The sequence below is a fragment of the Cololabis saira genome, chromosome 8, assembly GCF_033807715.1.
Source record: "Cololabis saira isolate AMF1-May2022 chromosome 8, fColSai1.1, whole genome shotgun sequence".
Lineage (NCBI taxonomy): Eukaryota > Metazoa > Chordata > Actinopteri > Beloniformes > Belonidae > Cololabis > Cololabis saira.
In genome coordinates, this window is record NC_084594.1 from 26542012 (window position 1) to 26612137 (window position 70126).

At 38.1% G+C, this 70126-nt stretch overlaps 7 protein-coding genes across 15 annotated transcripts in view; 3 read left to right on the plus strand and 4 right to left on the minus strand.

Moving 5' to 3' along the window:
- Positions 1–1647: 1647 nt before the first annotated feature.
- On the minus strand, positions 1648–8106 carry LOC133448687 (probable nuclear hormone receptor HR38). The gene is made up of 7 exons (XM_061727453.1): positions 7970–8106; positions 5875–6710; positions 4320–4449; positions 3989–4152; positions 3689–3891; positions 3397–3575; positions 1648–3300 (listed from the first exon to the last, which is right to left on the minus strand). Exons 2-7 carry the CDS (start codon positions 6706–6708, stop codon positions 3038–3040), a joined length of 1773 nt encoding a protein of 590 aa, XP_061583437.1. The 5' UTR covers positions 6709–6710; positions 7970–8106; the 3' UTR covers positions 1648–3037.
- A 2699-nt stretch (positions 8107–10805) lies between these two features.
- Positions 10806–22171, minus strand: dgkab (diacylglycerol kinase, alpha b). The gene is made up of 24 exons (XM_061727455.1): positions 21999–22171; positions 20845–20926; positions 19932–20008; positions 18843–18987; positions 18513–18587; positions 18371–18420; positions 18206–18280; positions 17887–18003; positions 17634–17751; positions 17334–17422; positions 16477–16587; positions 16294–16392; positions 16165–16215; positions 15706–15779; positions 15375–15449; positions 15175–15260; positions 14995–15084; positions 14733–14893; positions 14529–14593; positions 13948–14038; positions 13681–13861; positions 13383–13503; positions 13033–13093; positions 10806–11868 (listed from the first exon to the last, which is right to left on the minus strand). The coding sequence occupies exons 2-24, from the start codon at positions 20915–20917 to the stop codon at positions 11788–11790; spliced, it is 2166 nt and encodes a 721-aa protein (XP_061583439.1). The 5' UTR covers positions 20918–20926; positions 21999–22171; the 3' UTR covers positions 10806–11787.
- Positions 22172–25503: 3332 nt separating this feature from the next.
- Positions 25504–36650, plus strand: stx16 (syntaxin 16). 3 transcript variants are annotated; one of them, XM_061728571.1, is made up of 9 exons: positions 25504–25913; positions 30112–30123; positions 30247–30354; positions 30466–30606; positions 32287–32449; positions 32562–32650; positions 32752–32895; positions 33529–33609; positions 35163–36650. In XM_061728571.1, the coding sequence occupies exons 1-9, from the start codon at positions 25833–25835 to the stop codon at positions 35265–35267; spliced, it is 924 nt and encodes a 307-aa protein (XP_061584555.1). In that variant the 5' UTR covers positions 25504–25832; the 3' UTR covers positions 35268–36650. The 3 variants fall into 3 exon arrangements, with proteins under 3 accessions (XP_061584555.1, XP_061584554.1, XP_061584553.1); XM_061728570.1 differs by lacking the exon at positions 30112–30123 and having other exon boundaries at positions 25504–25958; XM_061728569.1 differs by lacking the exon at positions 30112–30123.
- A 314-nt stretch (positions 36651–36964) lies between these two features.
- On the plus strand, positions 36965–40793 carry LOC133448689 (EEF1A lysine methyltransferase 3-like). The gene is made up of 3 exons (XM_061727456.1): positions 36965–37446; positions 37592–37703; positions 40284–40793. The coding sequence occupies exons 1-3, from the start codon at positions 37285–37287 to the stop codon at positions 40679–40681; spliced, it is 672 nt and encodes a 223-aa protein (XP_061583440.1). The 5' UTR covers positions 36965–37284; the 3' UTR covers positions 40682–40793.
- A 1306-nt stretch (positions 40794–42099) lies between these two features.
- Positions 42100–48355, plus strand: LOC133448690 (uncharacterized). The gene is made up of 2 exons (XM_061727457.1): positions 42100–42293; positions 43336–48355. Exons 1-2 carry the CDS (start codon positions 42211–42213, stop codon positions 47579–47581), a joined length of 4329 nt encoding a protein of 1442 aa, XP_061583441.1. The 5' UTR covers positions 42100–42210; the 3' UTR covers positions 47582–48355.
- Positions 48356–49124: 769 nt separating this feature from the next.
- On the minus strand, positions 49125–53212 carry cnpy2 (canopy FGF signaling regulator 2). 4 transcript variants are annotated; one of them, XM_061727458.1, is made up of 6 exons: positions 53103–53212; positions 52842–52948; positions 52635–52750; positions 50182–50379; positions 50009–50105; positions 49125–49885 (listed from the first exon to the last, which is right to left on the minus strand). In XM_061727458.1, exons 2-6 carry the CDS (start codon positions 52939–52941, stop codon positions 49842–49844), a joined length of 555 nt encoding a protein of 184 aa, XP_061583442.1. In that variant the 5' UTR covers positions 52942–52948; positions 53103–53212; the 3' UTR covers positions 49125–49841. The 4 variants fall into 4 exon arrangements, with proteins under 4 accessions (XP_061583442.1, XP_061583445.1, XP_061583444.1 ...); XM_061727461.1 differs by having other exon boundaries at positions 52842–52879; positions 53103–53143; XM_061727460.1 differs by having other exon boundaries at positions 52842–52885; positions 53103–53142.
- A 4766-nt stretch (positions 53213–57978) lies between these two features.
- The window catches only part of slc11a2 (solute carrier family 11 member 2), an 18811-nt gene continuing 6663 nt past the window's right edge, over positions 57979–70126 (minus strand). For 3 of the 4 annotated variants that reach the window (XM_061727462.1, XM_061727463.1, XM_061727464.1), the window contains 12 exons: positions 70087–70126; positions 69926–69996; positions 69768–69835; positions 69541–69696; positions 69196–69354; positions 68957–69043; positions 67870–67989; positions 67612–67761; positions 67420–67493; positions 66331–66484; positions 65788–65841; positions 57979–61596 (listed from right to left, as the gene is read on the minus strand). The exon at positions 70087–70126 is cut by the window's right edge and continues 67 nt beyond it. In XM_061727462.1, the coding sequence (XP_061583446.1) occupies positions 61519–61596; positions 65788–65841; positions 66331–66484; positions 67420–67493; positions 67612–67761; positions 67870–67989; positions 68957–69043; positions 69196–69354; positions 69541–69696; positions 69768–69835; positions 69926–69996; positions 70087–70126 (1211 nt within the window). In that variant the 3' untranslated portion in view covers positions 57979–61518. Of the gene's footprint in view, positions 61597–65787; positions 65842–66330; positions 66485–67415; positions 67494–67611; positions 67762–67869; positions 67990–68956; positions 69044–69195; positions 69355–69540; positions 69697–69767; positions 69836–69925; positions 69997–70086 lie in introns of those variants that run through there. The other variant, XM_061727465.1, reaches the window with a different exon arrangement.

Here is a 70126-nt window from a genome sequence, read left to right on the forward strand (position 1 = left end):
GATCTAAATCCTACCAAACATCCGTGGAAAGAGCTGAAACATGCAGTTTGGAGAAGAAAACGTTTTAAACCTGAGAAATCAGGAATAGTTTAATCATGAAGAGTGGACCATAATACCCGTTTACAGGTGCAGAAGTCACAGAGAGTTACAGAGATCACTTGACTGCAATTGTTGCCTCAGAGAGTTGTGCAACAAAATGTTAAGTTGACGTTCCAGTCATTGCATCCCAAGCTAGTTTCACTATTTTGATTCTCTTGAATGATTATGCTCAACCACAGTTCAAAAGCAATGACCGATTTTCATAAGTTAATTTTCAGTAAATTATTATGCATTATTACTAATGTCAGTTTCAAGTTCTATCAGTGGCCATTGAGTTTTTTTTTTTTTTTTTCTTTAATGGGCAGGTGCAAGCAAATTTGGCCATGTATGTATATGCCAGATCAAAAGTTAAGGAGGCAATGATACTGTAGCTCAACATTCCAGATTTGGAAAAAGATGGTGTCAAGAAACCATGAAAACAACTCCAAACATGATGTATGATGACATGAAGATGTATTTTGAGTTTGGACAATGTCAAGTGGCAACATGCCAGACCTCTTGAGGACATATAGCCATATAGAATATAGCACAGCAGTCACAAGGGCTTAAATTCCAAAGAGCTCTGCAGCCAGATGAAGAAATACTTTTAATTTCAATAAAAAGAAGTATCAGCAGTGCTGCAATTATCTAAATTCTCCTTATAAAACTGTGCCCATCTCTATTCATTACATCTGACTCATGCAACATGCTGATCATTTTGTAAAATAATGAACGGCTCAATCCAAGTCCGACTTCATTTCGCCTCCTCCTCTTTTCTCCCCGTGTCCCCTTTTTTCCGATCTGTCTGCCAGCTCCAAAATCCAAATGACCGGTACGTGCTGTCCAGTATGATCAGATATCAAGCGTCTGAATGCAGTCAGCGCTGCAGTCGACTGCGGCCTGAGAGAAGTATGGTGTCGTCTTCCTCTGGTCAAGGATGTTGCCAACATCAGTGCCATTTGTTACAAAGACTGTCGGTAAAAAATAGCCCAGTAGGCTCTGGCTTTCATGAAGGCTTTTCTTGTCTGACAGGAGAAAATGATATAGAATCCTTAAAAGTATCTTGATATTTGATTCACTTCGAAAACAATTTGATCTTACATCAAAAATCAGATTCTGCAAACTACTGTGGTTCTTTGAGGTGAATATTACAGTTGCCTGCTAACATGTTTACAGTGACAATGATAACATTTCCATTTAATTTAGTTTAGTTTAGTTTAGCACAGTCTTAACTTACCTTGAGGAGTAACATTTAAACTTTTAAACATTTAAAACTGAACATTAATTATTCCTTTTTAAATTGTAAGTTGGATACATCTAAAAAAACAGATTGTAAAACTACAATCATATTCCTGGGTATATCTTAAATACTCATACTACAATTGTTAATGCTTCGTCTGAAGATCTTCTGTGCAGATTTTAGTGATAATTTAAAAAGAAATTAGTGGCCTATGGGGTGGTGGGGGTATTCTATTTTTCCATTAAATCCAATGTGTCCATGAATCCTACAAATAAAAAAAAGGGATATTATTTATGGTGAGTTGCATAAATTAAAATGAGGCTCATCTGTAAAGTATTTTCAAAAACATTTAATGTCAAATATTTTTTGCTGGTTAGCACCATCTTACAAAACATCTTGCAGTATTTCAACGTGTACAAATGTGTCCAAAGTAAAACACAGAGTAAGAGACAGACATCTCTTCATACTGTCTGAACACTTAAGTGTTAATAGCTGCTCATCCTATTATCTCTTCTCAATGTGATTCAAAAAGAAGTCTTATTTTAAAATTAAGATACAAAATAAATTCATATAAACATAACTATGACTGAGGAAATGTGAAAGACTTATATAGACTGTGAAAATATTTTCGGGCACAAAATACATCTGCAGCAAGAAACCCATTGATATCAAGCAAAGTTTCTGCCGAAGCATTAAACTCTCAGACTTTCTGTGATATATGATTTCACAAATCACTGCAGCAGGACTATATTTAATTTTATCGTCAAGTCAAATCTGTTTAGACCTCTACTTGAAAAGAAGCTACAGTTCTGAAATCACATTTAACAGTTCAGCATGAATTGTTTGATTTTATGGAAGAAAGGGGTCTTGCTGTAAATTATGCTTGGAATTATAAATTCACTTAGTGTGGTTCGCAATTTTGGGGCTTTATCAAAGGCACTTTGTAATTTCATTCACCAAGTCCAGTTTTGTTGTAAAAGCCCAAAAATATGTTGCAACAGTGACCAAGCGTACATGGTGTTGTACATACAATGTAACAGGAGTTCTGTCACCATCCGCTTCATAAAGCTTGCTGCAACATGACAGCAGGGAAAATTGTCTTTCGCTTAAGGCAATAAGGGTCGTAACTGACAGTGTCAAAGAAAAAACACTTTGGTAAACTTTGGTCCAAGACCTTCCACAGGAGTAAAAGTAGGATTGTAACAACATTTCTTGATGTAAAGATCTCATTAAATATTCCCCTAATGAGAAGTGGGACTCCAGTGTTTCATTATTACAAACTATGTGTGCGATCATGTCTTTTTTTTCCATGCAAGTACTCCACCAACTTAGCTACTGATTTATGCCATAAAGCATTTTGAAAACATGCTGTTTAAGAAATTAGTGTGTTTCTGAGTGTTTAATGGAGCACTGTATTGTGTCTACTCAAATATCCATTCAAATTTCTAGCACAGCAACAAAGTATTATTACAAATGCACACAAAATATATAGAAAATATAAGTTCCTGAAATGCTGATAACATTTTGGATTTGAAATCAGTCTTTCATAGTGCTAACAAAAGTACCATTTTCAGTTCTAAACGTATTTATAAAAAACAATGGTCTCTTGAAGGACGAAAGACACAATTGGGAAATCAGAAGTCACGTCCGATGATAAAACCTCATAGTAAATGGTTTCTTTCCACATCCTTTCCGTCTATCATTTTTACACATATCTTTTCAGAATGGCAGTGTATCCATAAAGATTTTCTCCACAATTGGAGGAGGAGGGACAAGGTTCTCCAGTTTCAGGTAAAATATGCGCTGCAGGCCCTGCGTGCACAGAGTCCTCAGCTCAGGGAGCTTTCCAAGTAGACGAGAAAGGTAGTTTGGTTGCAGCCTACTCAGTTCTGATCCTTTTCCATTCATGTGCTCTCTTAAGCAAGATATGAGGTTATTTTGAAAGTCCTCCACTCGCCTCGGCTCCTTGAGTCCATGGCGATCTATATATAAAAGATGTTCCCATTAGAAACGTAGACTCAAAGACAAACAGAATCAAACGAGACTTACTGAACCGAAAAGCAAACAAAGCCTCTTACCGGTGATGATGACAAGCGCTGCAAGACAGGAAAACAATGAAATGTCTAAGTTCATACGGTGAAGGCTCTGAGAAAAATCCATTATGGAATCAATCCAGTCGCCAAAACTGCGAGCGCACTGCTGCCGATGGAGGACCAGGCCATTACAGAAGATCAGCTTGTTCTTCTCTGGGTTTGATCTATACAGTTTTAAAATGATATAATCAAAGTACTGAAATATGATCATTAAGGTTGTGTGGGACATTTTTCCAACATTTTTATTTTATTTTTATAAGGTAGGAGTGCTACCAACCTGTATGCCAAGCGGAGAATGAAGAGCTCAACAAAAGCAGATTCAAGGAGTAAATCCTGGTCCTCTGTGCAGAAGTCGGTAAACCCTGGGATTGCGTGAGCCCAGTTTCTTATCACATCCAAGGCTCCAGTCAGCAAGTCATAGAACTGCTGGATATCACTGGCATCCTCCTTTTCTTTCAAATTCTCCATATTCTCCTGATACTGAAGAGTAAAAGTAAGAGAACGATAAATATTGCTGAGATTTTTCAAGTCAATGGGATTACACATCATGTGGAGTGGCTAAGAGTCATAGGGTTACCTTGGAGTAGTTGAGCTTTTCAATCATTGGGTTTGAGTCTAAATGTGCCCGAACAAGAGAAGTGATGACGTTGATGCTGGGGCTCGTGGATGAAGCCTCAACTGGGGTCTTGGGTTTGGAAGGCAGCCGACCTCTGCGGCCTTTGAGGCCGTCAGTGCGAACAACTATACGTCAAGGACAAAAAGAGGAACACAAGGCCATTGATGCATCCCACACTTGATGCATCAAAACAACAACATATACTGCCAATGTAAGCTTCTGGTTACACATGTTTGCATTTCTAAACTTGATTCCCCACTAAAGGCCTTTAAAAAGTCTTAATTGGTTTTACCTTCTTTGACCATTCCAACAGCGAGACATTTCTGGAAACGGCAGAATTGGCATCGATTTCTCCTCCTTTTGTCCACTGGACAGTCTTTGGTGGCAAGGCACACGTACTTTGCATTTTTCTGAACAGTTCGCTGTCAAATAAAGAAAAAGAATTGAAGGATCATCATGCTGCAAAGGCATAACATTCAAAAGTGCACTGATGAGTCATGTTACCATATGTTTAAAGTATTATTTTTAATCTATAAATATATATATTAAAAAAAAATTTAACATTTGCTCATCAGAAAAAATATGTGTATACATGAGCTGTTAATAGCTAATACAGTACATCAATACCAAACATGAACGTATTATTGGATCAAAATAATTCATTATTGATGTACCAACAAAATCATGGATTTCAGGTTTGACACTAATTTTGATATTTCATGAGCTCAAAATACATTGATATATTGGCTGAGAAAGTATTTGAAATACAACTAAAACAATGACATTTAAATAAACATCTGCAAAACTTGTCAAAGAGTTGGCAAGATTACCAAACAAGTAGGAAACTTTTAAGATAAAACAATAAACGTATTAGTGCTCTCTGGTGGAGAATGCCTGTTACAGGTGGCCAAAATGTATTGCATTTCTTTCTTTCTTTTAATGCAACATACAATTGTCATATTGGAAACAACTTTAGGTGCAGGATCTCTGATCCTGCAGAAAGCACAACATCAAGATCCATCATCACCAATAACTGATTCAACCCCATGGGCATGAGATTACGAGAGGAAACAATTTGAAGCACTTCAGTATGGAACTACATTCAGAAATAACCCTCAAAACTTTACTGTGCAAAAAATAATTCCTTCATGTTAACATTGTCCAGAAGGGCTGAACATCTCTGAACTCGGAGGAAACACACCGTCAGACAAATCAGCATTTCAGGTTATTTTTGGGTACTGTGTGCTCCCGACCAAAAATGACAAGAACTATTCTGACTGTTTATTAGCTATAATTCCAAGTGTGATTGTATAGGGTTGTATCATTTAAACTACTGTGGCAGCAGCATTGATGCAGAAAAGTACATTGACATTTTAGGGCATCAAGATCACATCTTTCTCAAAAAAAAAAAAAAGTGCATGCGCGCGTGCACGTAGCAATGACCCTGTACTGCTGCACACCAGGAAGAATGCAGAAAATTGCTTCAGTGGTTAGTTACCTCAATGCCACATTGTATCATAAGGGTTGTTGAAAGGAATAGAAACATTACAAGTTCTGAAGCTTTACTAAACCTTTTTTTTAAGGTGCAACAGACTGAAACGAAGTATATAAACAAAATGAAAAAAATTGAAAATTCAAAACCTAAGATAATTTCAAATCAAACTGGCTGCAATAAAAATAAAGTCAAATTGATTTAAAGAATCACTTTAATACTTTTCTATCGTGTGTATAAACCATCACATATTTTTTCTGATTTGGGGTTGTATTGTGTTAGCATGACTCTAAAGAGTCTAAAGAGTGAAAGTTTTGTGTACTCAGTTCAATAAACCTTTTTTTTTTCTTTTTACCTTGAAGAAACCTTTGCATCCCTCACAGGTACGGACTCCGTAGTGCTGACAGGATGCATTATCACCGCAAACTGCACATCGACCCTCGCTGGATACTGTGTTTGCAGTTTTAGGAGTGATTGCCACCCCTTCAACCATCCTGGTACTGTCCAGAAGTCCATGTTCCACGGACGTGGAGGGACAGTGAAATGGCGAGATATGATGCTGAGAAGACAGGAAAAAGGCATCGTCTTGAAGCTGTTGAGCATCCTGATGCTGTCCTAGGGTAGAGTGCTGCTCTGATACAGGGCTGAAGGGGAAAAAGGAAAGTTGCTGAGCCATGGTGGCCTTGTCCACAGAGGATGGTGGGGCAGAGGGAAAGGGGCTGAAAGGGGAATCCCAGACAGGTGCAGAGTCTGCCTGAAAGCCCGGCGTTGGAGGAGAAGCAGTGGCATAGACAGGGCTGCCATAGCAGTCAGAGCCACATGATGAGAGAGTTTCATCAAGGCAGCTAAATGCAAAAGATCCTGGATAACAGCCATACACCTGGAGATCATCCAGCTTGAAGGTTTGGTTATGCATCTGTGGACTGGAGATTTCAGCTGCTCCAGAGTGGTTGTAAGAAACTGTAGAGCCAGGAGGACCAGTGGTAATCTTGCAGGAGTAGGCATCAAACTCCCCAACATAGTCATTTCCCACCAATGTATTGATGCTGGGCAGTGGAGATGCAGAGAGCTCATCATTATGTCCTCTGATTTCCATAACCAGTTTGGCACTAAGGTCAGGATTCAAGTGCTGAGAGCTGAAGCAGTTGTCATGGGGCTGCGGTGCATACTGAGTTTGTACACAGGACATTGCTAAAACAGGACAGAAGAGACAGTTTATACATTATGGCAAGTGGAAGGCAAGTTTTCTTATCAGTGCAACTTCTGTCAGACTTTTACATGTCACAGCATTTCAGGGACAATAAGTTTCTTAACTCTTTTCAAAATATTAGCAGCTAAACTCAGTGGAGATAACTAGGACTGAACCCTTTAGACATGCCAACAGTAGCCAGTTGTAACACCTTCAGTGTTCACTATCACATTTTTATCAGCATGCCATTTCTCTTGCTCCAGGCCCTTTCTGTCCTCTTTGGAAAATGCAGAGGGTTGTCCAGCAGAGCGCTCAGATATTGTCAGATATATTGTTACTGGCTGTTAATGCTTATAAAACCTCCTTCAGCGGAGGGCAACCCTCCTTCGCAGCGGCTGTACCAGGGAGTGTTGCAGATTGTATTACAAGGTGGGCTGAATGCCAGATGAAGTCAGAAAGGTGGCCAAGCCTGCTGCTGTAGCTCAGTACCGTACATGTGGTTACTTGAATGGGCGTGCATGCACAAGCGGGCCAAGATTTGCATTTTACAACTTTTTCCAATATGTGCATGTTAAACACAACTAAGGAGAGCACCTGATCATTATTCAAAATATTTCTAAATTAAAATTTAAACTTACAATTAAGCTTCACTTAACATAAAAAGTTGATTTTTTTTTAATATGTTTTGTGATTAGGTCTTTCTTACTATATTGTACATATATTGACTATGTTATAGGAAAAACTCTAATTGAAAATCGACAACAATATTACAACAAACCAAAATAGTGATAATAAAAATGACAGAATTGTGAATTTACACTCAGTTGCTGAGTGTAGTTTGTTCATTTATTATATACAATACACCAGCAAAGATGAAGTAAGACTTTTTTTTCCTTTAACTTAATTGTTTACAATTGTGTGATTTGTTTTGCTGGTATGGTTTAGTTAAATCAGACACTTCGATTATAACTTTCATTGTGGTTTTATGTACTGCACAGGTGTTTTGTTGAACAAAACTAGTTCAAACTATGTGTTAAACTATTGGTCTAACTTTTGGGCTTGCATCTGTCTTGGGAAAGAATCATCTGAAAGCATTCAAATATTTACATCAAGACCAATAAAATGTGTGAAGTCCATTAAATATAGTGTAAGGAGTCTATAAAGTCTCTTCAGTTTAATGTATTGCAAAAAAGAAAAACAAACAAAAAAAACATTATTCTGGCCCCAGTATCATTATATCAAACTATCAACTTTCACTCACCTATTTCTAGCAAATATCCAGATTTTGAAGCTTTCCTTTATTCCGAGTCAGAGAAACAGATGAAGTCTCCTGTGCCAGCTGCTGGTCAGCACAACACACCCATTCAAACACACTCTCTCACACACACACTCACACACTCTCGGTCAGACCAAGGCAGCTGGCTCCATACACTCTTGTTATATTTTGGCTGCGTCGACAAGGGGGCGGGGTCATATCCAAACATGGTCAATGGGGCGGTGGAACGTTCCGGGGGACCGGCCAATCAGATCCGCGCTCATCACGCAGCCGTTCTTCCGTGTGACGCAGGCACGGGATTCCATTGACGCAAGAGCGAGACCGTGCATTGTTCTAAATATAGCCGCATAAAAGGAACCGTTTTGACATGGGGCTATTACTGAATGAAAGATGATAAAAATAACCGTAGTTTGGAGACAGACGTTTCATGATCGGAAATGTTGTCAAGTATGTTATGACGAAATAAAGGAGAACACGCACAAAAAAAAGTTAATTATACAATTGTATATACAGGTAGGTTCAATATTATGCATAAACATATATGTATCTGTAGGCTATATATAGGCTACACTAGACGGTTTGCACACTAGGCTATATATATATACCTCCTACATATACATATATCTTAATTCTCTCTCTCTCTCTCTATGTATATATATATATATATATATATATATACTATTTCAACATTTAGAGTCATCACCAGAAAGATAACACCAGAAAAATAACTTATTTGACAATTTTCACCTGTTTCAAGTACATTTTCACTTGAAATAAGTAGATCTCCCAGTGGGACAAGATTTGTCTTCTTATTACAAGCAAAAAAAATCTTGTTTTTTCTACTTATTTCAAGTGTAAATCTACTTGAAACAGGTGAAAATTGTTGTTTTTTCCAGTGATGAGTCTTGTTTTAAGTGTAATGAGATTTTATTGCTAAAATGAGACATTTTAACTAGAAATAAGACAAATATTCTTGTTAAGATTTTGAGTTTTTGCAGTGTTCCATTTTGCTTATCCTGTGAAGGACAGAGGCATATTGATAAATTCAAAAAACTGTTTTTTATTGTTGTGTTTTGATGTATTTGATGTAAGCCCAGTGGATATTTAATGCTTACAGAAGGCTGCATTTAACTGCTGCTATGTCATTCCTGCAGTATTTTCTGCAGGTGTTTTGGTCAGTGCTATTATTTTTAATATATTATATTATTTGTAATCAGCACAAATTATCTGTCCCCATATGATAAAATCCACCATCGCCCCTGATTTTCTTTTACAACTCGATGTGGAAAAAAAATACTTTTTTGATGGGTTTGATCACTTCAAGATCAACTCTTTAACTCTTACCAAGTGATCAGAAATACTGAATAACCTTAACAGTAACAACCATCTGAAGTTAAGAAATGCAGTCAGTACCGTAATATTATCGTCACAGAATTGACACTATGAATGCCACATCAACAACTGCTGATATCCCATTAGTCACCATTAAAACAAGTATCACTTAATATCCCTATTATGTCATAACATTTCCACAACAGACAGACAAATCAACACACACTAACACTTGAACCCTCTCAAGGGATATTTGTGTGTAAACGATCTAGTGTAAAGAAAGGGAGAGTTGCCCTTTTGAAGCAGCTGAGACTTGCAACCTTATCAGACAGCCTTAAGTTACTCAAGATAAGTACAGGATATTTCGGCTCAATACCCACATAAGTATGCTAAAAAGCAACAGACTAGACGCATAATCTTTGTATCTTTTTCTACTTTTTCTCACGTTAGAATACACACGTACATTAGTCATAAAATATACCTACTTTTGCAACATTGCCCCTATCAGGTAGGAGCCTCTTAAGTCATTTTAGAACTGATTATATTAAAGTGACCGTAGTATAATTCAATTCCGGTTTAACCAGCTAAACGTTCAAGAGCTTACGTTAAACACTCATAGACATTGTGTGTGTTTAAAAAATGTTATTACACATTTAAAATGCCTTATTGTCCAAAACACATTTAGGTAAATCCCTTTTAATTCCCATCAGCTCTTTCTGCTTTCCTCCACCTTCCTCAGTTCTTCATTTCAGTCATGCTATATTTTTCCTGTTGTCTTGATGGCTTCATCCCTCTAATCCTTGGTTGTTCACTCTTTTTTCTTGACCACCTCAGGATTAGTGTTCTGCTCACTGCCCACGCGGATGCAAAGTCGGCCTCACTGCAGAAGGACATGTGGGTAATAAGATTCCTGCATCACAGACTTAGGATTTCATTAACTGGACAAGACAAAGACAATACACAATTCACACAAGTTTGTTTAAAATCGTTGATGTTTTAACAACACATTTGTACTTTTTTCCATATAGTGGTCTATGCCCAAAATTATATAATCCAAAGATTTTCCTGGTATACTGGATACTATTCCAGGATTCATCAAGCCCAGACCATGAAAGATTTCAAGACACATGAGACATCATTTTCACAAATGGATTGGCTGTCATAGACTTCCAGAACTTACCTGGTGACAATCAGGACCGCTGGACAAGCCTTCACGCAGCAGTCCAGCTCTCCCATCATCAATACAAGGTCTTGAAGAAAAAAGACTGCAACTCTCGTTGGAAATAAATGTTTCTAGATTGTATTATATGATAATATATGATACATATAGTTTACATTGTGTACCTAGTATAAGAATTACTGCCTTTAGAGATGGTATCAAGGACCAGTTTTTCTCCCTGCAGTGCATTAATTTATCCAGCATTGATCTTATATAGAGTCAAAAATAAATCCACAACTAAGGAGGCAGTAGAAGTATAACTCAATAAATCTAATACAATTTAAAACATTTGGTTGTGTTGTATGATCTTTATTGAAAATCAAAAGACATTACTGCTAAGATACAAGTCCAAACGAGAGATCCATGTTCTGACATTCAGGCTATGTAAGACATGAACACTCAAACTTGTTTTATATGCTTGCAAAGATGCTAAATATCCAATGCAAGACTTCTAAAAGTTGAAGACAAATGAAGCACATTACAGAAAAAAAACAATATTTTGGCTTTCCTCCAAGATATTTTGGCATATATTGATCATCAAAGGAATTTCATATTCATGTCTTTCACCTGCGTCTTTTGTTAAATCTAACCTTTTTCAGAAAGAAACATTGTGATTATGTTCATGCAAAGTGATAAATTGCCATATCATCTTTAAATGAACTAATCCTTCACTTGTGCAACATATCTTAAGATATGAAGCACAGTGGAATATTGCTGACTCAGATCTAGCATCAAATCCTACATTTATATCCACAGTGTTCTTGGGGTAAAAAAAGAATAATAAGAAAAAAACACTCAACGCTTTCAACTTTTTGTTTTCACATGGATCAACACTGACGGTGAAAGACATCTACTGGGACAGTGCAAGGTGATGGTGAGCTTCAGGAGACCAAACAAAGCATTAACGGTGCTTTAACAACAAATGACACCCAAGACGCGACAAAAACACCACAACAGCAAGTAAAGCGAGTAAATCCATATTCCGTTTTTAAGCACTGTGGCAGCATTCTCTGCTCTTTTGTTTACAGACACATTCTCCATCACATTTAAATTGGCACACAATAATAATGATCAGACTGAAGTTTTCATGTACAGCTTTAGGTTCTTCGTGTGCAAATGCAAGCAATAATTTAAATAGGTATTAAATGTAAAGGACAGACACAATAAAAGACAGGTGCACATTCAATGGTGGACATTGTCTTTAAAATCCTCCGCTGTGGCCGTTCTCAGACTGGAGGACGTGGTGGAACCACTACTTGAGGTGAAAGAAGCCTGATGGTTTGGTTGGTGGAGCCATGAGCATGTTGGCTTGGTTCTTGTGAGTTATATGGATCTAAATGAGTTTGGAAAAATAACATTGTCAACTAAAGGATGATGTAACTGTTGATTAAAAACCCTTGGTGAAAATTAACATACTAAATATGCATATTCATTGATGCTGGTATCACTAAGCATTATAGAAAATAATAAAAACACAGGTACCGCTGCTGTCTGCATCTAAACACATTTGTTTTCCCAGTTTAAAAAATTGCAGCCAATACATACCATCTAATTAATCCAAATTTACAGTTTTTATACTTTAACATACTGGGGATTTTGACAGATCTGGGTAAATTCTTGTTGCATCTTGATGTACTTATACTTTTTTTTAATTATCAATATGAAAATGTCATCTGTCAAGGGACTGACTGACATATATAGACTATGGTCTAATGGACCAGGTTATTGTACCAACCAACTAAAACAATAAATAGCCCATCAACGACTGTCCAGTACGGAGTTAGTTGATGAATTCAATGACCACATATTTGAGGCCTTCCTTTAACATAAATGTCCCGCAGTTTTTAAATAAAAACCTGGAGCCTGGAAAATATTTGGGCAACTCTTTATCTGATCTTGTGCCAAGCCACGTTATTATTAACTGACTGGAGGAAATCTAAGACAAACATAATCTCTAACTAGAAATAGTCATATGTGTGGACAGAAGAAATACAAAACCCACGACAACCACTCGTTACAATTTTTACTTTTTATTTTTGTTAATGGTTGTGTAGCTGGTAGTTCATCGTGCACATTTTTAAAACAACTCAAACTTCATACATTTTTAATTCTATATTGTGGAGTTTGGACACGTCACTTTTATACCAGTTATTTACTTTTTTTTTCTTTGCATCTAATGTCTGTATTGTATTATGTGCCTTCATTCATGTATGACATTTATGAGTTTTGAGCTGTTTTAGATTAGAATTCGCTCCTCTATTACTTACATAGTGAGTAGCTGTTGACTCAGCGGTTATTCGAGTTATCAGGGCTCATCGCTGATTCTCCAAACTGAGAGCACTGTGACTGCTGTCTGTCCCAGGTAAGAGGCTAACTAATCATAAGTACTTCACACAAACCCCACTTGAAAAGAATCTAAATACCATTCTTTGACATATCTCTTTAATCTATCTACTGTATCTATCTCCCCCAGTGTAGGCTGGTTGATAACACTTACAGTACAGGGAGGCTGCATCCAAGGCTCTCCATCAATCTGCATGGGCATAGCTTTGGTTGTCCTGCAAATGGAGACAGAGCAGTGAATTTCAGTTTTCTTTACAATTTACCGTACATGAAAATATACAGCCATGCCTTATTGTGAAAAATAATAACAACAACGACCAACATTACAAGAAAATGCTTAATACACCGAGCCTAGATCAATATCCAGGTGGTTTTCAATATGTATATCACTTTGAATTTACCCAAGATCCCTCAAACAAATCAAACCAACCACATAATGTCTTGGTCGAGGTGAATTAGCAAGTATTTTTGACATTTTGATGTACACACACACAAGCTCCTAACCTGATGGTGATATTGGAGGCCTGTGCCAGCCTGTGGCCAGCACTCTTCAGCCCAGTGTAGATCTGTCCCATCTCTATAACTCCTTCCAGCCCGACCACCTCAAAACGCTTATCACTTATGTCTGAGAAGTCATGAAGCACAAACATATCCAGTTCAAATGGTTTAAAAAAAAGATGAGAAGTATTATAAAGAACTAGGTTATATACAGTACATGGATGTATATAGGTTGCATATATGGATAGAAAGAGGGCCGACTGTCAATAATCATCGGCTTAGAAGATAAATGAAAAAGTCTGACCTTGTGAAACAGTTTTGAGCACTTCACTGTCAGTTATGACTTCACTGTGCGCTGCCTCGAACACGCCATCCGGCTTCTTGGATTCGCCCCAGAGGTTGGAACCCCCATGCATGCTGGGTATGTTGAGGACTGCGATACCCGCTAAAGACATGCTGTTCAAATCCAGACGTTTCCCACTGCACTGAGGTCATGAGAAGCATTTAGAACATTAACCACAAGTTGTTCTGTTTGGTGTAACGGCCAAATGACTGCAGTAGAAGCGCTAACCTCAATCACAAGACTCTCGTGAAGTTTTTTGCAGGAAGCAGAGATGGACTCCGAGGTAGCAAATTCAAAATACATCAGTTTGTTCTTCATTCTTGAAAACAGTAAAGGACATGGAAAAGTGTTACACTTCCTGTCACAAAGTTTGCTCAGTCGGTTCGTGTGAACCTGAATCAGAAAAAAAAAAAATGCCAGACCATACAAATAAAAAAAAAAAACAGTACCGGTAATAACATTTTTACATTTTACCAGACTTGTCTTTTATTTTAGACAGTATCAATTTTTGAATTCCAGGCCTTGCACTGCACTCCTATATCCTTTTCTTATTTTGCCACATCTAATGCTTTTGCAGTACTGGCAGCGTAGCTCACAAGCAGTGAACACTGCAGTTTTTTCAGACTTCCAGGGGTGGGATACTTCATAGACAAGCAGTCAAATATTTGGTGTCATTCAGAAGATGACGGACTTGATAAAGAACCAAAATGAGACAGCTACAGACTGGTTAAATTAAGACTCGTGAAAAATCATTCTGGGGTCCCAGAATGAAAAATATAGAACTGGTCTCCGCTCATGTAAATCCTCACCTGCTGTTAAACCTCTGCGGATGTTTCTCTCTCATGGAGTGGAAACGATGAGCAATAGAAGCATCCTATAACGGTCATTATAAATGATCATTTAAGTAATATATTCATTCTCGTCTCAACATGCATCAATAGTAGTTTACATTTAAAGCATCCAATGAAAGGTCATGGGTGTTGTTAGTCATTGCTGATGAGATAATGACTCACCACTCCAATAGAGAAGTAGTTGTTAATGATCTCGTAGGGAACGGGGTCTCCTGCCTCTTGAGGGTCATTTGGTATGACCTGGATGCTCCAGCGGTCCATGGGACTCACCTCGCTCGCCTCAATCTCCTTCAGGATTTCTTTCAAGTCAGACCCCTCGTAGCCTTTTGAGTGATTATTGGAGAATGACATTACTATGCAACAGTGCCAGTGCCAGTACCTGAGTTATACCTCCTACTTTAGAGGTGATATTTGATCCATGTACCTCCTCCCCAGCGCAGACAGCGAGCTAGGTCATTCCCGGTGCCTAGAGGCAGGACAGCTACTGGAGGATGCACCTGGAGGTCGGCTTTATCTAAAATCAGCAATGCAGTATTACATGTTGTTCAATCCCAGAAATGGTTATCTCAGTTGCCTCTTTGGATTTCTGTGAGATGTGTAATACCTATAGCATCCAGGAGCCACCCCACAGTACCATCACCTCCACAAACCAAGATCCTGTACTGGTGCAGATTACGGAAGAAGTGCAGTCTAAAAAGAAAAACAACAAAAAACAAATCCAGCATTAATAAATGGACGCTGAAATGATCATGTTACCGTCAACATGTAAACTGTGAATGTCTTTGCTTTACAAGTGTGTTGTACCCTGGAGTGGGACCTCCGTTGGATAGGTTGTACACCTGACGTGGGTTTAGAAGACCAAGAAACTTCCTGAGCACTCTGCACGCAAACACAAACGTTAAGAAGAAAAGGGAGGTATGAATATGCCACTTTCACACGGAGGGTGTTGAATATACTTACTATAATTAATATATCAATAAACCTATCTGTGTAATGCAGGAGGAAAGCCTGAGTAAGGCAAAAAAACCTTCATGAAGCTTTTGCCGTAAAGAGATTTCTACAATATTCCTGCTTGTTACAGTTTGCACCAACATTCCCACTATTACCTCAGCTATGTCGAGGGTCTGCTGCTTACCGTTCACCTTGCTTTCCTCCACTTTTAGGGTTCACAAACACCAACAGAGGGTGGGTGTCTGGAATAGGAGCAATCTGATAAAAAAAATAAAACATCAGATTAAAATTGTTTCAATTAAAAATGAAAAAAAAATGAAAAAAATAAAACAGTTGTGAGCATTTTACATGTAATAAGTTTGAGGTGCATATTTCAAGCTTGGGCTGCGTAGGATTATTGTTATTTGACAGCACCCCTGATCATGTTGGTGTATGTTTTTTGATACTTTACATTTCCATAAACAATAGCCTATGTTGCCACATTTGTCAGTTACAGGAAATTGATGAATACTGAAATGTAATAGTACAATAAGTAAATAGAAATCTCTGCTCAGAGCAAAAAGTGGGACAGAGTACTTGAAAGTGGATGAAAATTGTTGTGTGTATTGTTAAGACCAAAGCAGGAGAGTTTGATATGACAGACCTGCAGGATGTGGCCATCAGGAGTAACATTCAACACGCTGCTGTCCTCCTCCTGCAGCACACAAAGCCAACAATTATCTAACAATGATCCTGAATACCTAAATGATCTACATTTTGTCATTTGGTTTACCTTTGGGACGGCATAAATGGCCCATGGAGGTAATATATGGTCTCTCAGTGGGCCACAATCGCATTTTGGTAACCCAGGCACAACACAGTCATCATGTCGCTTAAAGATAAACAGGAGTCAGTGAACACAGAAGCCCATAAACCACTTCTTAGATCTGTGCACAAATACAGTGAACGCCCTCACCATCTCCCGGCACCACACGCATCGCTTCCCTGCTAAGGTTTTGATCTTCTTAAAGCAAACCTGACACTTGGTAGAGTTACAGTCAGCTTTGATCCAGTCGTGAGCCGCTTTCTGAAGAACACAAGGAGATAAAGAAGCGGCTGTTATCCCACGACCACAACCTGTTCTGTTGCTTTTCTTTCATTCATACAGGAGTGCCAACTTTATCACCAAGTCTGATTGAAATCCGACTCGGTTTGTTATATTCTGTACACGTTGTCTTTCTTGGCCAATTACAAAAACCCTGAAGGGGAAAGAAGAAACAGATTCAACATGAACCACACCCTCCTCCAAAGCAGATAGAGAGGTCATTCAACTGCTTCAGATTTATGACATTTTAGATCCACATCAGCTCCACAGATACACTGCAAAAACACTGACATCCACTCCTCCCCCAACAGCGAGGGAAAGTGGGGCAGCTACTGCTCTGATCCTCTACGGATTTTGTAAAAACAGTAAGTTGTAACCATAACAGCACTGAAAAAGAAAGCAGTGGTCATTGTCAGTGTTTGTGTGGATCTAAAATATTGAACAGATGTACAGAGCAGGCAGTACCAGCTGTAATCCGCACTTAAAAAATGTTGGTGGTGGGCGCTCAGTGCTTAATGCACTGTAATGTTGCCTGTAGTTAAAGTGTTGACTCTTCCTGCCATTAGTCTTTGAAATAAAAAGAAAAAACTGAGGTCATTACACTCTTTTAAATCCTAAAACATTTAACATAAAATGTCAATAAGCCTGAAAGTGCAGCTATAGATCTTAGAAACATGAAAATAAACATAAAAAAAACTACAAATGAGAAGCGATAATTTGCTCCTTACACCAATTTCCTGTTTGGATTTGACGAAGGTGCGAGCGCAGGGCTCAGGGTTCTTGTTGGCACACTGGCTGTGAACCGTGTATGTGCAACCTGGGAGGAAAAGAGCACAGATATTACAAAATATCAAAGTGACTGTTTACCTTTAAATAAACTTCTTACAGATGTGACACAGGAGTGTTTTAATTGGACAATTTGGAGGCTGGAACTGGGGGCCTGTCAGCCTCAGTTCATAGTTCATTTACGCCATCAGTGAATCAGTGAAGTGCACAACTGCCCCCTGGTGGTGGCGATGAGCCCTTACAGACGCAGCAGAGTCCCTGCTTCCCCAGGCCGAGCAGCATGCTCTCGCACACGCTGCAGTAGGTCGGCTTGTTAAAATGCTTCATCCTCCAGATGTGGTGACCATCTTTTTCAGTCATCTGTGGTTGAGGGGGTGTTACCAACAGTTAATACTGAAAACAGTACAAAAAGCCAATATTCTGTTCACAGAGAGTTGAAATAGTTCACACAAGAACTGCATTGGCAAGAAGAGGGAAGTTGTAGTGGGGTGTCACCTTCAGTCCAAGCAGCACAAGCAAGGGCACATTGTTCATGCCTCCTTTCACCCACTCCTCCAGAGTGACGGTCCCACTGTCATCCACATCGATTGCTGTCATCATCTCTTTCAGCACCTGTCCAACCATCCACCAAATGCTAATCATTTATCACACAAAAACATATGTAGTAAATTTCCTTTACATCTTGTCCAGCATGTGCAGCATGTGCATTTAAAACCTCATCACCACCCCCACCACCCCTCAGTGCAAGGCATAAAATCAAATTATGATAATCTTCCAAGCTTGAAAAAGCAAAGCGTAATAAGGAGGCTCTTACTGGTCTGAGTTCAGTCACATCCCACCCCAGGTAATCACCAGCACGCATCATCTGTGTGACTATACGGTCCACTTCCTAGAGGATTGGCACAAGAGTTATGGTAAATGTACATTAAATGTCATATCACTCTCAGTACGGGTGCAAAAGCATCTCTGAGTAACTTACAGAACTGTCCAAGAGTCCGTTGCCGTCTTTGTCATAAAGTTTGAACGTAACTAGAACCAAACAAAGTCAGTCAGTGATATCCATACATTTAACGATGCATTTTAAAATTTAGAAGTGGTGAGAGCAGATGAAAAAGACCAACATTCGAGCTTCTCTCGTGGCTGTCCTTCCTCCAGCACTGAGAAGTAACAGGACACGTCCCGAAGAAAGACCCCACCTGAAAATAAAGACAGCTTTTGAGCAAAGAGGAACCCCTTCACTGCATTTATAGAGTGTGACACATTGTGATTTGAGCAGGTGCACTAAACTTCAAAGCTACGCCTACAGCCTTTTTTCCTGTGACGCAGCTCTTAAAAAAAGAAAAGAACCACAAGCTAGAGGAGTTTAACGAACTTTTTTCACTGTGTCTTCCTTTCTTTTTCTATTTTAGGAAGTTCTGTGAACCACATAGCCGGTACGCAAAATACCTTACCTCCTTTAGGCAACGGATTCTTTGTGGCCCCATCTTGTTCTACATGTTGAAAATAACGGAAAAGGCGTTGGCAGAAGTCTGCAGGGAAGTTATCCACTTCTAGGTAGGTCTTGAGGAACAGACAGAAGCCTGCAGCATCAACATACTGAGGAGTGAAAGGTGAGATGAGACACAGGATCAAAACAAAGATGGAATATTTACCTATAGAAAATAGATACCGTATTTTCTGGACTATAAGCTGCACCTGTATATAAGCCGCATCCGCTCTATTTGTAAAAAAAACAATAAAAAAAAGATATACAAGCCGCACCTGTATATAAGCCGCATCCGCTCTATTTAAAAAAAAAAGATATGCAAGCCGCAAATATTTATGTTGTTAGATTAGACATTTACTACATGTACAGAACCATTTTGAACTGTAAATGATGTACATGTTTGTACCTAAATAGATCCTTTCCTAACAGTGTCTTTTAACACAGCAGCAACTTTGCTGATTAAAACTGGACAGAACCAAGAGAAAATAACCAGTATTTATTTATTTATCTATTTATCTGTTTGAAATCTGCTTCTACCTACTTCTATCTGCTAAAGAAGAAGTAGCGTATTCTTCTTTGCATTTATTTTGTCTTAGTTTTTATTCTAATTCCGGTTAGAGCGCCCGAGCGGTGGAAGAAAAATCCACAGAATAGCCGCACCTTTGTATAAGCCGCATGGTTCAAAACCTATGAAAAAAGTAGCGGCTTATAGTCCAGAAAATACGGTAAATAAATAGAAAAGAACTGTGTTTTATTGGGATGATCAGTTCTGGGCAATTTCCTGTACAAACTCCTTGAAAACACTGTTAATTAGGAACCCATTTCTTTTAAATGTTTTTATTAAGCTTTAATGGTGGCATTAATGATGTTTCCAGAGTACAGGGTTATGGAGCCAGATTCAAGGGCCCGACAATAACAGATTGGTCGTGGCCGCACTTGAACCCGATCAGCACCCCAAATGCTTTGCCACTGGGTCACTATTGTATTCCTGTTCAGAAGAAATGGAAAATTGGATCTTTGTAGAACATCAGTCCACTTAAGTTAGATGAGTTACCTCTCCAAAACTGTGCTGGGCCAGACGACCCCCCGGATGAAACTCCTTGATCACATCTTTCACCCTCAAACTGCTTTCTGCAGGGAGAACATTGGAGAGGTACAAAAGTCACTCAAAAAGAACAATAAAAAAAATAAATAATGAAATATCATGTAAATAAAACTGAACATGGCTTCTGCTTGCTGAAACAAGAGTTAGCTCATCTCCGAGTGGAGACACAGATGTATAGATTAAGCCTGGCTCCCTCAAACATCGCAGTCTGAGGTAACACACGGCTTTGCCTCTGCCAGATCCAGACAGGAGCCAGAGCACATGTAATTATCTATTCATCCATTATCCAACCTGCAAATACTCTCTCCCCCCAAACACTAAAAGCCTCCAGACCAATTTCATTTCTTTCAAAGCCTTTGAGTGGACAGAATATTTTTAGCCCAGTGCCACTTTTTGTTTCCTGTAAACACATCCACATAATTCTGCATTAGCTCTGGCTCCAGAGCATCGCTGTGGACTTGCATTTGAGAGTTTTGTGTGGAAGCTGATGTATTCTCTGGAGAACGCTGTAGAGTTCTCAGCTGACGGTTCACTCGTGAAGACCGACTTCCACTGTCATTTAAATTTAAAAAAGAAACCTCAGCCCTGAACAATTAAACTGAAAACTGATGATGTGAAGCAGGTAGACAACTAATTTGACTAATTATCACCTAACTTTTTTTTAGTGTCCATAAAACATTCTAATCACTTTGAAATACTTATTCTTTCTATTCTCTGAAACTAGAGGGCCAGTTGAACATTTGGACACACCCAGTTATTCAAAATGAATCGGTGGGTTTGTCTAAACTTTGGACTGGTGCCATAGACTGTATATAGTAGACACTTTAACTATTACATATTAACTAATAACACTTGAACCCACCTTCCATGTACTGCTGAAGCTGGATGAAGTCTACAGGGGTCAGAGAGCCCTCTGTATCTTCAGATGAAGCCATGCTGGTCAGCTGCAAGGGAACAGAGACAACAGCAGAGCGTTACAGAGAGACAGAGACAATAGCAAAAACCACTGCAGACTGGCACCCTAACCCCAGAGAGGCGTCTCAGAGGAAGAGGCAGGACTCCTGGTTTGCATGTTAGTCACATGTACTGGTTTGTCTCCATTCCATGGCATTTACCAGCACTCCTCCAATCACGAATACTGATCTACAACACCTACAGTAGCTCACTGAAATCACCAGTGTAAATCCGTATAAACCTCATTGGACCATTCAGGTTCAGGTTCAGGTTACTTTATTGATACCCAAGGGTAAACTGGTTTTGCAGTCGAGAATTAAACAAGCAGCAGAAAACAGACAATCAGTTCAGGAACAAGACATTTAAGAAGAACACATACACATAAAACAAGAGACAGCTTCGGCTCGACAGAAAGTGCTGCAGTTCATAAATATAAGAAATAAAAGACATGAGGCTAAAAAAGAATTAAAACACCAAGAGCAAAATTTCCTCCAAGTTAGGAATGGATAAGAGCAATAAGATAAAAACATTGTAAAATACATTGTGCTCCGAAAAGTGACTTGTGCAACTTTTGTGCAAACTACAGCTTGTTCACCAGTGTTACTGCAGCTGGAACAAAGCTGTTTTTATAACGTTTTGTTTTACAAAATGGGACTGACAACCTCCATCCAGAGGGGAGAAACTGAAATTCACTGTGCAAAGGGTGTAAACTATCATTTAAAATGGTCATATATCATTAGATATATTCAGATAATTTCATCAAGCAAAACTTTGTTGAAATGTTTGAAAACAAGGAAATAGTTCAGAAGTTTAGAGAAATGTCTGGAGAGCTGAGCAGTTGCCCAAAGTCAACAGGCTGAAAGCTGCAGAGATGGACAAACAGAAAATCAGTCCTTTACAAGCTTACTATGTAAGTAAGCTTGTAAAGTCCCATCAGAGTAATCTGTAACACCAAGCAAGTCGGAAATCAGCAATTAAGCCCATAATTTTAAAAGGCGCCCATCAGACAGGATTAGAGTGTGAAATGAGGGTGTCTGACTGAATGACAGCCTTTAAACTTACCAGGTTGAGCTCTCTATCTCTCTCTCTTGTACAGGTGTTCAGACGGGAAGACGGTTGAGACTAGATCAGGGTATTAATGTAACTTGTCTCTCAGAAGTTGATGAAAACGGTCCTGAACGCGGAGCTGCACAGCCCGGAGCTCTGCCCTGTTTGCTGACAGGAGCGCTCTTCTGCCTGTGGTGAATGGCTGCAGCGGTATTAGCGGATAGAAGGGATTAAAGACTGCACGGAGGAGGAGCTTTTGGCGACATAATTACAGATATGGCACCACCCGCTCGCGCAAACACACGCATCATATGTGCTGTAGCCTACTTTTACAACATGTTTACGCATTTATTCCACCTATTGTGATTTAAGCCAGGTAATCTTGCAGAGGCCTCAAAAGGGCGTGTGGACTTATCCCCACAGGCGCCCTGAAAGTTTGCCACCAGCCATGACTTCAGGTGTGATACCTGGTGACTCAAGGCTGATTTATGGTTCTGCGTTACACCAACGCAGTGCACACCGTACGGTGTGCGTCGCCGCGTACACTACGCCGTTGCTACGCCGTCGATTTAACGCGGATCCATAATTCAGGCTTTATCAGTGCAGACAACTGACAGAATTGCCAAGAGCCCATAACTGGTTTCTCATGTTCACTGGTTGTTTTTTTTATTTTCTAAATCATTTATATGCGTGTATAAATATATAAATATATATATACCATAAACACCATAAAAAGAAGGGTAATGAATGAAACCAGGCTACTTTACAAAAATACTACTTTTTACTCATTTAGATGTATTAGACAACTGTATTTACTACTTTATAACACCAGATTGGAGCATTTTCCTTTTTTTACTTGATCCTGTAAATCCTTTTTGACTGTGTGTGTTAGAAATTAAGAATTTCCAAACACGCTGCCTGCTTTGCCCTCCACTGCAGCATACAGATGAATGAAGAACAACATCCTCAGTATGAGCATACTACTATTAGATTACGTACATTTGATGTCCTAGGATAGCTTGAAACTTCTTTTTTTCTTGATATTTTGTTGTTTAGTCTTAACATTGGCCTTAGAAATTATTTATAATGTTCATTTTGGGCGGTGCTGCGCAGTGCCATGTTAGTTTATTCTGTAATACAGTAATTTGATTTTTTTTTAAACTCTTTAAACAGAAGAAGTTTGACTGAATGGAAAGTCCAAGGGTTCTTACTGTAGCTACATAAATATAGTAAATAGTAAGAGACTTTCAAGGGTTCAAAGTTTTATGGTTGTGGAATATGCAGTACTGTTGGCACCAGTTTGTAATGCCATATTCTAAAGGACAGATCCCATCAGAGACAAATTACTCTACATTTATAACTTACATGCATTAGTTTACTGCTTATTCATTTCATTTAATCACATACAGATAAAGATAATGGTAGCATGATAGCATCTACTTAGACTCCATTCGTTGTAAGTGCTGTATCCACCACAGTAGCACAGTATAGTTTTTCTTTTCCATTTTGATAGATAGATTTTTTTCATAGATAAATATAGTGTAAACTGTTACAGCTACATGCATGTGCTTGTACATTAGTACTTTTCATATAATGCTGTTCCATATGTGAAAACCACCATTAACCATGTATTGACATGTAAAATATTTGTAAATGCTGTTTGTATCTTTATCAATTAATCATGTGAAATTAATCCAGTATACAAGTGTGTCGAATGCAAAATAAATAAATAAATTGTGTAACACGTATACAAAAGTTAACCTTTGACAAAGCTATTCCAAGTCAATGTCTGTTAAGAAACTATACAAGTTATTTGTACGGTACATTGTGACACTATATTATGATATCTAAACTTGAATTTGTTCTTTGAGTATTACGTTATAGCAAAAATGTTATGGATATCAAGCACCTATATCAATGATATTCACAGTCCAGACTCTTTTCAATGATGAAGGGATATATATGAAGATGTATTCTACCGAGATTGTAGATATCAAGCAAATTTCTATAAATGTATCTATTGGTGAAGCACTGAGATGTGAGGCTAAAATAATTCAACTCAATTCAATTTTATTTATATAGCGTCTATTACAACAGAAGATTGTCTCCAGGCGCTTTCCAAAGACTCAGAACATGACCCCCAAGCAATTATTACATAAACATAACATAAACTGTGGCAGGTAAAAACTCCCCTAGGGGGAGAAAAACCTTAAGCCAAACAGTGGCAAGAAAATCTCCCCTTTAGGAGGGAAGAAACCTTGAGCAAGACCAGGATCATAAGGGGGGACCCTCCTGCCGGAGGCCAGACTGGGCAGAGCAGAAAAAGAGAAAACAGAGACAGCCTCAAGCATTGAGATTATCAGAGGGGGGGACTGCAGGTCAGCATGCAGCTCCCAAAGCTCCAGCCTGCAAACATGCACAAAAGAGAAAAAGAGGTGGGGGGATCACCACTCAGTAGATCATGTCGGTGCCCCCCTGCAGCATACGCAGCATATCTACCATGAAGCTATGTTTGAGACTAACTATTATAGTCTTGTTCTATAGCTGCAGCTATGACTACTGCCTCTAACACACTAGAGTTTACACTAACTAGAGGTTTACTAAACACTAAGTAGAGGTTTACTAACACTAACTAGAGGTTTCAATAAAAGTCCACATTTAAAAAAGATACTCATACACTATACAGTGCTGTCTTATTCTACTACCGTAACCTAAATGTTCCTGTTGTTGGGTCATATGTTGAGCTTGTTTGATCAAACATGGGGTCAGTGATGGTGAACCAGCTCACTACATACTAACGACTGCAGTACTCTATGTTCGGTCACAATGCTTTTTTGGCAAGATGTCTGTATGTTTAGCAAGCTTCAGGTCATAATTTATATGGATGGTCTGCCAAAGAAGGTATCCAAGAGGGTGAACATAATTCTCATTTTGGGAAAATATCATATACATAAAAATAAATGGAAAAACAGCAAACCCTCCATAGTCTGTTTTAAAAACGAAAAAAAAATATATAACATCCATAAAGGTACTATCAAAAGAAAATCAGTCTATACATGATTTATGTGAAACCATGTCAAAGTCTCTTACTCTTTAAGTTACAATCTTGCTACGCTTAAACACTTTTGTTGAAATGTCAACCCCTGTGATTATTTTATTTTGTGATTATTTTATTTATTTATTTTGTTTTATTTTATTTAATCTTAGAAGATTATTTTAGAAAACAAATGTATAGGTATACAGTACATATTCGCTTATGTGTTGTGAGCTTGTTATGTTTCAGATGCAAGCAAATGTTTCCTCAAAGGAATGTTGTACTTTGAAATGTTAAATAAAGTTAAAAAAAATATTAAAACAAAACATTAAAATAAAAAAGTATTTAATCCGGATTTAAAGTAAAAAAAAAGACTGCAGTACTGCATCTTTGGACCATTCCTGCCCCGGCCGCTAGGTGGCGATGCCTCCATTCAGTGACAGCTAACTACTACAACTAAATAACAAGAGAAGAAGAAGCGGCTCACGCAGGTGTTTACCTCCGTATCACTTCCGTAGCTCCCTGACAGCGTAGTAACGCAACTTTCTGACATCAAATCCAAATATCTACACTCAATTTGACATCATTTTTGCTGTTTTTAAGTCGAGTAGTGGAGATGCCTAACATGTCGATATGACCCCAGCTCTTTGCTGCTCATTATAGTCGCTGTTTCTCGGGTTTAGTTCATTCATCGCAGGCGGAGCTAACGCTGGCCGTCAGGTTAGTTAGCACCGCGTCACTGGGAATAACTCCATCAATCAGCACTCGATTCGCACTTTTCCTGCGTTAAATTTTAGATCTCAAGTTGGGTAGTCATGGCCACTAGGCGTCTGACAGACGCCTTCTTGTTAATGCGGAACAATGCTATCCAAAACCGGCAGATATTGGCTGAGCAAGTGAGTACATACGAGCCCCGTCTGAGCACACGTAGCAATGCTGCGGTGAGTCTGATCTTTCTGTGATTACTGTGTAGTCAGTCTGATCTTCCTGTGTGAATTATTACTGTGTAGTCAGTCATCCTCGTAGCTAGAACCACTAGTGTACTAATGTGTCCTGCATATGAATAAGGAGTAACTATGTGCTGATGTGGCCGTAGTTGAGCTTTTTATCCGTGAGGTGATGGAGATGATAAAAGCTGTTCAGACACGTTTTTATTATCACGCCATCTAAACAGATGCAGAAAAATTCAAAATATTCTCTTTTTTAACTTAAAAAAAGGTTATTAATCGCTTAAGCCAGGGACTAGAATATAATTTTGTCACAAGTTATACAAAAGCATGTTTTTATCATTATTTTTTATGTGCATGTCTGCTCCTCACGAATAAAACTGCTGTGATGTAGTTTAGCTCACCCTGTGCCCTTGACCTGTATTTGAACTAGACTGTAGTCAATTTCTCTTGCACTTATATGCAGTACTGGAGTTGAGGAGGGATGAGGGGGGATGGCATCCCCCCTGAAATAAAAACGGTCAAAATCATCCCCCTGTAAAACTGCCATCCCCCCTTTCCATCCATTATGTCATTTCATTAATGAATGTGGTATTACTGCTATTTCAACATTTAGAGTCATCACCAGAAAAATAACACCAGAAAAATAACTTATTTGACAATTTTCATCTGTTTCAAGTAAATTTTCACTTGAAATAAGTAGGAAAATCTGCCAGTGGGACAAGATTTATCTTTTCATTACAAGCAAAAACATCTTGTTCCACTGGCAGATTTTTCTACTTATTTCAAGTAAAAATCTACTTGAAACAGGTGAATTTTTTTTTTCCAGTGATGAGTCTTGTTTTAAGTGTAATGAGATTTTTTTTTACTAAAATGAGACATTTTAACTAGAAATAAGACAAATATTCTTCTATTTTGAGTTTTTGCAGTGATCCATGTTACTTATCCTGTGAAGGACAGAGCCATATTGATAAGTTCAGAAAACTGTTTTTTATTTTTGTGTTTTGATGTATTTGATGTAAGCCCAGTGGATATTTAAAGCTTACAGAAGGCTGCATTTAACTGCTGCTATGTAATTCTTTTCTGTCATTGTTTTGGTCAGTGCTATTATTTGTAATATATTATATTATTTGTAATCAGCACAAATTATCTGTCCCCATATGATAAAATCCACCATCCGCCCTGATTTTATTTTACAACTCGAGTACTGCTTATATGAATGTGTGACACACACCAGGACAAGGAAAACTTGCGTTTCATTTATTTCTATGAATCTTAATAGGGGGCAAGTAAGCTCCATGTTTCCTTTATGGTGGATGGTTTGATTTCCACAACAGAAGGATCCATGAGGCAGGATTCTTTTTTTTTTTTAGAAACCAACAGAGCATAAGCACTGCGTCAAGCAGTGCCGAGGCCCTTCCCTCAGGGTGTCTTCTCTTTTTTTTGTGAAGGGATTGACGCACACAACAACATGCATTTGCAAAATGAATCCAGACAACAACAAAGAGAAGTTAGTCACCACAAAGACTCTAGTGCCTGAAAACAGCTTCAATGAGATTCAAATCGTCCTCAAAGAGATTCAGAATGGCAAAAGGACTTGAAGTGAAAGCATTTTTTTTTACATGGGTCAATAGTTTAGAAAATCTTATCAGATCGTCCTGTTATTTTTAAACATTATTCAACCCTTAGTAAAAAATATATTTTTAATCTTCTGGCACACGTTATATCAACTACACAGTGAAAGGTAGCCAACATAGGCCCCTCTTACTGCCTAGAAGCTTGCACGTGTTTGGTACATGTGACTATTCACACTCTGTCATGAACAATTGAACCACTTACCTGCCTGCTGAGGTAAAGTTGGCCTTCTTCTTCCACTGAAGAAAAAAAACAGCGTGCAAGGAAATTCCATGAAATGGACAGGTCCAGAAAAAAGAAATCTTCAAAAACAAAACAGGGTCTTTGCACTTTGTCATTGCTGATGGCAAACTGTGCAAGCCCTCAGTGTCATCAGTGATTTCTGTTGTATATCTGTGTAAACGTGCTGTAAATTGGGTGGCTGTTGGAAATTCCTCTTTAAAATATCAAGTAAGCCGTAAATAAGGAGCAGCCATGATGAGTCCTCTATAATGAGACTGTTTTGGGGAGAATCTGATTCCTGTCAGTAACCCTCTGAACTTATAGGAGCTGTTATAGGACTTATCAGTAATAGAAACAATAAGGAATTATCGGATGCCAAATGTTAGGTATCCCATGCAAGTGTATTGCAGTCCCTTGAAAATTCAGAATGCTTTAAAAAATAAAAGTCTTGTTTTTCTAAATTAACTATATTATTGTCTTTTTTTGAAATAATTGTCCAGTTTTCTTGAATAACCTAAATAATTTTTCTTAAAAAAAAAACAAAAAAAAAAAACTTTTTTTTTTTGGTTCTGCTTTTCTGAATTAACAAGATCCTTTTTGATGAAGGGAAAAAAAATCTTCTATCGGCTATGAACTTAAACAAACTCTTTCGGAAAAATGTGTGTACGTTAATTGGTATTATAAATCATGATCTTGTTGCTGAAGTAGGACCTTTACCCTTTAAACCTCTTTTCAGTCCCAGGCTTCTTCAGATTTGCTGCAACACAGATTCTTCCTGCCCACTGCTATAACCCTGTAAAATTACTCTTTGAAGAGACTTAAATGAAATGACTGCTACAAAAAAATCAGGAATATCCCAATGTTTCAGCCCCAAAACAAAATAAAACTGGATCAAACTGAACAAGGAAAACGCGCTCCCATTTAACCAAAGAATGAGGAGGAAACAATATCTAAGTAATTCAGAAAAAGAGAGCAGGGGATTTTTTTAAAAAGAGATACATTATTTTGAGGAAAATAAAAATAAAAACTATAAGCAAACGAAAAGAGTAGGGATAGTCCCAAAATATATTACAGTCAGTTGAATAATAATAATAATAATAATAATAATAATAATAATAATAATAATAAAGTTCTATTTTTCTGAGTATATGCCTTGTCAACCCAGTGAATACACCACAGAATGAGTCAACTGACTTCATGTGTACTCTGGTACGTCAGTCCTCCAGGCTCACAGGGGAGGTGCAGTTAGTTTAAGCTGATTTGAAATTTATAAACCCCAGTGCATAACCTGATTAAATAGCTTTTTTTCCACAGTCAAATCTTCACTGAATTGGATGTCAGCACACTGTTGGAAATAATCTTAAATCAAAGTAAAATCAGGAGCATTTTTCTGAACAAGGGCCCCAGCGAAAAATAGAAAATCCCTAGTGATCCTGGAACAGAATGAGAGGTCTGTATGGATGGCCTCTTATGAACCCAAAACGCTCCTTACGGGACATTTGTTACACAGCTGAAGTCAAAAAGACAATTATGTGTTCCAAATAGGAAAGAAAAGGTGAAATACTACAACTTCAGTGTGGAAAATGATTTGAACAGCCTACAACGTTTCATTTTTGTGCACTGCATGTGTTGGTTGTCATTGTGATAGTCTCATCTAGCCGTCCATCAGTGTTATATCAAACTAAATTACTTGATGGTCAGCTGATGAGCCTGAACTCTGATTGAAATGTGTCCCTATTTTTAGAGCAGTGTGGTGCTTGAAAGCTATCACAATAAAGCTATTAAAAATCTCCAACCCAGCTGTTTTTTTGCTGTTAACCAAGCAGGTATTACTGTTAAAAATCCCATGTCTGCCATCTTATAAACCTGCAGTATGTTCAACTTTCCAATAACTCACAGCACTGCTGTAGTTGGCTGAAACAAAAACACACTCACACTAGACATATCCTGCTTATCATTTTAAAAGATATGAAAAATGTTCTGTTATACTTATGCTTGTCTGGTGAGCTCATCTGTCATTGCTGCTCCGTATTCTCGCTATCCCTTACATGTTATGCTTGTGTACTATTTATTTCTACCTTCACAGTTGCTATAAACCTTTTGTTTTGTTGTGTAGATTATATACAAAGACAGATGTTGTTGCTGAAACTGGATTTAAAAACATGTTTTCTTTAAATCTTTGTATTTGCTGCTGGTTTTCCGGGCCTCATTTTCTTTTCTCTCTGCCTTTCTCTCATTTCCCTCATTCTTTGCTGGATGGAACCACTCTCCCACCTAACAATCACATTAGGAGCTTGATGAGGTACAGTTTCCTGCTATGGTGGAATTTATTTTAAAGGCATAAAATGCAACACCATCAACACTACACTCTTGTGTTGTTATGTAAAACTTTATATATTTAAATTTTATTTATTTATTTTTAAAGTTGGCTGATGATCGAATGGCACTGGTGTCTGGGATCAGTCTGGATCCCGAAGCTGCCATTGGCGTTACCAAGAAACTGCCCCCCAAATGGGTAGAGGGGATTGACGAGGTAAACCAGATGTTTTTCACTGATGATGATGATCATTTGCACTAGAATGATCCTGGATGTGGATGAATGAACATTTAGGATGGGTATTAACTGGCATTTCTTACGTTTCAGATCCAATATGAAATCACTCGGATTCGGCAGAAGATGAAGGATCTGGCCTTGCTTCATGACAAGCACATGAACCGTCCCACACTGGATGACAGTAGTGAAGAAGAGCATGCTATAGAAATCACGACGCAGGAGATTACACAGGTGCCATAATTTAAGACTGTTTAGATGTGGGTCATCTTTACAAGCCCCATTTTGCAGGAAAGCTAAGAAATCTTATAAAATGCAACATAAATCTGAACCTGTAAACTGTCAGTTCATTAAAACCTTCATTTAATGGATACATAAAAATGAAATTGAGAATTTGATGCCAGAAACACACTGAAATGTGTCGAAGCCAAGCAAAGAAATACAGAAAAGTTCAAAGATATTAAAAGTAACAGTTATGGAAGATTTGGAAAGGGTGCCAGATTTTAGTATAAAAGAAGCATCCACCAAAGGGGTAAGTGGGATTTATGCTCCTGCATCAAAGCTATGCCGTAGGTGTGATAGGATACAGTGTAGCCTGACAAGCACCTCTCTCCTAATGTAACTACCGGTTGTTAACAGGGCCATAAGAAACGATATTGTTGTATCCTCCACGTTTTCAAATTTCCCACTGATATTTCTTCTTCGCCATTTTCAAATTGGGTAGAACAATAGTTTGCTGTAATGTCTATAAATGTCAACATTTATCTGCTCCAGCTTATGCAAATTATCCTTTAACACAAAAGTATAATTGCCAGAGACAGCTGAGGCCATGTGCGCAGCCTACGTGCATGGATGTGCATGACCTTCTAGCCTTCAGGAAGCAAAGCATGTGATACCATCAAACAACCCTGATCATTATACATTGAACACTTATGGTCACAGGAGAAGTTAATATATCTTATGTGGCTGTATGACTGATGCAGCAGCAATTACAAGGCTATTTATTATGCCCAGATAACTTGACTATGTACTATGAGAAGGAGCTCAGATTAGCCGGGCAAAAACACAGTAGACTGGTTCTATGGTGAATTGAATCCACATCTCGGCTTTATTCTTGGAAAAAATCAAGAGAGGACTTAGATAATCTTACCCAGAGGCTGTGTGTGAAGTGGAGGATGCTTGCATACTGAGGCAGTATCACGTTTATACACACACACAGAGTTGCTTTTAGTAATGACAGCAGACAAAATGAAATGTTCAAAAGTCCAATTACAATGAACTAAAACTGATTGAAAATGCTTATATGGGAAACTTGTCCATGGAAAGAAAAATGAGAAAGCAATTTCATCCAAACATTTAACAAAAAATCAGACTTGGCTAACTAAAGTCAGTTGTTTTTTGTTCTCAGCATAACAGAAAATTTTAGTTTAGTTTTGCACCTCTAATGGCACTGCTGTCACTCAGGTGACCCCATGATTCAGCACGCTGTGTAATCACTACCAACGGTAGCACAGTGGTTTAAAAATTGCTTTAATGTACTTTTCTAAACAGTTTCACAAGTCAGGGTGCTATAACACAATAGAGCCTGTTGCAGATATGTATTTATTAATTGTTTATTGTATGTTCTAAGTGTTGGTGAATGATGATACTGAAAATTATTTTCTGTTTGCATTTTGGATAAAAGTTCAAGCAAAAAAAAAATTGAAAGATTTATTTATATTATTTATATTTAAGATTTTGTTACAGGTACATTTTCTGAATTAACAGGAAATTAAGTTAAAGATAAAAGATTCAGCTTTTCTCGAATGAAACACTGACTGCATTTTAATTTTTAAATGTTTTTATTTTATTTTATTTTTTTAATTTAAACATGAATTGAGTTTAATGGAAATGTGATCTTTGTCTGAATTCCAGATGTTTCATCGGTGCCAGCGAGCTGTGACGGGTTTGAATTCTCGCTGTGGTCACTGCACTGAGCAGGAAGAGAGACTTCTGAGAAATGTGGTGTCGTCTCTGGCGCAGAGCCTGCAGGACCTCTCCACCAACTTTAGATACACACAGTCCAGCTACTTAAAACGTAAGAACTGCAGTACTGCTGGTATTGAGGAAATGCTTTTTTTCCTTTTCTGTTTGCATCGTACTGAACACGTATCATCATGTTGTCTAATGCCATCATTTTTATGGACCAGGTATGAAGAATCGCGAGGAGAGATCAAAGCACTTTTTTGATTCAGGGCCTTTAATGGAAGAGGATGAGGACTTAGCTATATATGACAGGGTGAGATAGTGTTTGCAGAGGATTTATGTTACCAAAGTACTAATTTCAGTTCTATTTTTTCATGGTGGTAACGGTTTATTTTATATTTGCATGTGTTTCAGGGGTTCACAGATGATCAGTTGATGTTGGTGGAGCAGAACACAGTTATGGTTGAAGAACGAGAGAGGGAGATCCGGCAGATTGTGCAGTCCATCTCAGATCTGAATGAAATTTTCAGAGACTTGGCTGGAATGGTGGTTGAGCAGGTATTTAGAGCAACAACAACAAAAATAGTTTCTGTAACTTTTAGATTTAAGTGTGGATTGTGTAAAGTATTGGCATTTATTGTTTGTCATCACAGCCGTTAAAACCTGATCATTGCAGAGCAATACTCTATTAGGAATGAAAGGTGGGATGTCAGAACTCAAAATTATGTTGTTTTTTTTAACACTGAGAAAAACAGAAACGTTTTTCTTTACTATGTAAGCTGCTTTTTGTAGGGACCACCCGCTGACTTTTTTTTTGCACTTTCTTGGATTTTTTTAGAGTTGTTTTATGTCGTCACAGGACTAAACCTTTGGGTAGAGGGTGAATAACAGGTCGTTGCTCAGATACGTCATAAACACACAAAAATAAGAAATGTCTGAGATGAGTAACTTTGGTATGAATTCAAATGTTTTTGATTTTTTCAAGGAATATTGTGCATAAAAATATGTTGTTGTTATGACAAAATGTTTTTATTTTTTTTTCATTTTCAACTTATTAATAAAAATAGAAAATACTTAAAAAGCGTTTTGTGGTATTGCACAACAGCAACTAATAACACTGGCAACATGTAATAATCTACAGATGAAGTGGTCTTCCTCTGCTAATGAAGGTTCCTGCTTTCCTTCCTCAAGGGCACTGTTCTCGATAGGATTGACTTCAATGTGGAGCAGGCTTGTGTTAAAACAGAAGATGGATTGAAACAGTTACAAAAGGTAAACAAAATATACTCTCATCTGCATACAGTTGTCCTCCGTGAGCCATCTGTGTTTAGCCTTTATCTTTTGAGCCCCGTTAGATGTTTTTCCTTCACATTGTCAGATAAAAGTAATTTATTTGAAACATTAATGGAGCTGCCATGAAAACATTATATACCTTTTTTGCCAGTGAAGAACAGTTTGTGTAAAGCAGCAACAGTAAAAAATGTGGCTTGAAACCACTCTATTTTACCTCTGACCACATTAGGACATATAGGTCTGCTGTGTTGACTTAAAAGCCACCAGCTATTTTTGCACAACAATTGCAGTATGAACACATTAGAGATCCTGAACATTCAGTGATGCCTTGAAAAGTTGCAATATTCCCTCCCCATTGTGTGCTTTCACAAAGCATTATAATGGTCTCTAATGTGAAGATGATCCATTCACTTTAAATCACAGTCAAGGACAAGTCCATAACGTCCCTAGTCAATGGCTGCTTTATTGAGTTGGCGCTGAATAAACGACAGTGAAACTGTCAGATGAATGTTGTTCCCGTGGAGGACACATTGCAGTGCCAGTCTCAGTTTCCCTGTTGCTGCTGGTGTTTGAGATGCTACGGTAAGTGAAGGAGGGAGACGATGACTCCTGCAGGTTGCCATGGATGGCAGCGGCGGTCAGCCAGGGGCTAGAATCCCAAATGGAGTGACAAAGTTCACAATATAGTGAGCCCAGCCAGTATCTGCCTCCACTCACCTAAATGGCCCTGTCAGATGGCCTTGTATTTTTATTCTTTCTTCTTTTCTTGCTTCTTTTTTTTTTCCCTTGCTTTGCAGCTGTCCTCACACCCCTATTATGGCTTTTTATAATGCCAGTTTACACAGCATTCATTTCGCCCTGTTACATCCCTGTTACTACATCCCGAGGCATTACAGCTGCGCGAACGAAACACCATGCTGTTATGTGTCATTCTCACAGAATAGGAATAAAGGTACTACAGACCAGAATGAACTGGCTGTGTAAATGTGGCTGCAGACAACTTGATAGACAGAGGAGACTGGCACAGAAATGTCTCCTGCTGTTTGGCTGCAGTGGGAACGATTGGCGTGGTTTGGCTCGTCTGTAGCCGTGCTGAAAATCCCAACTGTTTTGGATGCCTGTTAACACCTTCACGAAATCACAGATAAATCATATGCAGGTTATTGATTAATGAAGAATTTTTAAATACAGTAGTCAACATTTGAAATGAATCAAAAACACACTTGCACTTTATGTAAGAATTTTAACGATATCGATTCTTGTCTTAGGACGATGTTGAAATGTTTTAATCACCTTCAAATGTTGACTCCTATATTTCTTTCATTATAAATACTTTACTTGGAGAGCTAATAATCAATGTTTCTACCTGTAGTGGCACCAGAACAGCAACAACAAGTAGGAGGAAGACAGATCTTTGATATGAATAACTTATGTATCACAAGCATGTTATCCTTGTAATCTTTTTTCTTTCTTAAGTAAAGTGTTTTTATATCACTAACATTTGATGTTGTTTTCATTTTTTTTCTTTGCAGGCGGAACAATATCAAAAGAAAAACAGGAAGATGTTGGTCATTGTGATCCTTGTCGTCATAGTCATTGTTCTAATTATAATTCTTTTTGGAACAAAGTTTAAGTGATCCATTCCTCCGCCTCTCGTCTGTCTGGCTGTTTGTTCTGCATCTGAGTGGACTTGGACTTCTTTTGTTTTTCTTCCAAAAAAACTAACATATTTGCCTTTAATACCATCAAGGAAACATCCAAAATAATTCCACAACCTTGCGGGTGCACTTTTGGACTGTATGGAGATGTTTGTCTGTTTTTGTTTTTTTTTTCTTGTCGTTTGCTCTTTATTGAAAGAAGCAGTGAACAGTCTGGTTGAGTTGAGTTTATTCCCTCAGTTGATGGCCAAGACTGTCACAAGAGTCTGCTGCTCTGTGTCTTGACAAAAAAAGAAACACTTTGTTGTGCGTGAAAATGGACCATCAATGTTAAACTATTGAAGCTGAGAATTTTCTGCTTAAACTCAAAACATCGATTGTGATGTCATGAAATTGCTTTTTTTTTCCTGTCTAATATCATTGAAACATTGTGTTTATGGGTTTTACGTCCATCTTCAGTATTTACCCATGTAAGATGTAAAGAAGCTGTTTTGAATTAAGGCTGCACCAAGTCTGATAACAATAGCCATCTAGTATCACCAATATTGTTTTGTTTCTGTTTAAGGACCACCTGTTTTATTTTAAAAGCTCTACTTTAGTATTGGTATTGTGCTCCTTGTTCGTCTACTGTTGGCTTGAGGCATGACTTTTCGCCACCTCATCCTATAATTTTAAATTCTGTTTCACAATCACTACACTTTTCAGGAAGTGCTAATTTTGAAAAGAAAACAACAAAAAAAAAACAACTTGTTTTGTTTTATGCTGTCCTTGCATAAAGTGCTACTTTTTTTTTTAACTCTTGCAGTTTGCACATATTGACGCCAGAGGGGGAGGTGGGCTGCATTATGGATGTAAAACTACTGTTATCTGAATGACAAAAATAATTATTTATTTTCTAATGACTTCAAATGATCCAGAAGTGTTGGGTTTCTGGCAGATGTACTGTATATTGAGTAGTGTATATGTGTAAAATGCACCCAAACAGTTATTGTCCACTCCACTGAACTGAGAACTGTGATGTAGTTCAACACAAGGAGACCTTTGAACACAGCCTTATGATATGAATTATCTTCATTTCAGATTGGACACATTACATTTAGTTTGAATGTGTTGGAAGGTCTTTACATGTTCTTGTGTTATTTTTAAGACTGATGAGCTGAAATGATGAAGAGCTTTACCGTTTCTACTCAACCCTGCACTTCAGACCGCTGTTTATTCACCTTTGTCATTGATGTGAAGTTTTGTGTGAAAAACATTGGTCATGTCCTAGTGGTACTACATATTTGTTTTTCAAAACAAAACAAATAAGGAGTGAGAAACTTTTTATATATATATATACATATATATTAAAAAAAAAATTAAACCTGAAATGTGATTGTGTTTGTGAATTTGTGAATTGCGGTTTTACAAAGGTGGAAAAGAAATCCCTAATGAGATATTTGAGCAGTTGCTGGTGGATGTAGAAAGGTATCATTTAATTTGACATTATTTAGGTCACCAATATTTCTGTTCTCTGAATTTTAAGGTAGTAAATACACCAAACTTCCTTTTTTTTTTTGTAAGTCCCCTGTAGGTGGCGTGCAAAGTTGAAAGCAGAAGAAATCAGGGCCCTGGATCATAAAAAAAAAAAAAAAAGTGTAGATGGTATGGAGAGAAGCTCCTGTCCTGCCAGCTGATCCAATCTGTCAAGTTTTCTAACCCGGAAACAAAGTGCGTTTAACTCGAATTTCATATTAAAAGCCGTATATTGCTCTCGGATTGCTCCCCTGACGCTCACCCCAGGGGTTAACATGCCTCCAAACGGGGTTATCTAAAAGGGGAGGAATGTCAAGCGATAAAATCGTGTTCTACCTGTTGCATATTTAGGGTTTAAAACTAAAATAAACCCCGCCGACATACAGTAGTTTTGACCTGGAACTTGAAGGCAATCGGCCGAAACCCGATCTGTTCCTCTTTGCATGGTGTAAAAATCTGGTTCTTATTTCCCCCTCCAGTCATGATTTGTGCTGCGGATGAAGACGACCCGTTCCCGGTGGACGACTGTCTGTTCGCCGAGACATTTTCTAAGGAGTCTGTGTATGATCTGATGGGGGAACAGCTGCGGATTAGACAGGTGTTCGGCGCAAACCTCGGCGTGGCTGCTCCGGTGTGGGAGGCTGTAAGAGCACAAGTCGCTCATCTTTGGGGGGGTTGTTTGTTTTAGACTTGAGTATTAAGGCTGGTTTATGGTTCTGCGTTAAATCAACGGAGAACCATAATTCAGGCTTTAATGTGTGTGTTTTTTGTTTTTTTTTTGTACCCAGGCGTTACATCTATGTCACTACTTGGAGGATCAGTCAGTGCCATTGAGAGGACGGCGCGTCATCGAGCTGGGCTCGGGCACCGGCGTGGTCGGGATTCTGGCTGCTCGCTTGGGTGCGTTTGCGTCTTAAGGATTCATGGCACCTTTTTAAAGGGGACCTTTTATGGCATGTAATATCTATTTTAAACAGGGCTTGAATGTCTTAAAAACAAGGTTTTGATTGTTTTTTCTAAATAAATTAGAAATTCAGCCTCTGAGCCATGTCTTTATCATCCCATTCTCTAACCTCATTATCTATGAGGGATTCTGAGGGGAGGCTATTGGTGCGTCCGAAATGCCATACTAAAAAGTATACTTAAAGAAGCTTAAGGCAGGATTTATGAAAAAAATGCGTATGCGTTTTAAGTTTTCTAGTAATAATGTCAGATGAAGCATTCCAAACCAAAAAGAATGAGCCCTCTAATGTATCTCTCCGTTGCCTTGAACAGGCTGTGTGCTGCAAAATGTGCTGCAATTCGGGCCCAAATTTCCCGCGCTGTCCTGCGGATGTTACGTCAAATGACGCTGCATGCGCGTTCTCCCCATTCTCCCGTGCCGGCTTTGCTGTTGGCTGCAGTAACCCCGACGGTCGTCGTGGCGCTAATGAGTCTCATTTCTTATTCTTGCCTCAAGCTCCTTTAAGTTCGGCAAACTTTTGAGTAAATATCAGTAGTATGCATTAATTCGGACGTACTATTAAGAGCGCACACGGCACTTCCGTAGGGGGGGGGGTTGTTACCATGGTAACCTGTCACAGCAGCGGTAGCAGCCCGTTTATTCTGGCCGGAACAAGATGTCATTATATAATATTATTATATACTAATATTATAATATTAATATTATATAATAATATTATACTTACTATTATACTTATGACATATACGTATCACTTAGCAACCAAACACCGCTGTATTGCATTGTGGGAAGTTTCTGCTCGGCTAGTGTCCATCAATCCACACTAAAAAAAATTCTCCGGAATGAGTATGGATAGTGCATACTATTGAGTACGTTCTAATGTTTCGGACGCACTAAAAAATCTCACATACTCATTTTGCATACTCATTAGGGTGGAAGTATGTGATTTCGGACGCAGCCTATGATAATGAGGCACTGTGCTGATTGGCTGCCTGAATGACGCATAGCAGGAGAGGGCACAAAGCATCGCTCTGGGCAGAAGAGCAGTCGGCTGCGTACACTATTACATCGTGTCATAACTGCATGCGAGCGAGCGTCGGCGACAAAATCAATTCCATTGCTTTATTTTCTATTGGACTGTCCTAACTAGCCGCGAGTGACGCGGCGGAGCGCGACGTGCCGTTTTGAGCTGAACATTTGTCGGACGCCCTGCTTCTATTTTCTTCCAGCCGCTCGCGTTGAAAGCGCTGTAGGAAACAGTCATGGATGAGGAACGGCTGATCCAGTTAGTTGAAATGAGAAGTTATCTCTATGATACCTCCTCATTTCACAACAAAAACCTCACTACAAAGTGGCAGCTGGATGGAGGGAGATGGACAGAGAGCGTCCGATGTCACGCAGTGCTACGCGATAGTCAGACGCTCGCATGCAGTTAGGACACAGTGTTAGTTGTGGGCGTGGTTTGCATTTTGGTTACGTAACGAAAGGGAGCAGAATCTGAACGGCTCGTAGAAGCCACATCACACTGGATGGATCATCCGGGCGGCTGTACAGACACTGCAGAATTTGGTTGCTTTCCTCCTCCTCTGAGTTGGCAGGCTGAGGGGAGACCACTTTATATATGTTAAAGCAAGAAAAAACATGTTTTTTATAATAGGTCCCCTTTAAAAACGATTTGGGATTTTCCCTTTTTTCGCTTTGGGATTCCTGTATGAACTCTGTAAGTGAAGGTCCTGCACACCTCATGCTCCAGCCCCCTGCTGGGTGGCTCCAATGCTGCCACCAAAAGAGGATCTGCAGGACATCACAATAAATGTTTTAAATAAAAAAAAAACAGTGGTCTACTCTTACTTTAAATTACATTATTTTCAGTCAGTTCATAAAACCTAGAAAGTAAATACAGATCAAACATTGGGTTTATATTGGTTGTCACGGAGACCCTCCTACAGACAAAAATCATGCATACATATTTATATAAGATTAGATTCAAACTTTATTGTCATTGCACATGTTACAGGTTCAAGACAACAAAGTGGATGTGTTACCTGTAACTTGTATAGACATTTAACATACATGTTGTGGAAAAAAAAAATTCACACACCATGTCCCAAACATCGTCTGTATATATCCACATAAGGCCGAAAGAACATCCTTGCTGATGTCCTTGTTGAGCTGGTGGGCTTTTTGGCTTATTTGTAATCAAACTGTTTCTTTTCTTTTTATGCTTTTTCCATTCAGCCTTTTTTCTGTTTGTGATTTCACAACTGAAATAACCAAATCAAATTTCCTTTCTAGTTGCTCGGATGAGCGCCTCAGTTTTTTGTTTGCTTCATAATGTCGTGTGTGTTATTTCAGTTTCAGTGTATCCAGTGTTCTACAAAGTGTATAAAAGACTAAATGATAAACCCTAAAGTGGATCAATCTATAATTGTACACAGCACATAAGATGTCCACTGATCTTTGGCTGAAAATGTTATCAGCATCAAACAAAATCATGTTTATATATCTTTGTCTTTCAGGTGCAGAAGTAACGCTTACAGACCTCCCCTTGGCTCTGCCACAGCTTCAGGCCAATGTCTTGGCTAACATGCCCACTAGCGGTTGGCCTTCATCTCCACCCACTGTCCTCCCTCTGTCCTGGGGTGAGGACCACATGAAGTTCCCCTCTGACTGGGATTTGGTGCTTTGTGCAGATATCATTTACCTGCCAGAGACATATCCACTGCTTGTGGAGACGCTTGGTCATTTGTGCAAAAACGGAGCCGTGGTGTATCTCTCATCCAAAATGCGCAAAGAGCATGGGACTCCGGGTTTCTATGAAAAGTACCTTCCAAGGAGATTTAACGTGGAGCTTGTGCACCATGATGACAAACAAAACAATAATATCTACAGAGCATCTGTAAGGGCAGATCAGTGACAGCAGGGACAGCCGGCTACCAGACTGAAGGGACGCCAGCTGTGGCTGTGGTTTCTGCTGGTGCATTTTTATAAATAATAATAAGAGTAGTGATGTAATTTTCTAACTCACAGATACATTTGCCAATTTTTGTTGTTTTTATCCTTTACAAAATTTGACTTTTGTCTTCACAATGGGCCTTGAAGTCCAACTTAAGAGATTTCTTTTTTTGGTTGTTGTTGAACTTTTGTTTATTCACATATATACGTTTTACCTTGTCATCAAAATAAAACAGGTGCTAAGTTTTACCCAAGAAAATATCTATTTTTCATGTACAGCAGCAGACTGCATTTTTATGATTTATTTTTACTGGTTTGTAACTGGATCTCTTTACTCCTGGCCATGTATTTAAGATTATTTGCTTACGTCACCAGGCCCAACGTAAAACCCCAAACAAAATTCATCCTGTCCCAAACTATTCTGTCAGACAACAACACACGGCCCTCCCTGCAGCCTCCTGTCTGTCCTTCATCCCCTCTCTCCTGCACTCTGCTGATGTACAGACTTTCCGTTCAGAGAAGGAAAGCCTGTTTGTTACGCTGGAGAGTTTCAAAGAAAGGGAGGCGACCTGACTGCTGCCCATCACTCCCTCTGCCACAATCCTGCCAACAAAACAACAGATCTGTATCTCCATGCTCTGTCCGCTTGCAATCACGCTCACCCAGCATCTCCGTTGAGACTGTCCTGTAACATGCAAATCACTGGTTTTGCTAATATTCATGTGATCTAAGTCATGAGTACTGCTTGGAAACGTTCATGTTTTGAATGCTGGAAAACCAAAATCTGAAGTTCATATTGAAAACCTAAACTGTTTTCTTAAAAGGGATTTCAAACTGATTTCGATGTTTTGCAGTACAATAACAACAGTTAATCTCCGATCAATGACCCTCCCCCTCTCAAACACACACACACACACACACACACACACACACACACACAGACAAAATAAAATAAGTTTAGCTTTCACTTTGAATAAATGATGGATGTAAGATATTTATGAAACATTCATTGTAAAGGTCTGCTGCACTAACTGAACGTGTTGGTTGCATGAAAGGAGGATAGGCTTTAAATGGCTAAGAGTCATATGTGTGTGTGTGCGTGCTTGTGTGCGTGCGTGCGTGTGTGTGTGTGAAAAGAGTGGGAGGGAGACTGATAACTACCATCCTCTTAAAACACGTTGTCCTGTTTGGACTTCATTAGACCTCATGTCACCTTATGAGCAACAAGGAAGAGTTCAAAACAGCAGCTGAAGGTACGTGTTAATATGTATCCAAACAAAGATATAGAAAACTGAATTTTGGGAGATAGTCCTCAATAACTTTTTTTGCCAGAAAATATATGTCATTTACACTATGAATATTAATTTCATATTTTTAATTTCTGTTGAGTCCGTTTTTAAAATATTTATTTCAAAGCACTCTGAGAACTTAAACACTTAATGTTTTTTTGTTTTTTTTTTATTCATGCTTCAGATCTGTGCATGAGACTAAATGATGGATTTCTGGTCTGAGAATCAGGGGCAATCACATCTAGACTCCAGATGTGGTACTGTTAGGAGAACCTTTGCACACAAGTGAGTTGAGTAAATACATTTTCATTTAATCAGTCATACAGGAGTTAAATGCTTTTTTGACCACAGTGTTTTGACAGTCAATTCCTACGAAATAAAAAGTATTTTCTCTAAAAAACTGCCAGTTTAATGTTTTCTGTATTGTTGCAGAGAAATTTATGCTGAATAACTAAAGATATTGTTCCACATTTGTTTTACAATCTGGTCAAATGTAGAATTTTGTGTATTTTATATCAGCACACAGATAAAATAACATGCTGTGTGAATGTTGTAAAAGACAGAGGCTCAAAAATAATTTAACCCTTTCAAGCCTGTCATGATTTTTATGAATTTTAAAAAACATTTTGTGATGTTTTTATTATAAAATGAAATTAAAAATACCCACAATTCAACTTGGATTCTAAAGAATAAGTTTTGTATTATTATTTATCATTATAGGTAATTTTCATTATTTCATATGTTTTATTTTAATGTGTAAAACTGTTTTCTTTAGTTATCTTTGATTATATAAAGACAACGCATCAAAGCGTGATACTGATATTTTTTTTTTTCATTTACTTAAAAAATGTTTGCCAATTTTAAAATTAATGACATTAATAAACATTAATAAAAACAGAATAGAAAAAGCAAAAAAAAAAACCACCTGATTTGTCAACTTGCAGTCCAGACTGGTCACCCAATGAAAACATTTGCCACATTAGGAAATAGAAAACTAGCAGAAAATCTTAAAAACTGTAAGAACAAGATAATGAGTCAGTCCCAGAATTACAAGTAAAAGCAAAGGTGACACAATAGCGGAGACAAACAAAAATTGGCAAATATTTTTTAAATGTATTGATTTTGGCATCTGATCTATTGTCTTTGGACCATTTTGAATTAAAATAAGATTTATATTATTTGAAAGTAACTGCAGTGTCTCCTCGTGTAAATTTTACACAACATCACAACCTTTGTTTTAAAGAAAATTTGTAGTCGGGTAGTGTCACTGGAAATGTATTCTGTTTAAATTTTCTTACACATCTTTTTTCCCAAATTGTACTCACAGCTACCGTGACCGACATGATGCAGCGCTTTATCCATTGTACTATGAAGAGCAACAAGATCAGGGCAGGGAGCCCAGTTACTGGACTGCAGTGGGATCAAGAACCGGAAGAGCTATGCCCGAGTACGCCAATTGGACAGACCCAGAACTCACCTCTTCTTCTCATTTCCCTTTCATTCTGGACCGCCAGACTCAGCACCATCAGGACCTGGGAGAGTATCAGCAGCAACACGAGGCCCGAGCCAGAGAGTGGACAACATCTCACAGACCCCCGAGGGACTATGAGAGAGGAAATCTGAATGAGATGTGGCAGAGGAGATTTGAGCCCAATAGTCCTATCCGTTACAACAGGGAAAGTTATCCTAAGAGAAGTGGAAGCAGCTATAGAGAGCTGGAGGCTTGGGCAGCTAGATATAGTCACTCGCTGCCGAGAAGGAAACGTATAGAGGCAGAGTTACGGGGAACCCCCCGCGGGCAGGTGGAGGGCTGCAAGACTCTAGAGAGGGACAGCAGAAGTGGGACGGATCCTCAAGGAGCAGCACTGCAACATGTCCAACAAATTCCAAACAGCAGAGTATCTGAGGTGTTGGAAAGAGGGGACAGACAGCAAGCTCCAAGTTACCTTCCCCATCCATCACAGTTTCCTACTCCTGACATAGGCCACATGGTGGATGTGAAGGAAAATATTGGCCTCCAAAGGAGGATGTACAGCCAACCTCCTGGATATATTGCTCCTCCTCCCTACAACAGCCCACATAAAAGTTCACCTTCAGTGCACCAGTGGGACACCAACTGGGAGCAGGGTGGTAAGGGGCATGCCTACTGGTCACAGCCAATGCTCAGAAAGCAAGATGCCACAGGAGAGGGAGGAGAATTTGCAAATCCAGATGAAAGCATAACGTGCATAGAGACAGGGTTGATGCACCAAAGACAGGAGGCAAGTGTCTCAACAGCAGCTGGTCCAATCGGTGAATGCATGTTGGCTCTACAAGATCCACAAGTAGATCAGAATTCAAAAATAAACCAGGAAACCTCAAAGGTTATTGAAGGAAGGAAGTTCAGACTAAACAAAAAGTCAGGTGGGATGACTATATTCTGCCTGGTGTCGCGGATAGCAGACACAACAGAGAGCCCCTCTTTGCCTCTATGCAACTCCCAAACAAACATTCAAAACAGAGAAGTAGACCACATTTCTGAAGAACCTGGGGACAGTGGGGACCTCAGCCAAATGTGCAAGCTTTCAGATGAAGTGGACATAGGAGCACCAACAATAAGAGCACAGTCAGATACTCATGATGTGAGATCCCTCACTGCCACACAGACAGATTTAATAACCTGTGAAGGACAGAAGAAGTTTGAAGACAAATCCCCAAACAAAGCTGAGAATATTTCCACTGAAAAACCGAGTAGAAACAGTGACAGTTCTACATCTGGGAGACAAATTGGTGACTCAGAGCACCCTGTGCTGGTCAAATACCCGTTGTGGAGGGAGCCTAGTTCCACCAGCAGGACTGAAACCGAGAGTTCAACCACATGCAGTTTGAAAGCAAATGGAGAGGAAGAAGAATCAGATGGTGCGCTGAACCAACACGGAGATCCTCATATAAGTAAAGAAACAAATAATGAGAGAAAACCACTGGACATCAAGGACTCTGAGGACAGAAAAGCTCTTCTGGTTATTGACACAACATGTGTGGTTGTTAAAGTGGAGATGATTCCATCACCCCAAAAAGAGCATGTTCACTATTTAGACTCAACGGGAAATGCTGAAACCAGTCAGTTTCATGATCAAACAATCATTTCTTCTGAATTAACTGGCCAACTGAATCAAGATGTGACAACTGACCATAATACAGATGCAACCTTTTTGCAAAGAAAAGAAGGCCATGAACCACGTCTAGACTCAACTTTTTTAGAGAACGAAGAACATACGGGAGAAATGGAAGTTTCTCTGTCATGTGTGGTGCCACCTCCACTTTTTGTCAAAGAAACCTCTGAGGAGCGTGCAAAAAGGATCTTGGGAATCCCTCTCCATGATGACATCATTGAGCAGGAACCTACAGATGAAACAACATGTCACGAGTCAAATATTGAGAAGCAGGGTGAGGAACCTGAACTCCCTCTGACAGAACAAACTGTAGAGGACATGATGGATGAGGGAGAGTCACTGAATCCCTTGCAGGTTGTCCAAGCAGGGGAAGTGGCATGTTTGAAAGACAGTAATGACATGACACCGGTGAATGAAGACACCGAAGGCCTTGCTGAACCTCAGGATTATGTGGAACACATTCCTGAGGAAAATCAAATTGTCTCTCAGCTCAGGACGGACAACGAAACTACAGCTCAAACTGAAGCAACTGAGGTTCATCAGCTTGAATCTGCAATTGAAAAATGTAAAAGTGAACAGCAACAATATGAAATACAACCCATTTACAATGAGTCTTCTCAACTTCCTGACCCGTTTCCTTCTTCTCTTCCCCCTCCTGATCTCACATTTCCTTTGACTATCTCAGATTCAAGCACACAGGAAAGTCCTGATCCTGAATTGCTTGACCTTACTGTAGTTACAAACCTCAGTCCTTGTCCTGACACTAATTATTTGCACCAGCTACCATCTCCTCTTCCCTCTGGATCAACTGTCTCGCCCTCAAACTCCTCTCCACATACAGACCATCTCCCAAGTCATCCTCCTCCTCCTCTTGATTTGACCGATCCAACGGCTGATACAGGGTCTATCCCTGAGGACAAAGAGGATGAAGCATCACTTCCAAATGAAAATGAGCTGAGCTGTGAGTTTTTTGCCACAGACATGTCAGAGGAGGTGGTGTCAAAGCACGCAGCTGAATGTCAACAGTCAGACAGCACCGCCTGTGACACTGCTGAGCAACACAATCCACAAACAGAAATCGGTTTAGGTCAAAGATTAGACACATCAGAAGACAAACATATAGATGTCACCATTTTGGCACAACATGGCCAAAAAGAAGGTGTTGCTTTTGTAAAGGAATGTGATTTAATTGAAGAACAGCCTCCTGAAGAAAGCAAAGAGGATCTTACACATCTTTCAGGTCAGACACCTAAAATGGATGAAGAACATATAAGTGATGGTCACGCAGAAGACAACATTTCCCAACGACAATTTAATTTTGGCCAAGATGAGAATGTTTTTTGTGAAAAAGAGAGTGGCATGAGTGAAGACCAATCACAAGAAACCCCAGCTGAGCTTGTTGGAGATCTCGGAGAGCAGACACTTGGAAAAAACAGAAATGACGATGCTAAGACTCAAATAGAAACAAGCTTTTTTAAAGACCCTGAAGCACCGCCAGAATCCTGTAATTCCTCTCCTCCCCCAGTTTCGTGCACTGAAATGTCCCTTTTGGATGAGCTCTCACTCTCAGAGATTCCATCTCCCCCACACACACCTCTTCAGCAAGACACTGAGATTGTTCCTCTTTTGGACGTGGGCTTAATCTGTCCTTCATCTCTGACGCCAGATGGTGCTGTTGCCGGATTCCTGGAAATTGTCCCTCCTCCTCTTCACCTGGATTCCTGTGAAGAATCCATTCAGCTTTCATATGCCCCCCTCTCTAATTCACCCCCACCTCCCCGGCTCCACGCCGGGCTGGCCTACGTGGCTGAGCCTGTGCAGCCTCCCAGCCTCACCCCTCCTACTCATGCTGAAGCAGCTGCTCCTGGCTTCCTCCCATCTGCTGTACACAAAAAGGAGCCCCAGTGTCCAAAATCGCTTTGGGACGTGGTAAATCGTATAAGGAAGCACACAGCACCTGACTCGGAGAATGAAGAAGAGGAAGTGAATGAGCTGTGGGATCCAGAGAATGTAGGAGAAAACTTGAGCTGCCCAGCTGTATTGGATGATGTGAACATCAACGGAGATGAAGCAGAGCAGCAAGTGGTTTTAGAAGAAACAGATGAGGGGAGACACTTCCAACAGGATCAAAAAGAGTTAGTGGAACATAGCGATGAAGATGCGCTGTCCTGCAGCAGCAGCACCAGCCACGGCTCTGAAGACACCATCATTGTGGCAGATGAAAGCACAGATGATGCCAAAACAGGAGAGGAGAGTCAGGAGTATGACATAGCTGATGGAGAGATGTTCTGCTCTGGTGAAGTGAAGGATGAAGCCACAGATGAGGAAGGTAAAGCGGAAGATGAGGCAGACACAAATAAACCTGGCCAGAGTGAGCAATGTCCAGGGGAGGTGGAGAACGTAGATCAAGTCAAAGGTTGAGAATATATACAGGTGGACAAGTTTACTAAATCAAATGAATGAATGACATCACTGATCCGACACATCAAGCTAACATAACTAACACACTGAAATTTTATTGTCAGTGTTAAAAAATAAATAAAATTATTTTTTTTAATATTTAATATTGAATATAACACTACAATATCTCTAAAAGCTCTATTTATGTTACGAAATCATTCTTGACTGTGTTGTGCTGTTGAGTTCTATCTGCTGTTTGTACAGGGAAGAATGGTGTAGAAATAGAAAATCATGTATTAATTGATATGGTTTCAAGGTGCAGTGATATTTTTTTGGCTAAACTCAAGCCATTGGATTGCATTGAATGTAAATAAACATTGGTTTGCTTTCAGGAAAAAAATGAATTTCCTCCTGGAAAATAAAAATGTTGTCTTTTGAAGACTTATCGCAGTATTGTGATATACTCACAATCTGTCCAGGGTGCACATCACCGCCAAATGACAGATGGGGAAGTCCGGACCCATTGTGACACTACGGACCGGACGAAGGAGGCTGATGTTTTGTTTCCAAGCTTTTCTTTAATCAACAGCTTCTCAAAAGTCACACTTGCACTGAAAGGGAACAATTTAGGGAAGGTTCTTAGAAACAAAGTTCTGGAAAAGATATTTAAGAAAGAAGTTACTCAACAATGAAATAAGACATTCTGAAAAACGTACATTTTAAAAAAAGAATTTTCCCATAATGTGCTCCCTGTCATTACAGTTTATTTTATTTGTATTCACAAATTACAGCAGGTATGTAGTTCAATTCAAACAATTTGTCAGAAATATATATAATATATGATCAGCACCATGTCACAGCCTCACTAGATAAGCTATATTAATACTTCACAGTAAGGCTAGTCAACTTGAGGCAATGCTCTTAAAGTCAGTTTAAGAATTCATATTTTATTGTTATTTTGAAACAAAAAATGTCTCACACTTCAAAAGCTAAAATGACCTCTATCAATTACAATGTTTTCACCGTAATACAGCTTTTACAAATATAAGTATATAAAATAAAATAAGTTGGGTATGACATCGTGTGAGTAATTCACGACTGATGCTGCCACTGAGATTTGCAGTGTAGAAATAAAAAGCCAAAGAAGTGTTAATGTACATATATATTTGAAGACGAAACTAATTCTGAAATTGTACCAAATCTATACAAACCAGGAAAATTTCAGGAGATTGCTCGCATGACATCAGTCATATTTTCACATACAGTAAAAGACAGTAAAACTCTTCCTGATCTATTTGCATCAACAGCTTTGCATGGGCATCAATAAAACATTTGAGCACCCTATAATTACTGTTCAACATCGCATGCAATAACAAGCAGTTTATGCATCACTGTCTAAAACTGAGAAGAAAAAGGGATTTCTTTTATCTTTTTTTGATTAACTAGAAAAAACAAAGTTTTAACTCAAATTCCTCATGAAGATGTAAATTCATGTTTAATATTTTAAAAAGCAAAGTACAATAATAGGTTCCAATAGCCTGCAACCTTGAAAAAAAAATTTCTTAACCACAAGTCACAATGATCCTCTCTTACAATTTGTGTATTTTAGAAAAAAGAAGCAAATACAAAATGAAAACCTGTGTCATAATTTCTGAAATTTGACAATCTTTTGAATTAAGTTATAGGACATCTCTTGATAAATTTTTTTAACCAACAAATAAGATACCAATTTAATGTGAAACGTAAATAGCGATGAGCATTAACAATGCACTTCCAAAGGTGGAGATGAAAGCATAATTTGGCATCAAATGACATTTACTGTATATTGGCAGTTTAGGTGTCTTTTCAGTGAGGAAAGATGGCAGTGTCTGCCATTAACAGCCACTATTGAGAGTTGCTCAATGAGCAAGAATAAACACACTTTACCAAACTCAACCTGATTTCCACTCAGAAAACCTGGATCTACAGCCAAGTCTCATTGCAATTTGCCATTTCCCAGTTTCAGTTAATCCATTGAGAAGCATTTGAGGGGAAGACAAAAGCATTCACAAAATAGAAAGTATGGACATACATGATAACCTACATTACATAAGTGACTTGAATGTGCTCTAAAGAACAACGTGATAGATCTAAACATACCAAAGTGATACTTAATGTTCCACAAAAAGAATTTCTTTCAAAAGAATTTGCATAAATGTTGCAACATCGCTGTGTTATAAATAGTTGAATCATCAAATGGCTCCATTTTGACTGAATAGAGACAGTAACTGGTGGGCAGATATCAAAGTTCATCATGGGGAGTGTTTAGAGCGTGGTCACAGAGATCTGCAGAGAACAGAAAAGAGGAAAATAAACAATTACAACAGTACGCCGCAGTGATAAACCATTAAAAAAACAAAGATGCGAAAGAAAGAAATCAAAAATCTAGCGTGTTGAGTTAGAACATACCTGTCCTCATGCTGCAGAGTCTGTCCTTAACATTATCCGTTTCATGAGCGAAGAATTCAATGATTTCATCCTCATTCTGTTCGACAATTGTTTCACACTAGAGAAATAAATGACAATTGTTACTAATAGAATGCTTCACATATAATTTGGGTTGCACAAATAACTGTACTCACTGCAAATTTTAAGCTGGATGTAACTCTTGAGTCCAGTGTGGCTTCGGAGAGGTCCATGCTCTCGCCGTTCCGGGATTTTACCCTCATGTAAGTCTTCCTACTTGTGGAAAGATCGGTGCGCTCTCCGTAGTCTTCCATCCTCTCACAGATACTCTCCATCATCTCAAGGAGGTTCCCCTCTGAGCGTACCAGAGGAACCTGGAGGAAGCAAATGTAAAGACTGAGGATGTACGTACCACCAACAAAAAAACACCTCAATAAGTTGTGCGTTCTAATAGATGGCATCACTTGTGGCATCAGCCTGATTTTACATATGTGATAATAATGTAGTAAGTAGTAGTATGTCCTTTTCGAGCCTTGTGGTCCATAGAGCCGGTGTTTATCTCCGGTTTCTGTAGCGTAAACGAACAGGTGGTAACCACCCCCAGGATAGGACGCTAGTCTATCGCTGGATACTCCCCCTAGCAAAGCTAGGTACCCATTCATACACCTGGGTGAAGTGAGGAAAGCCGAGAGTAAAGCGTCTTTCCCAAGGATGCACAAAGTGACGCCAGTGCCAGGGTTCCAACCCACGACCTTCGGATCATGAGCCTGAAGCCTCAACCACTTGAATTTATGTTCAAACTCAATTAAATAAAAATGGGGCCTTATCTCTCTCCATCGCTAAAGTTTGCAACTTGGAGCCACTCTTGAAGTGGATAGGTGTTAAACAATGTTGGAAATGAACAATCTGTGCCATACAAATATATATATATATATATATATATATATATATATATACACACACACACACACAGAGGTGTCAAGTAACGAAGTACAAATACTTCGTTACCTTACTTAAGTAGAAATTTTGGTTATCTATACTTCACTGGAGTAATTATTTTTCAGACAACTTTTTACTTTTACTCCTTACATTTTCACGCAATTATCTGTACTTTTTACTCCTTACATTTTAAAAACAGCCTTGTTACTCTATTTCATTTCGGCCTTAAAAAAAAAACTATCCAGTTAAATTGCTCCATCTGGATAGAATGAATTTGGTTGTGGTTGTTTCAGATGTTCTTGTCCAGTTTTGTTCTTACATCCGTTGCCCTCAGATTCCTGCAACTAAACTTGGATGTACATTCCAATAAAGGTTAGGATAAATGATAACATTCAATTCAATTTCATTTTTACATGCCTCTGAAGTTTGACTTTTTGCACCATTACAATACTTATAGGCAACTAGTCATCATATCTTCTGCTCTCTGAAACACATGTTAATGCTCAATAGTACACAAATATGGTTCTTTAATATATTTGCATTATACTAAGATGCATTCATTTTCAATGACTTTTGTCCTTAATGGCTTTTTTTCCCCTAATATTACTTTTACTTTTATACTTAGTAGTTTTGAAACCAGTACTTTTATACTTTTACTTGAGTAAAAAACTTGAGTTGATACTTCAACTTCTAGGAGTGTTCTAAAAAAAAATCAGGGGGGATGGTGGATTTTATCATATGGGGACAGATAATTTGTGCTGATTACAAATATATGCAGCCTTCTGTAAGCTTTAAATATCCACTGGGCTTACATCAAATACATCAAAACACAACAATAAAAAACAGTTTTCTGAACTTATCAATATGCCTCTGTCTTTCACAGGATAAGTAAAATGGATCACTGCAAAAACTCAAAATCTTAACAAGAATATACGTCTTATTTCTAGTTAAAATGTCTCATTTTAGTAAAAAAATCTTATTACACTCAAAACAAGACCCATCACTTGAAAAAACAACAATTTTCACCTGTTTCAAGTAGATTTTCACTTAAAATAAGTAGAAAAATCTGCCAGTGGAACAAGATTTTTTGCTTGTAATGAGAAGATAAATATTGTCCCATTGGCAGATTTTTCTACTTATTTCAAGTGAAAATGTAGGCTACTTGAAACAAGTGAAAATTGTCAAATAAGTTATTTTTCTGGTGACGACTCTAAATGTTGAAATAGCAGTGAAACCACATTAATTGATGAAATGACATAAGGGATGGAAAGGGGGGATGGCAGTTTTACTTGGGGGGATGATTTTGACTGTTTTTATTTCAGGGGGGATGCCATCCCCCCTCAACTCAAGTATATATATATATATATATATATATATATATATATATATATATATATATATATATATATATATATATATATATATAGTGTAAACTGCCTTTTTCAATACAAAAACACTAGTTATGGGGAGTAGTAGAAATGCTTGTTGTAGTCACAGTTCAGCAGGTAATTCTTCTGATAACAACAGGTGGGTCAAAACCTGACATGAGGGTTTCAAAATATTGTGAAAATGTTTGAAAATAGCGTGCAGCACTGCTTTATTTGGCACACATCGGTATAGTATAGTATAGTATAGTAGTGGAGCAGCTGCACGCCGGGCTGGACTACGTGGCCGGGCTGGAGCCCCTCACCTCTCTGATGGACTGACTGCCGTCCGGGTTGATCCTGTACGGGCCGGTCTGGATCATTTTCTTGGGATCTATCTGGGACATAGCCCACTCCATCTCATCAACCAGAGCCCTGCAGGCTGGGGGGGGGGAGAGAAGACGGACACATCAGAACTTATCTGGGTGTGCTGCAGTGAAAAGTCAGTGAGACGGACATATTTGTATACAAACCTCCACATCTCATGTCCTGTCCTGGTCTGGCAGCCCGGCTGGAGCTCAACAGGAGACACACAACCACAGACCAAGTGAGCAGGAGAACGGCTTTCCTCATTTTACGTCTAAACACAGATTTTTATCCCAACACAGACCGACACATCAAACAGAGAGAACACATTCAAGTCACTCTGACAAGTTCAAGCGATTCCAATAAGCTTCTGAGAGCTACAGTTGAGAATTTCTGCCCAACAACTCAAGATTTTTCATTCAACTTACACACTCCTGAGCTGCGGTGCTCTTTACTTTTACGCTGTTCCACGCTGAAATGTGGTGACGTAGCAGCGCGTCCAGCTCGAGACGGCGCCCTCTAGCGGCGGGGAAGCTGCTCGCAGCACCACGTGACCCGGAATGCCGTCGCCCAGGCAACCACACGGAGGCGCAGGGACCCTCAGACGGAGGTCATGTAATCCGACATGCTGGCGCCTGCAGAGAGAGAGAGCAGCCTTGAAGCTCTTTCTTTCTCGTACTGCACTACTTCTTATTTTTCATTCCATTGTATATACTGTTTATATTTTGTAATTATATATTTTTTACCCTTTTACCCTTTCCCTGTATATGTGTGTTGATTGTACTGCTGCTGCACAAGGCAAATTTCCCCATTGAGGGAAAAATCTGGAGCCAGATTCACCAATATGTTCTTAAGAACAATCTTAAGAAATATCTTAAAATCTAAAATTAAGAAGTTCATAAGAAAGTTCTTAACTGCAATTCCTCAATATTTTCTTAAGAACCGTCTTAAGAACTGTCATTTCTTATGAATTTCTTATTTTTCCTACTTAAGAACTTCTTAAAATATGTCCTTGCATTGCACGCGCCAACAAACAACATATATACAGGTAGTTTGGGTCTTAACCGTCAGTCACTCACTAAACATGGAGAAGGAGAAAAAGAGATGCAGGAACTTTTCAAGGTTACGGTGGATGAGATTAATGTACGAAAAAAAATACTATTGAGGAAAATTTATAATAATTAACTACCACGCTAACTAACATGCTAACAAACAGTTAACAGGCTCTTTGTGTAATTAATTACAAAGTATATCCTCAAACTATGACCTACTAGTCTAAACTTGTCTAAAATGTGTTGAAAAAGGTGATATTAGAGGCTTAACTTTTCACAGAAGACATTTTAAGACATGGATTTCGGCAAAAGGATCGACATAGTCAAGATGAACCTTTTACCAAGGTTGTTGTACCTATTCCAAGCATTACCAGTAGAAGTCGCACAGAGCCAGTTTATAACCTGGGACAAACTTATTTCTAGGTTTATTTGGGATGGAAAGAGACCTAGGATAAGATACACAACATTACAGCTACCTAAGTATAAAGGAGGAATGGCGCTCCCTAGTTTAAAGGAGTATTTTTATGCAGCCCAATTTCGAATCCTGTTCTGTTTGTGTAATGATAATTATTTTGCAAGATGGAAGGAAATTGAGACATATCTGGAGGGTTATCGGATCCAATCAGTATTGGGCGAAAAGGGGATTCCTCCCTCTATCAAAGATAAAATAGACCCAATAACCTCTGAAACACTAGAGTTATGGTTTGATTTTGTTAGGAAATTTAAATTAAGAAAAGATCAGAAGGCACTCAGATGGATTACATTTGATACTCAATTCAAGCCCGGAGAAAATGATGCCACATTTAAGCAGTGGACAATAAAAGGTATTACAGCAATAGGTACAGTAATTGAAAATAAGGAGTTACAGAGTTTCCAAACTTTAAAAGACAAGTTTGGGCTTCAAAACAGGGATTTGTTTAGATATATACAATTCAGAGATTACTACAACAAGGAAGTGAAGATGGAGCCTTCACAGGAGATGAACCCAGTGATAAGTGTAATGCTGAGTGCATATAAACCTAACATCAAATGTACCAAAGTTATCTCCAGGTTTTATGAGAGTCTTATGGAATGCAAAGGCAATTCAACATTATATGTGAAATCAAAATGGGAAGAAGAATTGAATGTGGAAATTTCATCAGAAGAATGGTATGACATGTGTATATTCCAACATACTTCCACAAGCTCACACCAATGGAGAGTGTTTAATTGGAAAAATTTAATTCGGTATTTTATAACGCCTAAGATCCAAAGTAAAAAAACATTAACATCTTATCCTTGCTGGAGGCAATGTGGTTCTTTAAATGCACATCATGCACATATTTTTTGGAATTGTGAAAAATTGAAATTTTTCTGGAATGATGTACATTCAGTTTTGACACAAGTACTTGGATATGAGATTCCATTAACATGTACTGTTTTATACTTGTGTCATATTGTAACGGTAGTGCAGGCAGAGGATCACTGGTTGGTTAAGACACTCCTTACAGCTGCTAGGAAAACCATCACTAGAGCTTGGTATAAACCTGAATCGCCTACTTTTAAACAGTGGCTGGATATTATTAAAGAAATATCGACTATGGAAAGACTGACCCATATCCTGAGTTTGAGGGAAGGGCTATTTGAGAAGAGATGGCAAAAGTGGACATTTTATCTACAGAAAGCATAAGGATGCAGGCCTCTTTTTTTTTTCCTCTTTTCTCTTTATTGGATAGATTATTAATGTGCTAACCCACAAGTTTATGTTTGTTTTGTCTACTTTTTATTTTTTTATTTTGTTTGTTTGTTGCACGGTGAATATACAGATAATTTTTGTGATCTGGTAAAAATGTGCAGTTGTAAAAAAAAAAAAAAAAAAAAAAAAAAGAAGTTCATAAGAAAGTTCTTAACTGCAATTCCTCAATATTTTCTTAAGAACCGTCTTAAGAACTGTCATTTCTTATGAATTTCTTATTTTTCCTACTTAAGAACTTCTTAAAATATGTCCTTGCATTGCACGCGCCAACAAACAACATATATAGGCTACAGGTAGTTTGGGTCTTAACCGTCACTCACTCACTAAACATGGAGAAGGAGAAAAAGAGATGCAGGAACTTTTTAAGGCAGGAGCTTGAGGTTATGGTGGATGAGATTAACATGCGAAAAAAAATACTATTGAGGAAAAATAATAATAATTAACTACCACGCTAACTAACATGCTAACAAACAGTTAACAGGCTCTTTGTGTAATCAATTACAAAGTATATCCTCAAACTATGACCTACTAGTCTAAACTTGTCTAAAATGTGTTGAAAAAGGTGATATTAGAGGCTTAACTTTTCACAGAAGACATTTTAAGACAGGTAAAGGTTGTCTTAAAGTTAAGAAAAAAGTCAAGAACAAATTTGAGAACTTTTATTTCAAGAATACCATTTATTCTTAAGTTTTTTCTTAAGAAGAAAGTTGAGAAAAGTTGAGAATATGACTTCTTCTTAAGACTGAACTTAAGAAAAAAATGACACGAAGATTTTTTTTCTTAAGAATGTTTTGTGAATCCTGCCCCTGATGTCTGAAGTCTGATGTCATTCATGTTAACAGAGCTAGATGTATGTGGATTGCGTTTCTATATGTGGCATCATAATAGTCAGGAGTCATTAATAACAACGACCCTTTCTCATGGAAAGAGCTGAGTTTTGATTTTCCCACATTTATATTTTTTTCAGCTGAAGCTCTCTTTGTATTACTTTCAACTACACTTATGTCTTTTACTGCAGCAAAAAAGCGCAAGGGATGGAGATAGAGATAGGATATCCTAACTTTTAGTGATAAGCGCACAAAAACATATTCAGGGCCGAACAGTGTATTTGTAGCTTGTGACACAGTTTCAGATGGCACAGAAGCCAAAACAGTATATCACAAGGAGTTAGGAAAAAAAACCCTGGTGATAAGCTGTGACCTTCTTTTCCTTCACTGTTGAAATTCTTGTGGGCACATATTAGTACCGTACAGTTTAAATGATATGAAAGGAAGAAATGACACAAAGTACATATTTTATACTCCAGTGTGTATTTTATGCCTGGTCTTTTGCCCTTTTACATTGTATTACTCACCTGTCTTGTTTCAGTTACTGAAATGCCCTGGATTTGTGGTTCCCCTCATCTCCTTGTTAGATCATTTTCTACTTCATATTTTCTTTCCAGTGTTTTTCAAGTGCTGTTCTCCATTTTATTATCATATGAACATTTGCTTTGTTTTTGAAAAGTGCTGGAATGCCCTCTCCCACCCTGGATTTATTTTGTACGGTAATGTGTTTAATGACTTCCAGTTAACATCTGGACTTAAAAAATAAAAAAGAGCACAGTCATGTCCGAGTATTACCAAGCAGTACCTAAGTATGCTTACCAATACAGTGTTGTTCACACCCCCAGACTATCTGGTGTTGGTACATCTGAGCATTTGATTAGAAAGGTTGAGTAATTTCCCCACAGGTCATTTTCAGTATCAGGAAAAGATCCAGGAGCACTTGTGCTGACACACTAAATACAGTTTCGTGATTTACATGCAGCATGTTTTTAATTTAAGTATAAGGCTTGAAAAAAAGGTGACTTTTGGATAAACCTACTAAAATCAGTTGGGGTCATTTCAGTTTACTGACCCCTCCTTGCTCCACTAAACGTTAACTATTAAAAGTGCTCTTTTGATGGAATAACACAACACCAGGAACTTTGTGTCCTTTATTTAGACCAATGACAGTAAAGAAAGATTTATTTTTTAATTTTGTTGAAAACTTACAAATAATGTTGAAACCAAACTATTTGAAACAATAAAACCCTTGAGTAACCGTTTGTAATGATAACCGCCCGATATTAAAACAGTACCAGGCTGTGACATTGTAAATATTGGCACTCATATACCGATACATGGCAAGGGCTGTGTTATGAAGGGCGAACAGTGTAAAAAGGAATAACTACAACCTCTGCTACAAAATGAAGAGCACAATGATCCACAGTCGCAAGCCCTGCAAAGGAAAAAAACTGATAAAAATAGAAAGATATGCAAAGAATCAATAGCTAAAGCTGATCAAATAAAATACATAGAAAACGGATGGATGGATGGATGCATGGATGGATGGATGACAACATGTTTGCCAATATGGTGTTTGATTCATATGCCTCCCTCCTGTCTCTAAAACATTCATGCAGACCTGACACCCAGCACACCTCCATTCAAACTCATTGAAATATTACACAATAAATAAGGACCCAATGAGACATTTATCTTTAAGAAACAGTATTTAAACTGTTTACTTGTTTTATTTATCAATAACAATATTCAAATAGAAAATACATATGGCACCCTTCAATGTGGCCTGAATGCTTATCCATGCTGTACAATTTCATGTGTACTGAAATAACTTGTAGGACAGCAGCAGTTTTCAGTTTGGACACTAAAGCAGGAAAGGGTTACGAACAAATGTTCCCATATTAACATCATTTTCTTAAAAATAAATTAGGAGACACGTGGTGCATCAATTTATGAAAAGAAAAAAGGAAAAAATAAAAAAATAAAACCAGTCTTTCTAGAAATAAAACTTATAACCGCATGAAGGAAGTATATCACAAAAAACTTCACAAGCAAGTCCCTGGCGTGAGACGCAATGAAGACAAACTGATAGGCACACCGGGCCGTCTTTGCTCGCCGCCACAGAATTGCCAGGGGCTCTTTTGTCAACGCAGTAGGTCTGTATGCCCCCATGAGGTTGGAAGTGGTACTGCTACATTCAGAAGTGCAGCTACCCCTTGACGACCAGAGCCCTCTGTACCGGGGGCACAAGACATTTGAGAACAGAAGCCTGAGAATAAACTGGTAATCCCCCTGGATACAGCCGGAAACACTGGCATGTATTCTTCAACCAAATGCTTCCCGCATGATAGAGGCATATTAAGTGATTGTTGCATAAAAGATGGTCAAAAATCAGCAGCATTTCCTTTTTTTGGTATGATCATGAAGGTGACTTTGCATAGTGAAAAAAAAAAGTTTAAAAAACACCTTGTCCTATTACTCATGTGATCAAATGATGGTTTGTCTGTTTTATTGTAAGAATGCTACAGAGCCAGTAAATGAGGCACACTGGTGAACAGTGGCAGGCACTGCAGTTTTTCTGCACCGTAATTATTACAAACAAAAGGAATACAGTTTGATATTACTATGCTATCCAGGAAAGGGCGGGTTTATTACACAGAGCAAACTAGCAGTGCATAGCATATGTCATGTGTTATGATCAACATGTGTTCACAAGGTTTGTTGCATTTTTGTCGAATGTCTTTTTTGTTCAGTAAAATAATAATGAAGGTGCTACGAGGTCAAGTTAATCATGTATATCAGAAGACAGATATTAAGGCGGTGCAGTTTGGTCTCACAGGCTGTTTAAAATAGTCTGACATTTCAAGCAAACTTGTTTGTTTTTTTAATTAGAAAACTCCCCGAACACTTGTCATACAGCAGATTCCACTTAAAATTACTTAAGTGTTCACAGTGAGGATACTGCCATTGTTGACACTTATCATCTACCAACCTCAGCAGGTCACCTCAGCTGCTGAGTTTTACTCCCAAGCTACATTTTTTAATGACAAAGTGGACGCTTCACATCTCAGCACATAAGTGGCTGACTCAAAACACAGCTGTTTTCATAACTTACGGAAAGTGGAAGGTAAACAGAATAAAAACATTTGAAAACAAAAAAGACAAAGGTAAAAACAATAAACTTGACAAGGTGGCATTTAGAAAATTAGAAACTTACAGCAGATAAACACATCTTGAAATAGTCAGATTGTAAATTAATAAAGAAATTCAGAAGGAAAAATGAAATAAAGAATAAAAGACACTAAATAATTATATTGTGTTTTTCAGAAACGTATTAAAAGATGGAGACAGAAGCTTATTAAACACTACAGACAATTAATTTTCGGCATCTGTCCTTCATAACGAAACTTTGAAACAAACCTATGACACAAAATTTCCAAATGATCTAAATGTGATGGGAATGTAATCAGTCTCTGAAAATTGGTCGCATGGAGAAGTAAGGTGTGGTTTAAAGTCTCTGTGTAGCGCCAGATTCTTTTCTTTTTTTTTTATTACAATGTATTTATTATTCTTAACAACTGCTAAAATGCAATAGCATCACTGAAATATTCAATCTTTCTACCCCCAGCTTTAGTGTCATAATGTACATCTCTGAAAACAGTCTTTTTCTAATAGCTTTTAAAAAAAAAACAACTTTACTTCAATGTGATATAAAACTTTTGTATGTCCATAAGAGGTCTGCAAAATTTGAAATCCCAAAACCCAACCTTAAAAAGTTGATATTCTCCTCTACATGCAACGCTGCTGCTGAACTGCCTGAAGGTGCTTTGTTGTCGTCCCCCCCATAACTAACGGTGCATAGTACTTGATGACAATGTCAAAAGTTGACTGACTGCGGGGAGATCACGACAATTTTTTAAATAAATAAGACAAAGCAGTAAAGCGCAAAAAAATAGAGTAAAAAAAAAATACTACGTTAGAAAAGCTCAGAGAACAATATAATAATATTTTTTTTTAATTCTCTCTAACAATAATATTAATTTCTTTAAATTCATGTGAGACAAAATTAATCTGTCTATTTTTACTTCTGCCTTTCTGCAGCCGACATCAGCACCAGCATAAGTAAAAGCAGCTTTGAGCTCAGACTGATGTTTACATTTTTTTTAAAACAGTCACCAAGTGGCAGAACAAACGGCAGCCTATGACCATGAATGACCCGCTACACTCTACCGTTTCTGACCACTCATTACGGGCCGAGATGTGCCTTAAACGGACGGGAGATGAGCAGCAGCAGTTCAGCATCAAGAAAAAATAATGTGCTTTTTTCAAAATTAAAGCCCCTTAACCAAAAAAATATAATTATGAACATGTACATGATTATTGCAGAGGCTTTTTAAATATTGTTTAAACCAAAGCAAACTGTAATAAAACTTTCAGTATCTTACATGTATACACATGTAGCCAGTTATAAATACTTATGCCTTTTTATGTATTATGTACATTTTCAATATACCAATTATGACGTCTGCCCATGATATTAGGTTTAACTTAATATCTAAACAAATATTTGATCTTGTTGAGTAGGAAATGTCTTGGTCCCCAATAAAAACAAATATTTTTACATATCGTCAAATACATTATGAAGTAATCACACTTTTGTCTTTTTTAGTTCGACCATGTGAAAGGGGAAAAAATGAAGGTTAAAAATGTATATCTAAAAATATCACCTTACGGCCCTTACATTTGTCAGTGTGTTTAACTTAGTCGATAAAACAAACATCCAAATACTGCACCGATACCTCAGCAAACCCACAACTCTGTCAACTCAACTTATCTCAAGAATGGAAAATGTTTATTTCATGTTTGGTTGGCAACTATCACTGAGATTTTGATGCCATAAGTTCTTTCCTGATGTCAGAGATAAGATGTTGCTCCTCAGGGTATAGCAGCAGAAGTCCAGATGTGTTTCATTTTGAGATCCAGATTAAACCAGTTACTCTTCAACATGTCAACCAAAGCTGATGAGACATTTGTTTTGGCAAACATTTGTCCATCATTTTAACGGTTCAGAATATTTGTGTGCGCACTTTAAGGACACTAGTAAACACATTAGGCACTGAGAGTTGTAAACGCAAAAACATACTGGCCAAACTTCAGGGGTCCCTCGCCTCAGGAAGGTCGGTTCCCCGTCTACCGACACCAGAGTTCAGTGATGAGTCCACTCGTCCTATTATCTCTCAACCGGCGTATCAGAGTCCATATCATCCAGTAAATAAATGTCTGTGTGACGAGACAGTCCTCTTTGTGTCTGAAAGAAACAATGGATGTTTTATCATTAGTCAGAGGAATGTTCAGACTGTTTACTTGCATAAATCAGGTTGGTTTGATCAGTTACAAAAACTACCCAAATCAAACTGAATTAATAAGCAAAATTCACAATCCAGACCTTTTTTACAAGCTTACCATGATATGTGTTAAGTTATTAATTATATCAGTTTTTTTTATGTAAATTCCAGGTCTTAGCCAGTTCTGCATACTATTAAAAGCATTAAAAAAAAAGCACTGGTCTACTTGCACACATTTTAATTTTGAGTTTCGATCAGTGGTAAATTAGGTCCATGATTTGATTATTTTGTAATCACAGATTCATTGAATATGCTCACCTTGGGTCAAAGTGTAACTTTCCAACTCAACTTTTTCCTGAAAAAGAGTATTTGCACCGTCTAACACATGGTACTACCAAAGTTTTACTCTTTAACTGCTTAATTCAGGAAACATGAGTGAATAAATATTTAAATACACTACATAAAGTTAAAAGCACAATAACTCTATATATATAATCAACCCACAGGTAACAGTATCAGCATATACTGCTCAAGGAATGATATGCACGATAATAACTATTTCTTTGTACAGCGATATATACATTTCTACTTTATTGTATTTTAATTCTGCAACTGTGTTGCTATTAATGGTGCGAGTTAATACATTTGGCCCATCTATACATATACGTGTGTAATGTGTATACACACACATACACACATTATATATATATATATATATATATATATATATATATATATATATATATATATATATATATATATATATATATATATATGGATTTATTGGTTGGTGTCTCTAAACGCTGTGCCATACGTTTGCTGTTTTTTTATAGTCCTGTAACCTCCAGCTCTGGTTTTCCCACTATAAAAGTGACTTTGTATTTCATGCTTAATAAAAAAAAAAAAAAAAGGCTTCATAGAAAAAAAAAACAACCTGTATGGTGTTCTTTCCATTGCTCTTGATATTTGGATTATTGTGAGAAAACCTATATGAACACTATATGAATACAACTAGGTCACAACTTATTCTTTAGACATTCAGACAGAAGACTCCAACAAATGTCCACATACCCATCATCTGTTTTTATTTTGGAATTATGGTGTGCTTTATTCAGAAGCAGATAACAGTTTGTCATTCAGTCCCAAACAGCAAAAAAAAAAAATCAATAACTACGGGTACATGAAAACTTCCGTGTAGACATCCCTATTATGAGATGTTTTCTTTCTGCAACAAGTGTACTTGGCTTCTTTTTGGGCATATGTATGTGAGAGGTATTCCTGTGACAGGATCAGTAATTTTACACCACAAACTTGGAGCTTTATGGACACACTTGACTAGAGATACCGTCCATGTGACAATAACACAACCCAAGACCCTCTTTATATTGAAAAGTATGAACAGCTTACTTATATGTGAAAGTGTACATCTTAGCTGGATATTGATCATTTAGTGCAGCTTGTTAAAATGTGAGGTTTTGCTTTCATGACGTGTGCACGTTCTCTGGAACAAAAACAACTCACAAAGAACTGAAAACATCCATCAAACTGGAAAATTAGGCTTTTCTGACACTCGTTAATATGAAGGTGCCCAAGGTGCCCAAAAACAAACAAGAGAAAAAAACTTTTGACCGGTACAGTACAACATGAGCTGTCCCTCACTTTATAGATAACAGGTTACCTAAACAAGGTAAAAATAAATAAAATTCTCATTGCACATCATGCTGCTGCTGTTGAACTATTCATGGACTTAGCCAGCTGGGTCACGCCGTCAGAGGTCTGACAGGCACCGATCTTTAATCAGTTAAAAGTGTGAAACAGGAACTGATGGCTCTTCACGGCTCGCAGGTTGCTTTTTAAACATATCTCTAAATTTCTGCTCATATAAAATCAATGATCCTTTTTATTGCTTTATTAAATGTATTTTATAAAAACAGGCCACGTAATCTTCATTTTGACCTTAAAACTGGTCATTGTTCTTAAAATAAATCTTCAATAAGAGTTAACAACAGTTCTGTTGAAGATAGAGAAATCGATGAAACCACATACATACAATTTTCAAAACAGGAAAACAAGAAAAAAAATATATATATTTAGTCTATTCATCATGAGGTTTTTGTCAAACTATTTCCAACATGACTAATGTACATAACCTAAAAATATCTTAAACTACTTGGTACAGAATGCTTAATTATAACTAACATTTTATTTTTTATTGTGAGCTTCAGAATGGTTTGACTTTATTTCAGAAAATAATAACTATGTTCCTCAGGCACAAACTTGTAATTATGGGATATACAGTATATTATCTTGACTTTTCTTCTTACTTGCTTTGATCGCATTTACAATAATTTTGAATCTATAACTTTTAATCAAATACAAAAGTCTCCTCGCCTTCTCACTGCAAAGCAGTCTTTGCAATGATTTCATTTGGAAACAATAACCATATGTGCTGTTGAAAAAAAAACAACAAACAACCAAAACACAAAAAAAAGGAATTACATTTCCAAAGGAAGGGGCGAGGCCTTGTTATACAAATTAAAAACTAACAGTGATATTGGTCTTTCACACACACACACACACACACACCACTGTGACAACCAAGGAAACAAAGACCTCCTGTGCTCTAATAAAACTAAATCCATTTATAACGTAGATGGTGAAAGGTGCTCCCTAATCCAAATGTGTCAGACATACGAGACAACACTTGTATGTTACAGCTGAGGTTATGATCAGGTTTTCTAAAAAGAGGTGATGGGCAACAATGACAGTGATTTACTAAGGCGCAAATACTGAGGAGGAAGGTTAATTCATACAAAATTTCACAGGTCCAAACTGAAGCCACTTCGTTCTGGTCAGCCACACAAGAGTACACCTCAAGAACTGGATTTACAAACCACTTCAGACTCTGATTTTACAACCCAATACCCAGATTAAAAATGCTCTTTTTTGCCAGACTGGATGTCCATTCCAGAGTTGTGCAACAAAAGAAGAAAGTGACAAATGAAGTGCGTGCAGTAACAATCCTGACATATTGAAACAGGTGTCACGTCATAACACCCACCACTCTGGAAAAAAAAAAAAAAAGCTTTTTGTGTACAGCTGGGGTTGGATATCATTTGGAGCTTTTTGGTGTTTTGAGTTCTCAAGATGCAAAAATCCAGTGAATCGGACCTACAGCAGGGGCAATGCCAAGATATAGCAGTATAACTGAGGTAGACTGACTGGACAGCTTAACAAAATGAAGCATGTCCTGCTATACACTCATAAGCTTAAGGACAAGATGACGTTCACAGGAGAGCAGAAAATGGTGCAGCTACCATTTGTAAATAATAATAATACTAATAAAAAGGTGGAATGTATTTAATATCATAGAAAATGCTGCCTGTCACTGACATACAGCTAAAAATATGACAAAATGTCATATGATAAGAAACCCCCAGTCATAAACACGAACGTAATTTATCTTGAGTTAAATTGCTCTGCACACGTGGCACAAAGAAAAAAAATGTAGCTCATTAAATCCACCTACTGTCACATGGGCAACCTAATCAATCTGTTTCCTGTTTTCATTCTAAGAAAAAGTTTAAAATGCAGAACAGTTAGCTGAGACCAATGTGCTGTGAATAAAAAAAAAAAAAAAAAACTACATCCTGCAACTTCAGATAAAGACTGTACCTATTTTTGGGGATATTTCCCAGAATTCACTTGTACAAATAATTTAAGCTATTGCCAATAATATGGTGATGGACTGATATCAAAAACGACTCCAGGTATTTATAAATATACTGAATACCCTGTTGTTGCCTCAATACAGCAACTCATTTAAAGAATTGCAACAATTATGGATTTTTTTTTAAATCATGTTTTCTTACAAAGCGTCAAGAATCAAATATTCACATTTAACACACAGTTGCTGGTGAAGTTTTGATATGGGCCTAAAAAGCTGCACATTATGATATCCAACCCAAGACAAAATTGACATGAAACATTAGGGAAAATAAATTGTGCTCCAAGATTCTACACAGTCTTGAAAAGTCCTGGCTGTGTACAGGATTCTCCCAGAGGAAGAGATATGTTGGTGGTTACTGCCATGTTCAGCTCTAGGAGTCGTACTCAGACTGCTCCTCTATGAACACAGCAGGTCGATTGCTTACCCTGCTGCCAAAGTCCAGGCATGAAACTCCCAGGGCAATCAGACAGAGCCATGACTGCAGAAAGATAAGCGAAAAAGAGCAAGACATGAACACGTTGATGCATCCGGCCATAAAAGGCCCTAAAGACAATCAAATACAAATTACATTCAAGTTTACTCCACTCATTAAAATCTGAACGTTGTTTCATTTTTCAAACATTTCTTTTAAAAGTACTATTCATTGTATAATTTCCTTTATGGCACAATAAAAAATGTCTCAGAAGTTTAAACACTGGAAAAACAGCTGATTTTCATTTCCTGAAGCAGTTACATCTTAACTCTTTAACTTGATACTAGTTACTGGAATTTCACTTTTGAAGGTTAGTGGATAAAAAGCTCTGTAGATGGAGGTGTTTTCTATTTAAAAACACAAAAATCAGGTGATGACAAGCAACGAGGTTATCAAGTACAGTTCGAGTCAGTAATTTATCAATGTATGCACGCCTTAGTTCTTTATCAGAATTGCTGATTGCACAAAAAAAAAAAAACTCTCATAATAACTTACCAGGTAGCTCACAAAGCACAGATAGGCCACAGAGAAGAAAGCAGCGAGAACGTAGAGCGCCACACTGTTGAGCTCCGTCACATAAACGATCACAAAGTACATGTTGATTGCGCAAACCATCAGAATGACGATGCCACCTGAAATCTTCCAAAACCTTGAATTAAAAAATAAACAACAGACATCTTATTAAACCATTGTGTTTGATTTCTTTCTAAAATAAACAATCAGAAAACACTTCATGTTCTTCCACTTTTACTAGAAAATGTCTAGTACTAAAAATACTAACATATAACAGCGTTGTGACACATTGTTGAGAAATTATGGAAAAAAGTAAGCCGTCTCACAGATGACGAAGTGCATTCAATCACGTCAGATTCTCCAACTGGTTGCTACACTTATCACTTCCTCTAACACCAAATATATCCTTACAACGCTCAGCAGTCACACATCAGGAGTCTTGCCTATTTTTATGGTTTATTTTCATGGATAGTTTTGATAGCAAAATACTGTCAAACAATGTCTTCAAACTCCTCAAAACCTGTCAAGAAAATTCTTTGTCAAAACTACTTTCAAAATTAAATCCAATGATGCCAAATCCCTTCCTTAAACTTCAGGATCTCCTGTAGAGGAAGGTGAATTGGCATTTTTTCTTTTAAAGTTTCTTCCACCAAACAAAGGACGGAGGTGGCGGTTTGAGGTCGTTGCTGGATGTTTTTTTGATTCTTAGAAAAGTTACATTTAGTGACTTTGTTTGAAGACTCAGTCCACCATGGCTGATCCAAGAAAACTGTCTTTTCAACAGCATTTATGTTGCTTTAATCTGGTCTCGGCCATAATGTAGAAGAAAGACTTAAATGTATTTGTTCGTGGCGCCATTGTGCACTGGAGAAACTGGAAAACATGCAAAAGAACCTAAATATATTTAGTCAAATACACAACAGAGATAACAACTACAGGTGCATAGAGCTCACTTTTAGAGGTAAATAGATCATGAATCAACAGTATTGTGTTAACACGTTTTTGTAGAGAATAATTAAATCTCTTTTTTAATTCGAGAGAAGTCAACTTAAGAACATGTATTTCACTTACAGTCCGTTAGCAAAGTCGTTCATGAGGGATGTCAGACTTGTGAAGGTCAGAATTGGAATCAAAGCAAATGGAAGCTTTTGGATGAGAAGAAGAGACATGACAATGAACACATTACAATGATATTTACCACTCAATGGGCTGAACTTCTACCAACCATTCATAGTAAGACATAGTTTGACAACTTGTCCTGACCTGCATGCTTTGAAGCACATTAAGAAAGTCATTCATCCCAGTCAGGTGCTGAACATCCTGGAAAATGGCAACCAGGAGTGTAGGTGTGATGGCGATGGAGCGGGTCAAGAGGACCCGAGCAAAACGAGACCACTTGAGGTTCAGGAAACCCTTAGCAAAAATGAAAAGAACCACACAAGTGTTCAAATTAGTATGCTTCTTTCTTTTTCAAAATGGCACAGTCATATAAGATAGACCGTGAGCTCCAGGTACTCTTACCTCCATCACAAACTGTCCAGAGTAAGTGCCTGTCATGGTGGAACTCTGTCCAGCTGCCAGAATCCCTATAGCCCAGATGTACAAAGCTGCTGGGCCAAAGAAACAGCCGAGAACCACTCCCTGAACAGACACACAGAAAAATGATCTAACAAGCCATCTATGGATTCACCTGCTTTTGTTTTAATAACATAGAAACAATAATTTTTTTTTTTAGCATTTTATGCTGTTTATATCTTTATCTTTCACACCAATGTTCCATCCTTCCAAGTAGTTTGAATCTTTGAAAAGCAAAACTGGATAGTGGATCCAAATTTCTCTAATGATCCGCAAGAAAATCACTTATTTATTTGAAGAGAAAGGATGTGAGCCTAAAGGGATACCTGTAATTTCAAATCCCCCTAGTTGGACAGCAGCAAACACTGTTATTCATCAATAGTTCACTTAACACCATGACCTTGTGATCAATCAAACATTGTGCATAAAGAAGCATCATGTCAACCTTTTTTGCCGCTATGGGACAAATCAGTGTTTTGGAACTTTTATTGAAACAACTGCAATTGTGTGCTCTACAACCAAGACAATAAGAAACAAGTCCTAGCCCTAGCGCAACTTAGGGCTTTATTTGCGTAAAGAAATGGAAAGAAATGGAAATCTTCTTCCCTTTATATTTTCAATCCAAGAACATCTTTTTAAGTGATGTGAAAAAGATTGGCAACATCAAAAAAGGCGGAAAGCTTAACTGTGATTTTTTGTGGCATATCCCTGAGGCAGAGATGCAGGAATCACAGTCATTTATGAAATGATGCTGACAACACAAAAGTAGAAATATCTAGGGTTCAGATGCTATGGTTCTTTTTTTTTTTATCTACACTTCCTTTAATTTTTCTTTAATCGGGTTGTAGAAGAAAAAAAGCCTTTTCCTACCCGTTCTTTAATTTTGGACATTAATCTACAATGAGACACTTAATCATATTATTTACTCAATTAGCTGAGTGTGTGCCCTGATCCATATAAAAAACATCTTAAACGTCTCAGTTACAATTTAGCTGTCAGGGTTTATTGTTTTAGTGATGTTAAGCAGACATACCCCTTTGTAAATGTCCACCTGCAGAGTTTCGTTGTTGAGAGGGAACAGATCCGTGTGAGCGCTGCCAGTTGCGTTGCATTCAGCATTCTGCAACAACACAATCAGCAACAACCTGAAGCCCAATGTGTGGGAGGACTACTCATCAAAAAAACTGTTATGTTACTGTAATGCCCAAATGACCAACACAGCTGCAGCTGGATGTACAATGGTGCGATGAATTCTTCATGCTGTTTACTTACCACCTCCATATTGGTTTTATCGTAAAAAGCCTGAGCAAAGACTGCGACAACGAAGACATTGATGAGGAAAGAGATAAAAAGGGCAATGGTGGACTCAATAAAGAAGTACTTGTTGGCCTCCTTGACATCCTCCTTTTTTCTGCGATCCACTTCCCGAGACTGGAAAATATAAATAAATAAAAATCTACCTTTCACTTCCATGTTTAATTTGTAATCAACACATTTTTATTAAATAGGTCTTAAAACATTTAAAGCAACAGTCATACAGTAAAATAATAACATTTAATTTCCGCTAATTTAAGCCTTTTGGGCATCAATAATTTAAAAAAAAACAACATATCTAACCTTGACCAACGCCGAGTGCAGGTAGATGTTGTGGGGCATGATGACAGCACCTACAATTCCCACTGCCTGCTGCAGCTGTGCAGGACCGCAGTTGGCACAATACGGTAAAAACATCCCCTTCAGAAGCTCCCCCTGGTCTGGTTTCACCAGGACATACTAAAGAAAGAGCGACGTTAAGTGGCACTTAAAAACCCTTCAATTACATTTGAAAGGTGAAGGAACCTTACCTCATAACCAAAACTAATAGCCATTATAGTGATCAGAACGCCAAAGAAGGCTTCAAGTTTCCTCAGGCCTACAGAGATCAGATGTAAGAAAGAAAAAAAAAGATTATAGATGTCAACCAGTCAAATGTCACATTTGTCTGTAAAGGTTAATTACATACCATATTTGTCTAAAAAGAGGAAGACAAATGTGTCTGTGATGGTGATCAGAACTCCTGCCCAAAGTGGGATCCTAAGTGACATAGGCAGGAAGGGGAGCATGAAGAAGACGCCCTTTCAATGAATCTGTAAGTGTTTCATTCAACTTTCACAAAGCACTTACTTGCCCGCAGAGAGAAGGTTGAAAGCTATGGCACAGCCAA

Coding starts and splice junctions, on each gene's coding strand:
- LOC133448690 (XM_061727457.1), top strand. CDS start 42,211: ATGATGGATTTCTGGTCTGAGAATCAGGGGCAATCACATCTAGACTCC. Junction 42,294..43,335: donor AGGAGAACCTTTGCACACAA/GTGAGTTGAGTA, acceptor TTGTACTCACAG/CTACCGTGACCGACATGATG.
- LOC133448687 (XM_061727453.1), bottom strand. CDS start 6,708: ATGTCCTGTGTACAAACTCAGTATGCACCGCAGCCCCATGACAACTGC. Junction 4,450..5,874: donor GATGCAAAGGTTTCTTCAAG/GTAAAAAGAAAA, acceptor TTTATTTGACAG/CGAACTGTTCAGAAAAATGC. Junction 3,301..3,396: donor AGCGCTTGTCATCATCACCG/GTAAGAGGCTTT, acceptor TTTTATATATAG/ATCGCCATGGACTCAAGGAG.
- stx16 (XM_061728570.1), top strand. CDS start 25,833: ATGGCCACTAGGCGTCTGACAGACGCCTTCTTGTTAATGCGGAACAAT. Junction 30,607..32,286: donor CGACGCAGGAGATTACACAG/GTGCCATAATTT, acceptor TCTGAATTCCAG/ATGTTTCATCGGTGCCAGCG. Junction 33,610..35,162: donor GATTGAAACAGTTACAAAAG/GTAAACAAAATA, acceptor TTTTCTTTGCAG/GCGGAACAATATCAAAAGAA.
- cnpy2 (XM_061727458.1), bottom strand. CDS start 52,941: ATGAGGAAAGCCGTTCTCCTGCTCACTTGGTCTGTGGTTGTGTGTCTC. Junction 50,380..52,634: donor GCAGTCAGTCCATCAGAGAG/GTGAGGGGCTCC, acceptor TGCTTCCTCCAG/GTTCCTCTGGTACGCTCAGA. Junction 49,886..50,008: donor ACTCTGCAGCATGAGGACAG/GTATGTTCTAAC, acceptor TGTTCTCTGCAG/ATCTCTGTGACCACGCTCTA.
- dgkab (XM_061727455.1), bottom strand. CDS start 20,917: ATGGCTTCATCTGAAGATACAGAGGGCTCTCTGACCCCTGTAGACTTC. Junction 20,009..20,844: donor GCTTCAGCAGTACATGGAAG/GTGGGTTCAAGT, acceptor TTCTCCCTGCAG/AAAGCAGTTTGAGGGTGAAA. Junction 13,862..13,947: donor ACGAGAGTCTTGTGATTGAG/GTTAGCGCTTCT, acceptor TCATGACCTCAG/TGCAGTGGGAAACGTCTGGA.
- LOC133448689 (XM_061727456.1), top strand. CDS start 37,285: ATGATTTGTGCTGCGGATGAAGACGACCCGTTCCCGGTGGACGACTGT. Junction 37,447..37,591: donor CTGCTCCGGTGTGGGAGGCT/GTAAGAGCACAA, acceptor TTTTGTACCCAG/GCGTTACATCTATGTCACTA. Junction 37,704..40,283: donor GATTCTGGCTGCTCGCTTGG/GTGCGTTTGCGT, acceptor TTTGTCTTTCAG/GTGCAGAAGTAACGCTTACA.